At 35.6% G+C, this 72,089-nt stretch overlaps 1 protein-coding gene across 1 annotated transcript; it reads left to right on the forward strand.

Annotated features, from left to right (window-relative positions):
- The first annotated feature begins 12,057 nt into the window (after nucleotides 1-12,057).
- LOC149578614 (3beta-hydroxysteroid-dehydrogenase/decarboxylase-like) lies at nucleotides 12,058-55,045 on the forward strand. The gene is made up of 12 exons (XM_089830235.1): nucleotides 12,058-12,663; nucleotides 38,752-38,841; nucleotides 38,968-39,101; nucleotides 39,286-39,456; nucleotides 43,554-43,682; nucleotides 43,811-43,890; nucleotides 53,268-53,466; nucleotides 53,587-53,704; nucleotides 53,793-53,967; nucleotides 54,072-54,228; nucleotides 54,416-54,482; nucleotides 54,566-55,045. Exons 1-12 carry the CDS (start codon nucleotides 12,390-12,392, stop codon nucleotides 54,712-54,714), a joined length of 1,743 nt encoding a protein of 580 aa, XP_089686361.1. The 5' UTR covers nucleotides 12,058-12,389; the 3' UTR covers nucleotides 54,715-55,045.
- The last annotated feature ends 17,044 nt before the right edge of the window (nucleotides 55,046-72,089 follow it).

Below are 72,089 nucleotides of genomic sequence, written 5' to 3' on the forward strand. Positions count from 1 at the left end.
GTCACATCATCAGTGCAAAAGGCGTATGCATGGATCCTAAAAAGATTTGTGCCATTGTGGAGTGGCCTTCATAGGTGAACCTTATACAATTGAGGGGCTTTCTTGGATTATGTGGTTTGCACAGGAGGTTTGCGGATGGATATTCTAGGCATGCAACACCCTTGACAGATTTGATGAGAAAATAAGCTTTCTTGTGGACTCCTGAGGCATGTGAGTGTTTTGAGAAATTTAAGGAGTTGATGACTTCCTTTCCAGTATTAGTGTTACCAGATTTCAACAAACCTTTTGAGCTACATTGTGATGCTTCTAGAGAGGGCATTGGAGAGCACTGCTTATGCAGAAGAATCATCCTATTGCTTATGAGAGCAAGAAATTAAGAGGCCCAGAGCAGAGCTTCACAATATATGATAAGGGGATGTTAGCCATTATGCATGCTTTGGCTAAATTCAAGAAATATTTGGTAGGTAACAAATTTTGTATCAAAACTAACCATAATAGCCTAAAACACTTTTTGGGGCTGTGAGATCTCAATGATAGGTAGTAGAAGTGGGTGAGCAAGTTACAGTCCTATGAATTTGATATTACATATTCTAAAGGGACACAAAATGTAGTTGTTGATGCTTTATCACACAGGCCCCATTTGAGCTTATTGATAGATATATCAGAGGATTGGAGACACTTGATCCTTGCAAAATATGAAAAGGATGCATGGACTACTAGATTCATAGATGGAACTATTCAAGACAGTAGATACACCCTTGTGAATGAGCTCATCATCTACAAAGGGTGAATATTTTTGGTTCCAGGCTCAACAGCGAGGAGGATGGTTCTAAAATCTTTTCATGATTCACCTATGGCAGGACATCCTAGTTTCTACAAGACATACCTATAGATTAGAGAGTGCTTCACATGGAAAGGGCTCAAAGTAGAAGTACTTTAGTATATTAAGGAGTGTCCCACCTGCTAGCAGAATAAGCAAGAACACTCCTATCCAAGTAGTTTACATCAGTCACTTTCGGTTCCTGATAGGAAGTGGGAGTGTTTATCTATGGACTTCATCATAGGACTACCTAGAGCCTAAGGCAGGGACTGCATATATGTGGTTGTGGATTGTCTTACGAAGTTTGCACACTTCTTTTCGATCACTGCTACATACACTACTACATAGATGGCAGAGTTGTTTTTAAAGGAGATATTCAGGCTACATGGCTTACCTTAGAGCATGGGTGACAGAGATAGTACGTTTATGAGTCATTTTCAGTAGGAGCTATTTAGGTTGTGTGTAATAGAGCTCACTTTTAGTACTAGCTAGCACCCTCAAATAGATGGTTAGATAGAGATAGTGAATAAACGAGCGGAGGGATATCTCAAAAATTTTATAGCAAGACAACATAAGGCATGGGTAAAGTGGATTTATCTCTATGAGTATTGCTACAATACCACTTATCACATGTTTATTCAAATGTCACCCTTTATGTCCCTGTATGGGTATGCAACACCCAATTTTATGGATCTACTTTTGAGTGACAATAGAGTGCCCAGTGCAGGTGATTTGTTACAGGAGAGTCAAGACATTGTTTAGACTCTCAAGGATAATATAACCAAGGCATAGAATCAGTAGAAGCAATATGCAGACCAGAAGAGGACAGAGCTGACTTTTGAGGTTGGATATATGGTGTATCTTGTGTTGCAGCCTTACCATCAATCCACTCTCAAGAAGAGTGGTGCCGAGAAACTTAAGCCATGATACTATGGTCCATTCAAGATTATTAGGAAAGTGGGAGATGTGTCTTAGGAGTTAGATTTTCCTGCGGAGAGCAAGGTGCACAATGCTTTTCATGTCTAACACCTCAAGAAGGTGCTAGGACATCATATTGTTCCTTCTATAGTGCTCCCACCCTTGGATGATGAGGGAAAATTGATATTGGTGCTAGAGGCTATCATTGATTTTAGGGAAAGGAACTTGAGGCAACACACTATAAGAGAGTATTTTGTGAAATGGAAGGACCTACCAGTAGAGGATGTGACATGGGAGAATGAGGAGATATTGCAACATCCAGACTTGAAGTTGCTTGAGGACATGCAATTGCAGGGAGGGTGGACTGTAATGTCCCCATCTTTTTAGCATCTTAGTAGATTTCTTAGCCTTGACATTCTCCAAAGGCTAAGTGGAGAAATAAGAAGAAATTGATTAAATTAATTTCTTATAAAGTCATTATATAACTTAAAATAAAAAGGTGACTTTACATTTAATTAATTGAGAGTGCATTAGTTATTGGAAGGGGAAAACTTCTAGTAATTTAATTTTCTAGAAACACAATTAATTATTGTATTGCAAGAGAGAAGCTTCTAGCGAGTGCATTAATTATTGGAAGGAAGAAACTTCTAGTAATTTAATTTCCTAAAAACACATTAATTATTGGATAGTGAGAAACTTCTAGAGAATACAATTATTAAATATTTTATTTCCTTCTAGAAGGGTGAAGGAAAAGTACAAATAGAGATAAGAGCTTCATTTTTTATCATCCAATTATTGTGAATTACATTTCATATTAAGTTGGGAGAAGAAACTAAGGTTTTTGATTTCAGTTAGCCATTGGAGAATGTCAACTCTTCAATGTTGCAACCATTTGAGGTGATGAAATATTCATTGAATTTGGTATTCAGGAGAGCTTCAATTTAGGAGTTCTATTTGTGCTTAAATTGGAGAATAGATTTTGGCTACTATAGTATGCATGCATGATGTCGCACTGCAGTATCTATGTTTGATTCATTTCCATTCTTGGGAATCACTATTATCAAATTCCTCTGGTAACTATTAATAGTTATCATTGTACTTTATAAGCATATGATTTTGTTGTGATAATTCAGAATTAAATTTTGGCATTACTGTAGTCATTATTGTATGTCAAAATGTCAGTTGGCTATAGGTATGCATTTCATATCTAGTTTCCATGTATTTGCATTGAAAAAACCAAAAGAATTGTACATGCATATTAGTTCCTTGTAAGAGGATATTACATTTCAAACAACTGAACTAGAGATGATTTTGGTGTTTGAATAAGTTATAACCTATTGGGGTTATTACATGAGAGCCCTCATATTAGAATCATACTCTCTTGTACTCCGTGGATATAGAGCTCTAAGTCAACATCCAAGCATTATGAACTCATGGAAACACTTGGATAGAATGGTTTAGAGTGTGACACATTTATAGTGTACAAGAATCAGGTATTGAATCAGCTCTAAGTGACTTGAATCAGGGTAAATCTCTTAACATATCTTTGTAAATCTCCTAACCGAGTCCTCACTTTGTTGTAAGTGTTAAACCCTCTAACAAGGTGAGACCTAGTAGTCTCTTTCACTTTTAATAGGGCAAACCCCTCATAGGGTAGATCATATTTTATGATCAAACATTGTAACCATAATAGGTTAACTTTATTACTGTAGTAGTGAAGATTTGTGGGTGTCATCCCCACCCCAGTTTTACCTTCACCTTGGAGGGTTTATGGATAACAAATAATGTCTTATATGTTTATTTTCATGCATGTGATAGATCATATTTACATGATACAACAAGTTTAATATTACAAGTTTTACATGCATAGGATAACTGGTGAATGTGTGAATGAATTGGTAAAAAGTAAAAGTTCTTAAGATTTTGATTCACCTTGTAATGTCCCCACTCCTTGGGACAATTTTACCTATAGAAATCATTAGCAAGATAGACTGTTAAGTCCAATTCTAGCAATTAATATCTCATAATTCCAACTAGGAAATGTCATTATTTGCACACATCCTTAAGGATTCCTTTAATCAAACTTCCTAACCCTCTGGGAGGATCCTCTGTGTCCCTAGGAATGATCCTTGATTAGTCAATCTTCCTCCTTGAAACTACCTTCCAAATCCTCTGTGAGGACGCTCTATATTCCATAGGACAACCATTGATTAGTTAGCCATCTTCTTAAATGGCTACCTTTAAGGTCTACAAGATTTGTCTATCCAATATTTTACATTTAATCTTATTGTAATCAACCATTATTTCTTATAATTCTCAATCTCAATAATCTAATTATATTTATTTATATGATCTACTTTATTGTTATAATATAACAATTACTAAACATTCCTAATGAGCTTAAGAATCTTCACATTTTAAATTATATAAAATAGATTAACAATTATTATTACTATGTACTAGTATTATTATAAAATAACTAAAGAGAACTCACATAACTAATAAATATTACAACCTAAACTAAATATTCCTCACATAAATAATAAATAACTAAATATGCCTAAACTCCCATTATACATACTTACCTACTTACCTTAGCTTAGATGATGTGGGCCTCCTTGAATCCTTTATCTTCAATATTGGTTCATGGCTCAAGCGCATGTATGTGGGGATTACTCTCCAAGCTTGTACGCCCTCAAACTCCTTGAACTCCTATTGATCTTTTGGCACCGGCTACTATCATTGACTGGTGGTGAATGGGCCTGACTATGCTTTGGTGTGTCTTCCTTGGGTTCAAGTCCTTTCAAATGTGTCTTCTCCTTGATTGTGTGTGTTAACCTTGATGCCCTTCGCTATAGTGATGTGGAATACCTATTGTGATTGTCCATTTAGTTTCCTACCCATATATCATACTTCTCCTTCCTCCTTTCATTAATATGTGTCACATTGAGTAGCTCATGCCCCTTCGACTTATTGAGTCATGACCTATGGTGTAGGGGTTCGATTTTTAATTATTTATTTTCTACACTTTCATATATTAATATTCAATATTAATTGAGATAATATATGCACTTCTTAAAATAATCTATTTGTGAATTGATTATATTTAAACTACTAGTGTTAACATTAATATTTAGTATTGATGTTGTTATTATTCCATATTTAGCCATAAGTAATATTACATTATTTTATGGTGTATTTATCATTAGATAAATAATCTATACAATATTCATGTTTTGATTACAATCGATTTGGGCTCATGAGACCTCCCCCCCTAGTATCTTGGTTATACTATTTATACCTTTGTCGGTCAACAATGATCAATTGGAGATTCATGTGTAAGACTATGGCATAAAATATCCTAAACGTTACTCATCAACAATTTGCAGATGATACAATCCTACCTATAGAGAGTTCAATTGAAGAAGCACATAACTTTAAACAAATTATACAAGAATATGTGGAAGCATCAAGGCAAAAAGTGAATTATGAAAAATCCAAAATCTTTTTTCTTAACACCACACTAGAATTGGAAAATGATATTTGTAATATCATGGGATTTAGGAAGGGTTCATTTCCTTGTAAGTGTCTAGGAATCCATCTAGAAAATAATGAGTTATACATTCAAAAATATGGGATCCTATCCTAGAAATAATTGACAAGAAAATAGAAAATTAGAAAGGGAAATGGTTAATGAAGGTGGGCAGAACCTCAAAGATCAAAGTTGTCCTTTCAATCATTCCCACATACCAAATGTCTTGTCTCCCCTTGCTCAAAGGAGTCAATAGGATATTAGAGAGTAAAATCATAAAAAAAAATTGGAAAGGGATAGAAGAAAAGAATAAATTAGCCCTTTTTGGAAAGGAATAGAAGAAAAGAATAAATTAGCCCTAACCAAATGGAAAAAACATATTTAAACCCAAAGAATTAGGAGGATTAGAAATCAAAAATTAAAAATGACAAAATGAAGCATTAGGAGTAAAGCTAGTTTGGTGATTATATTAGGAGAAAGATATTAAATGGGCTAAAATCCTTTATCATAAATACTTGAATGAAGCAAATCCAACATATTTATTTAGAACTAGAAACCCCCCAAAAAGGGTCTAGCTCCTAGAATTTTATGTTACAGTGTCATTCTATCATTAGTATTATGTCATGTGGGATATAGGGAAAGGGGAGGAAGAATTATTCTTGGAAGACTCTTGGGATGGACTCCCCCCCTCCCCCACACAGTTTCAATATCCCAACAAACATTAAAAATACATTAATTCAAATATGGGATAAAAAAGTAAAGGATTATAAACAAGTCAAAAAGGAAAATGGTGAGGAAGTTTGGACATGGAAATCATTAGAAGATACTAGCTTCTCTCTTGAAGAAAAAGTAATTTTTATGAATTTTCTAAGTCAAAGGTAGAGCAACCATAAAAACAAAAAATATAAGCTTATATGGGGGTAATCAAAGGATGGAAAGAACAATGTAAAGAAAGGTTATGAAATTATAATTAATTCACAAAGATGGGAAAAAATAATATACCCCTTAATCTACATTGGGATTCAACTTGTTTGCCAAAGGTGGGGATATTTCTATGACCTACAATACAAAAGAGAATTTTAACAATAGATAGATTCATGAAGATGAGATTTGAGGGACCATCAAGATGCCCGTTATGTAAAGAAAATTAAGAGACAACAACACATCTATTATTCCAATATCCCTTCACAAGGAAATGTTGGAACTGGCTTAGTCAGAAATTAAATTAGGCTTCACCTTTTCCTGATAACCTTGAGAGTCATATAGATAGTTGGCCTAATGGTGGAAATACCAAAATATATAGTAAATTATGGAGTATTTCTCTCTCCAATCTCATGTGGGAAATTTGGAAGTAAAGAAATAGGAGAATATTCAATGACTTTGTAATGGGCATTCCTTCCTTCCTTAATAAAGTAGAAGTGTGTATCTCAGAAGTTATGAATAATAATTTAAGGAGAAGAGTCAAAGAAGAAGGGATGTTCTCAGATTGGGACACAAATATGTGAAGAAATCAGATCAACCTCATAAATCCACCACTAATATACTATAAGGAAACCCAACAAGCATGGAAGAAATGTAGATGAGAACCACCCCCAATAGGGTGGACTAAATTAAACTTTGATGGAGCATCCAAAGGAAATCTAGGAAAGGAAAGAATAAGATGCATCATATGTTCAGAAACTGGAGAGTGGATTGTTAAGAGAGCTAAACCATTAGGTATTACCTCAAATAATATGGCAGAATTAGAAGCACTAAAGGAAGGGCTTAAACTAAGTCTTGAGAGGGATATAAAGAAATTAGTTATTGAAGGGGACTCTTAGATTATTCTCAATGCATTAAGAAAAGGGAATACTCCTAATTGGATCATTAACTCCAAGTTTAAGACCATGTTGATTCTCATAGACAAGTTTGAAGATATTAGGATTTCAACACATATACCAAGAGGGGAACAAGGAAGTGAATCAGTTAGAAAATAAAGGAGTACCAGGAGAGGACATCATATTACAAGCTCCTTAAATTATACTATGTCAAATTGTTTCCCTCTATCCTAGTGGACCTCTTATTTTTTCCCTCATCTTTCCTTGAACTTATCCTCACATCTATTATTTAATTTTTTCCTTGAAATTTTATTTCTTTACCCTTCATCCTCTTCCTATGCTTCTCCCTAGGTCAACTTGTCTCTCTTTTGTTTCTTAAATTGTAACCACAATTTTGAAAGAAAAATTATATTAACACTTACAGATCTTCTCTTTCTAACCATATAGTTTGTCCCCTCCAAGGCCAAATGAGGGAAAGAGTTGGCATATAGGGAATCAAATCTAAACATAAATATAGCTTCTTATTTTATTATTAATAAGTTTTAAGGCAAGAACAATATTTTTTATAATTTTTTGGATTAGAAATACGTCTCCAAGGCTAAGACCAATTCGACTTAAGTTAGTTTTTGTTAAGCTTAATCACAATTTTCTTAAGTCTATCCCTATATTGACTATATGGAACTATATGTGTCTATGGGTTGGTATATTTAATAATTATTTAATTTAATCAAAAAATGGTCACTTTTGAAACCAGTTCATGCAATAATTTGAAGAGATTGCCTCCTTATTACATCAGTTTATGGGAAATTAAGTCCGAATGCAAATCAACACTAGGTAAGAATTTTAATTTTGCTTGAAAAGTTATCATAGGCTTCCTCTAGATTTTTCCAATGGTCTTGAGTAGGTGGAAGCTATTGGAAGACAGGAAGGGATCAACAAATAATAACATTTCATAACACCTGGCATCCCTGTTGTGCATTTTCTCCAAGTATTCTCTGAGGATAGTGTTATGTGGCCCCAGAATGGAATCAACCATTAACTTGTTCCATGCTTATGATGTTAGAACCATGGCCTTAGGATTTTTGTTAAGCCTAAGCAATGGAATAGGCTCCTCAATCTTGTAGATGATATGAATAGGGTGACAATTAATAAGGCTTTAGGAGAAAAGGTTCTTAACTATGAATGCTCTTGGCATACCAATAGTTTGTTTATAGGCTCTTTCATAACATGCATGTCAAGGCAAGTTGGCCATTGGGACATCTTATGTTTGTGTTAGAATATATTTGATCCAACTTGGTTAGAGGGACTAGAGCATAAGGTTCTTAATATAAAAGGAAATCTGGAAATTATATATGCAGATGAGTACATGTCTTACCTGCTGGGGAGTTTGGTTTAGGCAAATATCATTAGACCCCCTATTTTACAAATTAGGGATGATAATTTGTTTAATAAGGAGTGGACAAAGATGAAAATGAGTATTACATTTCTTCTTAGATGGAGAGGGATTATCGAATGGCTCCTTAACTACCTCAGAACCTTCAACTCATATATCGAGCCAAGGGTGGACTTCTCTGACTTAAGAAAATTGAAAATTTCCCTCCCTAATTTCAACAAATCTAGTAGGGAAATATTTTCATTTGTATTGATGTCGGGCTTGAAGGATTTCAATACGGAGGAAGTGGAAGATCTTATTATGGTTTACTAGAAAGTAGAAGACCGATTTTGATTCAGTTGGGTTAGTTTTTCCTATTAGGATCTCTAGGTCGAGCTATGTTATTTTCTAGGTTTGGCCAACATTTCTGGTTTGTTTTTGCTGATTAGGTCTTTTGGGTATAAGGTTTTTATGTAGTCTAGGTCTTTTTTCTATCCAACCTTGTACCTTTCGCTCACTCTTTGGCTAGAGCTTTTTCGATTGATTATGTCAATTTTGACTCTTTGGTTCTTGCCTCTATTTCTTAGCTTTTCTTCTCTGTTTTTGTCCTTATTAGCTTTTGTTTGGTTTTTCCTTTGTTGTCCGGGTTCTTTCTTTGCCTATCCCTTCTCTCTTAGTGTTTTTATTGTACATCGACTTTGTATTTGGACATTAGTAAATATTGATGAAAATATATATTTAGTTGTAAAATTGGAAGTCTAGACCATATAATTAAAAGTAGTCCTATGATAGCATTATTCATTTGATGCATTATTATTTCAGAATATTGAAAGTAGTTAGTCTTTTTTATTATTATCGGTAATAGGTTTTTTATATTCAATTAAAAACATAAGTACATAACATCAATAATTTGGATTAAGTCTAGCTAACATTTCCCTCTTCTACCCTTCAAACCTATAATCCTAATAATTAGAGTCTTAGATTATTCTACTTCTAGAAATTATTCTTCAAGATTCGAGCTGACAATTAAAAACAATCACAATAGTCATATCTTTAGGAAACTCATGACTAATTATGATGATAAGGATTTGCATCTAAATTCTAAATTTCCATTAATCAAGTCTCCCTATTTTAGGCAAATAAATTCTCAAATGAAATTATGAATAAAAAATGTAGCTTATGGATTGATTGGGGAAAGATTTTTTACTATAACTTCTTGATTTAAAGGAAATGTGTCACTTTGCTAACCTTTTAAACATTATTTGAAACACAATTTAACTGATTTATAAATGAAAGATATATACCCCATCCCGGTGTTGCCTTTTTGCATTGATAGACAATAGGATTTAAGATAAAGAAATGTAGAAATTAGGAAGTTGGTGTTATCTCCAATGTTATTATAATACATCTAATTCACTTAAAACATCAAAAATGAGTTGAGCTTAGTAAAAAAATCAAATTTGAATAGGAAGAGAACATTTAAATAAAAACAAATAAAGATCTTGCAAAGGACAAATAATCATAGGTTAAAACTTGAAACTGATGTCTCTTCATATCCCTACCCATTTACTATAGGAAAGTGCAATAGCTATCCAATCCTAACGGTAGCTCTGCCATATGATCATTCAGGTGCCTCTGACCTTTCAACTTCTTGGACCCTCGATAAGTGGTAGCCTTTTTAAAAAGGATGGAGACACAAATTTTGTAAAGGTTCCCAAAATGAACTCCATTATTAAGTTGAAGGGACCTTCTCTACAAATTGCCTTTGATGAACCAATTTTAGATTGTCATCTTTCGACAGTCCTACAAAATTCTCTTTTCCTGATTAAAAGAGTGGCTTATAGGATCTTAGGAAAGGAATTCGTGAGTAATATAGATTGGTATAGAGTGCTTAGTGACATCTGTGTAATGTTTTTGGCCATGACATGTTTATTAGAAACATATAAATCTAGCATCTTGACATTATGCAAATGGTTATTTAAACATGACTATATTGAAAATATTGATAAAGTGGCAACATGTATTAGAAATGACATTTGCATTTGTAGACCATGCCATTATGATGTTCTAATTGACCAGTGACAACTTATTCCTTTGTATGCTCTCTTGCCATCCCTTGATTCCAATAGATTGATAAGCTAGTTCCCAATTGTTAAAATAAATCTTGCCTTCTTGTTCATTTTCTTCCACATACGACTAGCTAACTATAACAATTGGATGAGCTTATATCTAGCAGAAGAAGATATTGAAGTTTGGGTTGTAACTCTACCCTAGATGCTAGTATGCTTGAGATGCCAATCCAAAACGAAGATGAAGAAGTTGATGAAAATGAACCCTCATCTCCTCAAATCATGTCCGACCCTTGATTAGTATAGTTTCAGTGTTAGAATATAAAGATAACTTGAAAGAACTAATAAAATTAAGAAGTTTTAGAATAATTGAGAATTTTATATTTTAGTCAAATTTTGCAAAAGGAAGAATTTACTAATACAAGCTTCTAATTATTTTGAAATATTACAAAGCATTTCAAAAATCTAACATGAATCCTATAGCATTCCCTTTTTGTTGTGGCTAATAAAACTATCTTTCTACTGTTAGATCAAATCATTTCACTAGCGCAAAAAACTTAGACTTACAAGAATAGAATAAAATAACATTTATGGGAAAAATACAATAATTCTAAATTTTTAATGTTTTTGCATTGAAACATATTACAATTTATTTCAAATTATATAATTCTTTAATATTTTAAACTCCTTCAATAAAGCAATATTAAATAAGTACAATATTTATGGATTGTTTACATTCAAAGATTATAAACCAATATCCTAATTAACATTAGCATCAAATACATAATAGGTCACAATTTATTTATTTATTTTTGATGGAGGGTTCAGACCTGTGAGGCACGAAGCCTGTGAGCTACCAACCAGTGAAGGCCACCACATAGACTTTTTAGGAACCCGATACGGGCCCACTCATGCCTGAAACCTCTTTGGCTTAGAGCCAAGGATTGAGGGGCATCCATGCCGTCAAAATCACCCGGGGCACGATCCCAGCCTCATCCCTTATGATGTCAGAGCCTTGCACTCAGCAAGACTTGATCCTTGGTGGGCTCTTTGTGAGCCATTCAACTTCACCAATAGACCAAGGGCCCATTGACATAGGTCACAATTTTAGATCAAAGATATCTTAATAAAGTATTTGAACATGTATATAAGAAATTAAAAGGGTAAATGCTCATAACATATCTTAGAGATAAAAGTTAAAAAAAGGGTAGGATTCCTAGATAATAGAATAATATAATAGAATAATATTGGCATTTGAGGACTAACATTTAAATGTAAGCTTAAAGTGTTCTTAAGATGCAGGATGCCAAGAAGGAAATTTATTAAAAAAAAGCAAATTTGTAACTAAGGTGGTAAGAAGATTCAAAGTGACTTCATTTTGGAATTCCGAAACCTCATAAGCATCAGAACCGAATCTCCCTTTAATTGATGATCAAAGATAAAGGAAGGAAAGCCTTCTTCAAACCTCACCAGTATTGGGAGCATTTGCAATATTATAAATAATTTGTAATATTACTTTTAACAATTTTATAACACTGAACTATTGTGCTATGCAACCTTCGTTATTTGGCAAACGACAAAACAAAAAGAAGTCAGGGCAACTCGATTCCCGACCATGCTACTCTGGGGGGCGCGTGACCTTGAATATTTTATTTTAAAAAAAAATTCCCATATGGCCCAATAAGAACCTCTCTTAAAATAAAAAATTAAAACAACCGACCATTTTCGTTCTTACAAATATAATACGAATTTTCCAAATATAATTTTCCACTTGTTTCAAATTTTTGGTTGGCTCATGTCAGAGCTGGGAGCTACAGGAAAGCCATAATACAATATCAACCAACCTAGAAAAAATATAGCTATGGAGGATGAGAATTTTGTGGAGCCGATGGAAATCGAATGCGAGGCAACGCAGCGAGATTGCTGCGTCGTCACAGGAGGAAGGGGTTTTGCAGCGAGGCATTTGGTGGTAAAGCTCATTCAGTTTGGCCGCTGGACTGTGAGAATTGCTGATTTGGGTTCTACAATTGTTCTAGATCAGAACGAGGAGAATGGAATCCTCGGCCAGGCGTTGAAATCGGGTCAGGCTGTCTACATTAGTGCGGATCTCAGGGACAAGTTGCAATTGGTAAAAGGTACTGTTTTTTATATAGTGGGGAGCAAAAGTAATTTCTGTTTGAAAAGATTAGCGCCTTTTGATTTTCAGATTACAATGTTGGTATTGGAAAAATGGATTTTACCCCATTTTGAAGGTGATTTGTTGTATGGTGTTAGAAGAATTCAACTTTTGGTGTTCGAATGTTTTGAAAAATGAGGTGCTTTGATTTCAATGTAAAAATATATGCACCCTTTGATTTTAAAATTAAAATTGGCATTAATAAAATGGTTCTTATTCGATAGTGAAATTGGAGTGTTTCTTGGTGTTGAGAAAAGATTAAATTTTCAAAGACGGAATGTTATTATGTTTCAAAAACATAGGTATGGAGTTTAAAGACAGAATAGCAGTTATCGTAGAGCTGAAAAAGCTAGTTTCTACAACATTTTAAATGTGAAAACTTTGAAGGTTTTCTAAGAAGCGAAGTCAAATAAATGAAATTAGCGTTGTCACTAGAATTTGCACCCTTGTTGAGGTCAACTCAACCATTCAGTGAAACATGGGAACATCCTCGGGCCTGTGGGTTGCCTCAACGGATCACCTAAAACTGTCTGCTTTTGACAGGGAAAAGGGGGAAGAAGGATTGCTTTGAAATAAAAGTATAAGTATTAATCCTTTGGAGGTAATACGCCGAATTATGACAAGCCTAATCAGCTGCACTAACTCGCAATGCATTTCAATAGAAGATCTTTGTTTATCACAACAATTATTTAATATTTAAATTGCAATTCAGATCATGAAATGCATAAATATTTAATAGGAAGGCTTGCATTCAATATTTGCATGAATGAAAACAAGGTTTCACTGCTTCAACTTACTTAAAACAATCAAACACAACCTATAACTGTATTATCATGTAATTTCTTGCCTTAACAATGCATGAATTAGACATATTTAGAGGGCAACTCAGTAAATATATCAAATCATTCATCCATAACACCAAAACAAAAGAGACTTGGGAAGAAGAACTATTGATCTTTTATTAAATTGAAAGGAATTGTTGCTAGAAACTGAAAATGCTTTCAAAGAGCCACAATTTCTTCATATTTTTGCTATGTGCAAAAGGCCAAGAAGAAAAGAACTAAAGAAAAGAGAGCACAATGTTGCTTTATAGAAAGGAGGCCTGGTCCTAACTAAAATAAATAACTGAAGGAACATTTTTTTTAAGGCACCTGAAGGAACTCTTTGAATTCTGCAAAAATTGACATTGACTTCCTTGAATGATGCCTTGGTTGAGGAAGTTATCCTTTTGGGTCGAGCAACTTTGTAAAACCCCAAAGCTAAGGTCGAAAACAGAATGAAACTTGCTCATTCTAGCAGTGCCTTGTACAATTACATGCTAGATTGAGTTACATGCCATTGCTCTGAAGTCATATTCGTTGCTAAATTTTATGCTGGGTCGAGTTACATGTTCTATGATTGACAATTTTTACTAGAAAATGACTGTCTTTTGATGTCAAGATCACTGTTTTGAGTCTTGACAGTGATATCACTACATTTGACTATCTAATAACTGTTTACATAGAGGAACTCAATGTCTTATCTATCAAAATGACTGTCCTGAAAATGAAACATTGATTTCCTCTCTTGATATGGCTTCCCTGACAATGAAATGAGTGTCTTTCATCTTTGTATTGGCATCTCATGACTGTCTTTTGTCAAATAATCACTGCTTTATTGAATGAAATGACTTTTCTCAAGGGCTTTTAGTCATTTCCTTTTTCAATTCACTGTTCTTGTGCATTGTTTTTCTACTATTGTTAATACTGTTTTTACTCAGAAGATCTGCTATAAGTCACTGTCAAACCCTTTTATTTATTGTTCTTTTTCCTTTTTTGTTATTGAAAACTCTTCATAGCATGTATTTTCAGAATCATTGTCATTCTCATGGATAATCAATATTGCTTTTCTTCATTGATAATTACTTCTTGGCATGAAAAGCGACTGTTTCTTTCCATCAAGAAGCCACTGTTATTTATCTTTGAAAATCAGGACTGTCTCTTTCCTCTTTGCAAATGCCACTTCAAGGATCAAACATAATCAAATTACTTAATGCTCTGTAACTTGCTAAACTTCTCTCATATCCATATATGTTTTTGCAAATTGATCCAGAGCTCCATTAGTAAAGAAAACTATGAGAATGGGAATGAAGAATTTGAAATCTTATGAAGCAGAGTCTTTATAGATTGCAACCCCGTCTTTCATACCTGTGTTCTTATGGACACAACCTCTGATCATTATGACAATGACTCGCTGATGTTCATATCATGCTATCCTCTGCTACCCTTAACAGTCTTTCTTGTCTCTGCTCCTTACCATATCAGTGTCTCAACTGCTTATCATCACCCTCCTTATTTACACTTTTTTACAAGTGACAATTGCATCTAGACTTGGAGTTTGACTTTATGAGTTTTTATATGATCAAGACAATGTCACGGTCAAGAAGGCATCAATGATATGTAATATACTCAATAAGACTATCAAATGTGGGGCTATTACATTGAATTTAGTACTCAAAAATAAAAACTGTCGAAGCATTTCTGCCATAGGCTTATATTCATTGTGTTTTCTATCATGCATTTCTATGTATTAGGAAAGCTACTATTCACTTCTCTCATACCTGTGACCATATTCCGATGTCAACTGTTACTTATATTGTATTTTCACTGTTTACATTATGGATGCTGTGTAATATCCCCACCTAGAATCCCCTTTTATTAATATCCTGCAATACATTAACAATAGCTGAGGCTAGAGAAAGCTGTTACCCAAAGATAGGTTTCACTTCAACAACTTTATATACATTTTGCAAAGATAAGAGAAATTGCATATATATATATATATATAAACTACTTTTATTGTTAGCATGATAACAAAATTTCAAGATTCTCAATGTTTTTGTGTATCATTTTCTATTCTTCTAGTGTTGGAGGAAGGACTACAATAGGGTGCCCTATTACCCAACCCTAGATGCTAAGGCAGATACTCTATCCCCCTTGGTTCCAAATCTCATGGAGTGGCATACCTAGCGGGCCTCACCGTTCCCTCTTATTTTCATCACTTCTTCTAAGAGTCATTACTCCCAAGATAATGTCTTTGTATGATGTAGCCGGTGCCCATGCCATAGTAGGCCTTACCTAGTGCCTTTGTATGATGTAGCCTATGCCCTTTTGATCTCAGTCCTTACCTAGTGCCTTTATATGATGTAGCCAGTTAATTCCACTGTAGGCCTTACCTTATCTTGTGAGATAATGACTGTAGTGTATTGAGTATACATTTTATTCATATCATCATTGATATACTTAAATTTACAAATATATTTTGTAATTAAAAAATACATAAAATCTGATGATAACATTCTTGAATCTTCCATGATATCTATAATATCTATATCTATATCTATATCTATCTCTCTCTCTCTCTCTCTCTCTCTATATATATATATATATATATATATATATATATATATATATATATATATATATAATTGTTGAAGTTTTAGTAGCCGTGATAGACCTTATTCATACCTCTGTTGATCTCTTACTCTTCTGTTCACTATTTTACTGGCTATATGACATTGTGCGTGGTCTGGCTGGCATCGTTTCTCATTCGTTTCTATCAGCTGGCTGTTGGGATTTCATTGTCTACCTTCATATTCGTGAGATTGAATTACTTGGCATCAAGTTGGATGACATGGCACCATTTTATCTTGCCTTCTGTTCAAGGAAGCTCGGTTACGGAATATTATTGAAGAGTCTCCAGTTTGAAATGTCGTAAATGCTTGTAACCACCACCTCTTGGCATTCCGCTAGATTTTTCTATGTAACAATGCCCACTTTGTTTTAGGTCATGGGAAATATAAAAAGACTTATGGGACTCATTTGTCTTGTTTGGTTTTTTTTTGAGAAAAGACATTCAGTACTATTGGTGAGATCTGTAGAAGCTACTATTGCAGACTTCTTTGTTCATTGTTTATTGTTTGGTGTGTTCAATCCATTCCATAAAGTCTTTAGCCTACCAACGTGATGTTGTGGCTGTAGAATTTGTTTGATTGTCAGAATATATTATCAATGAGATGAAATATTTGATTTGTGTATAAAAACAGAAGACTATAAGCTTCAACCTCTAAGTTACTGATTCTGGTTCCAATGCTGATGCGGGTGCGGGGTGCTGATGCATGGATGCGTGGATTTTTTTTTGGGGGATTTTGGATGGTACAGACTAATCTCCAACAAAAAAATACCAAAGACAAAACAAAGTCAAACTCTTTTTTTTTTTTTTAGATTCACAAAAACGCAGTGATTTTTTTCCAAATTTTTTATTGTTTTCAACTACAAACTATGCAGATTATGAAGATCAAATGCTGAAATTTTCAAAAAAATCTATGATGTTTTCGATCTTTTGAAAATTGGTCAATTGTACATTTTTGTGGGAGGGTAGCCGTGTACATTTTGGATGCATTTGGGTGCATCCATATATATATATATATATATATATATATATATATATATATTTGTCAACTATAATTTATGTATGCAAAGAAATACAAGAAATATACAAAAATAAACGACTCATTGAATCATTATCATAATCAAATTGAAATAACAGTAATGTCTAATTAGTAAATTACTCAAGTTCAAGATTCCATTGCAATTCAAATTACAAAATCAAAACATATGAAAGATCCCTAATGGATCTCTTCCACTGATTTGCTGTAATTTTATATTTTTAAATTTGTTTTCCTTGTTTATTAAAATTTTCTTGCAGAGCTAGACAGAAGTTGCAGAAGGGTTTGATTGTTTTATATTTTTGATGATTTTTCAATAAGTAATAGTAAAAGTACAATAACGTGAACTAGTTCTGAAAATGTATTCCAAATACATTTAAAGCAAAGTCGCTTCAAGCAGATTTTTTGAATATACGCCTAATATTTAACCAGATGAAGATTTACAATAATATCCAAATGATTACAACCAAGAATAAAGCCAATCTGAAGGCGTGAAGGTGAAATATGAGCCCAGAAGGAAGCTACGGCCAGAATCTAGCTCTCAAATGCTGTATGTGGAAAAGTAGATGGCTACCAGGCGTGGCCGTACAGCTGTAAAGTGCCCACATGTGGGTAAAATACCCAAACCCCAACTAAAACTCTGACTTAGTACTGCATTCCCTAGAAGAAACAATGCACAATCTCCAAGATGCTTCTGACTACAAGAATCCAAACCACTGTTTTGGGGGCTACGTCCCAAATAGGCAAAGCAAGTGGGTTTGGCATCCCAAATGCTGAAAGCTCAATCAGAGCCCAAAACACAAATCCAAGATGTAATATGTCAATAATGCCTTCGAACTTTGTCTTTATCTCCTTATAACCCACCAAACTTAGCTCGAACCCCAAAAGTGTCTCCATGTGGCATTGGGTTATAAAATAATATATTTCTCATTTTTAAAGTGGTCAAGTATCTAGAAAATGACCTTTTTCCCAATAGAAAGAAATCCGTTCACCGAATTGCTACGTGTCAGAAGAGAAATATTTAGAAAAGTTCAAGACCTTTCCAACGAGCTATTACACCAAGGGATATTTACCCAGATGAGGCCAAAAAACCCCTTATTACTCCAAAATGGCTATAACTTAGCCTTATTTAAATTATTAAAATGCTAACTTAGGAGAATATTTAAATATTTCCCAAATAGCAAACTGATAGCCAAAACACCTCTATAAGGTGAAACTGAACTCATCACCTCTTGTGATTGATGCCGGATAATCTGAAATAACTGACAGACTCATCCCTCAAAATTAGGGATACTCCTAAAAAATAGGAACATCTCTGAATCTCTTGAAATTGAAACCATAGAATGATCTCATAAAGACTCAAGACTATAACCCATCTCCACCTCCTAAAATGTAGAAAACTTCTCCTACAATTAAGGAACTACTCTCAACTGCCCTCCTACTATCTGAAACTCCAGATTCGAACACTGTATACCCTGACTGAGTCTCTAAACACCACTGCCAACCTACAAGACTCTAATGATAGGCCAACTCTATCGTCTCTGATGTCCACTCTAGAAAGGGGACATGACAGCATATTTCATGGTTCAATGTTGATCAATCAAGAGTCAAGGCTCAAGATTCACAAATCACATTCGGTCATTCAGAATCATAAGGATTCTAAAAAAACTCTGCATTCTCATCATCTCCTACTGCTGCAACACTTGCAAGTTCATTTGAACCATGCATGGTTCCAATTGTGCTAGATGCACGTGCTATGATGTTATCAACATCATCATCCGTCATCACAGTAAGATCCTGAAATTTTGCATCCAAGTTTGCACATTCAGAAGCTACATCCCAAAGCTTGGTTGACCCTTCCTTGTATCCATCCTCCTTACATGAGAAAAGACGCAAGTTGGTATGTATATAAACCAAGTCCTCCGCTTTCTTTGAGCCCAACCAGTTGCGCTTCACTAAATGGATATAAGAGTATGTACTCCAATTTCGTTCAACAGAAGAAGAACTTGCAACCTAAATAGTGTTTATAAACATTTAAAATTAAACATACAAATGAAAAGCAAATTAGAGAATGTTAAACACTAAAGTTTAGAATACAATTGCTAAATAAATAAATGAAAACTTACTTTTGAGAGGATCTTGATTGCGAGAGGTTGTAGATGCTTGAATGGTTGACCATACATGTACCACCATGTGATAGCTCCCATGTCATTTTGGTCCTTTATTGCATATGGAGTAAGTTTTGATCTTGAAGCAAATAAGCCAAATTCTAGCCCCACCTTTTTGTGCATTTCATCATTTGGGAAGAGTCTTGCAAATGCAGTGTAGCACCCAGTAGCAACTTTTTCATCTGTATATGGTGCAATTTTGTTCGGCATAGCAAGTATTTCCTGGCTATAGTACCTTGGAGATAAGGCATGTTCAAGGAGGCGCAATGGGGTAGTCATCCTCTCCCAATGATGATGAATGATATCCTCCATCTTTTTGCACAAGGCTTCACATTCTGTGGGGTTAGTCTCATGTGCTTGTATGGAAAGCTTTACCTTTTCTACCATGGTGTCCATGCCATCGTACACATCCCCCAAGCAAGGTGCATCTGTATCGGCAAAGCGTAGCATAGTCATGATAGGCTCGGTGAAATCCAATATAATGCACACGAGCCACCAATGCTCACCTGACCTTCAAGGCTCTCTCTGAATTTGAAGCCTTCCATATAACCCATCGGTTACAAATAACCATTTGGCCCAATGTTGATTGCACCTTGAGGAGTCATTTCAGAACTACAATATGAGATGCAAATCTAGTCTCAACAACCTATAAGCAAGTTGACAATATGACATCAAATATAAAACGAAGTTATGAACAAGAAATTTGATAATTGGACATGAATATATTCAAAATAAATAAATAAATGAAACTAAGTAATTACAATTTTAAATCTACCTTCAACAACTCCAACTTGGAGAATGATCTGAATATAGATTGTGACATGTGGTGGTTTGTCACAAACATTTGTATCTCCTCTCCCTCTTGGTATATTTGCTTCATCCAATCTATTTGGGTGCCAATTTGTTGCATGACCAAGTTGAGAGAGTGTATGGTGCATGGTGTCCAAAAAATATGGTCGTATCGAGACTCAACCAAAGCACCTGCACCCCTACAATTCGTGGCATTATCTATGACCACATGGACCACTTTCTCACTACCCACCACCTTTATTGCCTCAATGAGAATTCTAGAAATGAATTGTGAACCCTTAACTTGTCCTTCACAATCAATAGCCCTAAAAAACATTGCTCCTTTGGGGGACATTGCAATCACATTTATCAATGGTCATTTTCTTGTGTCTTTCCATCCATCAGACGCAATAGTTATGTTGAAAGTTTTTCAAGATGTCCTAATTGGTTGAAGAGCTTTGTCTATAGAAATCTTTTCTTTTTGCAAAAGAGTAGTACGCACCTTTTCAAACCTGGGGCTAATGTAACCAGCTAGTGCTCTAAGGATGGCTGCAACCATTTCCTTCCAATATGGCGATCTTACCAATTTGAAAGGAAGACCATTGGCATAAAGGCAACGTGCAATTGCTTCATCGGTAATCTCTCTTGCCTCCATTTTGAATGCTTGATCCAACAGACCTCTTTTGTGGGTAATAACTTCTACTTCATCATCCTCCTCTCCCACTTCCAAGAATGGATGTTTGGAGGATGCAACATGATCGGTGGGCACATTCACTTTGCTCTTTGTAGATGAAGGTTCATACAAACTTGTTTTTGATTTGCTCACTAAACGATCAACAACCTCTTGTTCTTTTATGAATCTGACTAACTGTGCATCACTCAACCTTTTTCCATCTTTACTTCCCTTGCACAATGCTATTCCTTTACTAGTAGGGCCCATAAAATGAGCTTTGACTTGAGAATATGAGCTGTTGAATGGTTTACTATGACATACATTGCATTTCCAAATGTATGACCCAACTCCGTAAACCTATGATGATCTTGTGGTGTGTCTCCAAAATGGAGATGCCACATCAATATTGAAGTTATCACTTTGTTCAGCTTGCCTTGTTGCTGAACTTTGACTATCAATAGTGGCCATTCTCGCACAATAGAAACTATGAATTTAATAAGAAAATAGAAAAAATTAACTTAGAAATGTTTAAAAAAACTATGAACATGAAACATACAATTGCAAATATACAATACAAAAATACTCAAAAAAGATGGCTACACTTATTCCTTCATTTCTTTTAAAAAAAAGAAAAATCTTGAAAAATTCTTCCAAAACTTAAAAAATTCATGAAGATATAAAAAAATCACTAAAAAAGCTCATGAAATGGATCAAATGCTTACCTTAGATGCTTAATCGTCCTTTGTGGAAGCTCAATAGACACCTTACGAATGATCCTCTTCAAAACTAATGACCTTGCTTTTAAAATGCTACAATGGAGACCAAATGAGAAAAGAGCCTAGCTGCAAACAAAATGGGAAGAATGGGCAATGAATGGCCTCTTTTAGGGCTGTTTTAGGGTTGTGAGGCAAATAGAAGAAAAATTTAAAAAAAAAAAATATTAAGCACATGTTTTATTAAGTCACTTAAGTGATTGGTCACTCAAAGCATCCAGATGCTCATGGGATGCACTCGGATGCTCAACCGATGCTCTCAGGATGCTCTCCCAAGTGCCTTGCGCACATCCGCAGGAGAAGGGCATGATTCTTGGCAGCATCCCTGCGCATCCTCCCGTATCCGCGCATTAGAACGCATCCGCATCTGCATCCCCCTTATTCCCAGACACATCAGTAACTTTGTTCAACCTTATGTAAACTGTCTTCAAGTAAGTATCAACTTATTCTTTTAGATCAGTAAATAGTTTTTCCATCATGTTAGTAGTTTATCGGATTGCCATCTTTTAAGTCAAATTCCCTCTTAATATTTGAATGCGTCTTCTCAGAGGAGGGGTCTATTAATATTTTAGCCCAGAAATAGAGATAAACAACAATAAAAGAGCATAAACAATCCACAAAACACTTAATGCATTTATTGTGGGAAAACCCTTCCACTGGAAGGGAAAAACCCATCCACACTAGCAAAAATGTCTTTTATTGATCATAAAACGATTCAAGTACATGGCTTTCCACTTGATACCTTTACAATATACCAAGCAATTATATAAATAGATTGCATAAGACTCTTCATCTTACACACAAAGGTCTTGTAAGTCCCAAAAATAAGACCCTTCATATTTCCACATACTTAACATTTCACATTTCCATACGCATGCCTCTTCGCATGACATATGACACATGTCCTTTTGCATAATATTAACTTAAATATAATCACAAATATCTCTTTCAGCTGACGATGACCATAACAGTCATAACAAACATTTTTCTATCTCATTAAATCAGAAATGAAGATCTTTATCGCAGCTACAAACTTCAACACTCCCTCTTAGCAAGAGAGAGATCTTTAGTCAAGCATATACGCATAACTGCAACCAAAGATGATAAGTTCAAATAACATATGTTATCTCAGCATAACATAATCCACCATAGGTACTTCATAAACATATAGAATGAAGTGAGACACATGACTTTCACCATGACTTCTTGCAGAGGGTAGAACAAAGATTTTATTCTCAAAACTTTTTCCAAAGAAGAATACATTTCCACCATGCCTACTTGTAGAAGGTGGTCCATCCTACCTATCCGTAGAGGGTGGAACATGGGCTTTCACCTCAGACTTCTCCCAGAGAAGAATGCACTTCCATCATGCCTACTCGTAGAGGGTGGACTACCGTACCTACTCCCAGAGGGTGGAATGAGGAATTTCACCTCAAATTTCTCCCAAAGAAGAATGCATTAATAACTGAGATTTTCTATTAATAGAGACTCCTCTTAGTAGGAACAACTTTAATAACTAAGATTTTCTCTTAGCAAAGACTCCCTCTCAGTAGGGACAGCTTTAATCTCCATAATAAGATGGCTGACTATTGCATAAACTTGCAAAAGGTTGGACATCTCCCTTTGTCACGTAATCTCCCTTTGAAGTTGAATAGTCTCTCTCTAAACATGATCTTCCTCTTTTAATGAATATAATGTGCCACCAATTTAGTGTCAAGACTGCAAACAACTTTGCATAATCTCTCACCATCCCATTGCATCTTGTAACTGTGAGAGATATTATTAATTCATAACTTTCAATGCTAAAAGCAATCGCCATTTAAGAAAAATCAATATTCAATATATATAATCATAAATACTTATCTCCTTGTGGTCAAATCTCAACATGCACACAAGTATACACATAGAAGAGTCTATGCCTCTTCAGCCAATGTTCATGACATCAACATATATTTTACTACCAAAAATTTGATACTAACATCAGAACAATAAAACTGATCTATCGTCACTTCCTTTGCACAACCTTTCAAAAGAAATGGGTGCGTGTTCCATTACAAAGTCCAAACAACATCATTGCAAGTCAACATGTGTTACAAAGATTTTTGAGAAAATACCTTGTTGCCAAGACAATCGTGATATTCTAAACATTCAAGATGAATGTAATTATGTAAGGTGACATAGGAATCACCAATTTATACCCATGGCAATTCGATACTAGAAACAATTATTTTTCGAGAACATCCTCTCAATCTCAAGACAGAAGAGCCAACAAAAAATCCACCAAAGATGCCATTCCTAAACCTCTGCTTTGATAGGCTCAAGGAATAATAGAATGTGATGGAGAACATGAATAGAAAAATATGGAACTTAAATATGGACCTAGCAACACGATAACACAAAATTGACAAAAATAGAGTATACAGATAAAAGACCAAGATAAATTACGATATTAGATCAAGGGAGAAAGCTTCAAATACTGATGGCCTCACTAAAAAAATAGTAAAGATGATGCCAAAGATAAAGCAAAAAAAATACGAAAAAACCTCTGACACCAGAGAACTGAAGCAATATCCTTTGCTTCCTCTATCGAATATGCACGCGATGAAAATGTGAAAAGCGAATGAAACATCGCTTTTGCCAACATATTCTTTTCCAAGCAAGTTACGTGAATGATACCAAGGGAGACGGACAAAAAACAATGCCGTTACTCAACATACTAACCACAATAACGATTGACAACCATGTCAAATATAAATTGACATCCAAGAAAGAATCGATGTTGTGGAAGAAGAATGATGCCAATGAAATACTTTCTCATGCTAGAAATAAAAATGATGTGATTTGAATTTTTTTTTTTGGCTTCAATAGAGATTCTCATGAGCTGGAAAAACATATTTATCCTATGACCTGTGAGTCTACAGATCTACGCTCAACATGAACTGTCAAAAGATCATTCTTACTACATACTTTGCACAAGAGGCAAAAAGGAGAATTCAGTTACAAGAAATCTATTAGAAATGCCCATCATGACACAACTTGAATATTTCCTTAGTCGAAAAAGATGGCGATTGGTGATACCAATATGAGTTACCAAAACAGAAGAGAAGCTCAAAAACTGGGGCGATAAAGGAAAACTTTGAACAAAAAATGATGAAAGTATGGAATAACTTCACTTGAAAAATCAGGAGACATCGATGACATTGCCATGGATGAAAAAACTACAAACAACCAAACTCAGACCTCGATAGGCTTGCATAGGATTTCAATTAAATTATACTTGATTACCCATTCTTTTCATTTATAGTGACTTAGAAGTTATGGAAGATAATATTCAAGGCACACATTTAGGTCAGAATGAGGAACCAAAGAAATTTAATCCAAATTTCTACAAACAATAATATGAATGATATCTCCACAGGGAGAATCAAACACTCCATAAAAGGGTGCTCCAATTGTTGGCATGGACTTTGACAAAATGAAACATATGACGAATTGAATCTCTTGATGTTGTTGATACAAAGATCTATGGCATATGGATAGGTGTGAAGTAGAACGAGAGAGGAACACAAACTCAATGCCTAGATGAAGCAAGAAGACATGGATACGAAGTTGAGTCACTCCAGCATTTAGACTTCAGCATAATAGAATCTCTTACACAACACTGACTCAACTCAGATTACAATCAATAAGCTCAGATAATCTCACACAGATAACCTAATACATTCTTCTTTACAACTGTTATTAGAACTAGGCTCTGATACCATGTTAATGTTTTAGCCTAGAAATAGAGATAAACAACAATAAAAGAGCATAAACAATCCACAAAAAACTCAATACATTTATCTTGGGAAAAGAGAAAAAACCCAACCACACTAGCAAAAATGTCTTTTATTGATCATAAAAATATTCAAGTACACGGCTTTCCATTTGATACCTTTACAATATACCAAGCAATCGCATAAATAGATTGCATAAGACTCATCATTTTACACACGGAGGTCTTTAAATATGTAGTCCTGTGATATGAGAAACTAGATAGGTAGTCCTGTGGCTATTTGTTCATTTTCTTTCTTCATTGTACAACTTTTAAATCTTATAATCGTATTTATCCCATAGTGATGGGTAAATGCTAGAAAACTTTTATGTTAACCAGTTATTTAAATTCTCTGAATATCTTTCTAAGAGGGAGCTGTACCTCTCAATTCAGAGGAAAGCTATCAATCTCATGATAGTATTTCCAATTGTTAGTGGCAATTGTTCTTCTATTTGGGTGTCTTGAGTCATTCTTTGTATTTAATTTTGGAAGGACAAAACTATTTACTGACAGTTTTTGGCGACTCTACTGGGGACATGGACTATAAAGTGCATGAAGAATCTAGTAATCTCTGGTTAAGACTAGTGTCTAGCCATTGGGAACAGAATCATCAAAGCATAGAGGATAGAGGGAATTCCTACAGAGAAGAGGGAAGAACAGAGAGAACACCAAAGCACAAAGCTAACAGCAAGCCAAAAACCAGCAAACTAAAACTAAGCACAACCAAAACTTTATGTACAAAGAACTGGGCAAACAGCCCAGATTCAAAAGAATATACTTTACTGCTCATGGAAAACCATTAACTGGTTCAGAAAAATATATTTATGACCCTTCATATTTCCACATACTTAACACTTCACATTTCCATATGCATGCCTCTTCGCATGACGTATGACACATGTATTTTTGCATAATATTAACTTAAATGTAATCACAAATATCTCTTTCAGCTGAAGATGACCATAATGGTCATAACAAGCACGTTTCTATCTCATAAAATCAGAGATGAAGATCTCTATCACAGCTGCAAACTTCAATAGAGTCGTATTTGTCTTCATTGCGCCTCTTGATCCGAACGGTACTTGGTTGGCATTATTACCATTCCCGTGAATGATATATAATTGTTTATTAAATATATTAATGTAAATGTTATTTCAGTTTCAACACTTAATATTATTAAATGTTATTAGCTAAGATACTGGTGCGTCCAAGAAATCACCGGATGCTGGTTCTGGTGCTTTTGGTTGTGCGGATGTGTTTGGATGCTGCACCAGTGCTCACAGGAAACTCATCCAGTGCCTATGGAGGCACGTGAGATGCATTTGACAGCATCCAAAGAGAATCTAGACAGCATCCGGCGCATTTGGAGAGTATCCAGACTTTTTGTTTATCGATGGTGAAGCATTAGTATTACTGTTATTTCAATTTGAACTATCAATGGTGAAGTATCATGCTATGGAATGGCTTATTTTTGCATATTTCTTGCATTTCTTTGCATACATAAATTATAGTATACATATACATATATTTTTGAAAAATATATATATTTATATAGGGATGCACACAAATGCATCTAAAATCCCCCAAAAAAACAATTCGCACATCTGCGCATCAGTACCAGCATCGGTAACTTTGGTCAGTTGAATTGCATAATGATGAATATAATTAAATCTCAGATGAAGTTATATAATTATTAATATATTGAATATAGTGAAATATAAACCGTCAGTATTAATGTTTTGGATGATTACCAGATGCTATTAATATATAAATGGGTTTTGAGTGTATATATATTCATTGGTAATGTACAATTGCAAATGGCTTTAACAGGGGGATATGACACACTGTTTTCACATTCCTAGGGTCACTGTCTTATCATTCTATACCACTGATATGCCATTCCAAGCCAATGTCCTTTCTTGTTCAGGACAACTGACGTATTCTCTGCATGCTAATTTGTGCATTTTATCTTTTTTGCTTTGATCTCTGTTTTTATATCAGACCTGTTCTTATGCGTACAACCTTGATGCACTTCATAGTGACAATGATTTCACCATGCATCACTAACCTGAAACATGTCTTGAATACAGCCACCCTTAAACATCACATACTAACTGTAATATCTCTAATGGATATTTACCAAAATTTTCTTTCAAAGTAGTTTTCAGAAATACAAACAAATTGTTTTGCAATAAATTTCCAGATTTGACCAGCAAATTAACAACAAATTGATCATATAGAAACTTCAGAACTTTATTGAATCATAATATTCAGTAATACAGTAACATGCATAGGAAAGCCAATCTTAAAAACAGTAACAGTCAGATTGGAGACATATAAAAGAACCTGTAATCCCAAATGTGAATTCTGATGTGAATCCACCACAGATGATGAATCAGGGCTACGTCCAATCCACCAAGAAAATCCTGAAGGTTTTCTGTCCTCAGACTTCAGAAAGAGAAAGCTAGAAGCTTCCCAAAGTTCTCCAAGGAGGAACTAGAAATTCAATCTCAAATCCAAGCATAAAGAAATGAGCTTCTCCTCCGCCTTTTAAAGACCCAACCTGTGACTCTTCAGCTTCTATATTCTTGTCCCTGTCCCTCCTGCCAACTCATCTTTTGTTCACTCTCCTTTAATTAATATTGACTTAATAATTTTGTATTAAGTCCTTAAAGGTCATATATTGGATTGGCCTATCAGTTTTTAATGTCCTGGAAAAAGGGGACATTACACTAACGAAGAAATTAAGCTTGGAAAAATAAGTCAACTTTGACTATTTAACACATTTAGTTTAGGAATCAAACTTTAGTATGTGATGTATAAGCTGTCCACTTGAATACTTGGCATACTACATTGATCTCCATCGTCTATCATTGGATCCTAATCTCCATGCCTTGATATTTGCACTTCTTACATTGACTATCAACCTGATCTTATTGTTTTGAATCTTCCTGAAATCGCTGCCTTTTTACTGTTTTGACATATTATTTTCGCTCTCTTGTCATGACAATGTTGATCTCTCTTTCTTTGACATTCTCTTTTTGTACTTTAACAGTGGCTTTCTTTGTTTGAAGTGAGCAATGCCTTACCTCATATCTGCATGTTCTTTGCAGTAATTTTACTGCTGTTGCACTACAATGTCATCGTCTCCACTCTTTTGACACTTAACCACATCTCAATCATGCTTCCTTTTTTGGTCTCAAAACAGTGAACATAAAGGCTTTTGAAAAAAAGAAGTCATGAGTATCCTGGAGGGATGACACTCTTATACCTTTCTTCTCTATTAGTGTAATGATCTCATGAAGGCAGAAAATATCACAAAACAGTAATTGCAATCTTTACTTTTTAAACTCTCATTGACATCTTTTATGATAAACACCACTGGTTTGATCCATGCTTTTTTGCTTTGTTTTAAGGCAATGACTTTGTACCTGCTCTTAGTGCCTATTTGTTGTCTATAAAACATTTATCCTTGCATTATAGCACTGTTTTTGTCTTTTGATAATCATGCTACTGTTTTGACTACATTTTAATCTTTCACTGTTGAGGCATTGTTTGACAGTGAATGGTTTTGCCATTCCATTCCACTGCTTTGGTCTTTTATAGCAATACCATTGTATTTAACATCATTGTATCACAGTTATAAGGCCCCTTTGGTATATTCCTACTGTTGTACGTTACATTCTTCACTGTTTTCATTATAAAAGCAGTTGCAGGGCCATTTGGCCCTAATGACATCCCTGATTCATCTGCATTCCTTTTTATTGTTTATAAACCAGATTAATCACTTGCACCACTGATTTCATATGCATTGTCCACTCACTGTCTTGAGTTTGGTGTGCTTCACTGTCTCCCATGACAGCAATATCTGCCCTCTTGCAACAGTAGAAGAGTCCTTTTGGAAAGCCTGCTTCTACAAAGCCCATTAAAGAGTAAATAACCATGATTTGTTCCTCATCCTATGGTATTATTTATTTCCTGCTCCCCTTTATCTATTCTATGGTTTCATCATTGGGCCCTCTTTGTGCATACCAACATTGCACCTCCACCATAGTTCTAATATAGAACTATTGATTCATACTCAAAACATGACCCAAAGCATTTATTAAACATGGGTATTGGTACAGGTGCACAAGAAAATACTGTGAATACCCCAACAGCAGAACTATTATTTCTCCTTGCACCTTTATATGCAACACTATCCTCATAATCCCTTTGGCTTCTTTTAGATTTCTTCATATATGAGGTCATGATTAAGAATTTTGACAAACTTTGCATTGCTAAAAGGTATATATCGCTGTTCTTTGATATGAGACTACTGTTTACGTGCCCTGTTAATTGCTCTGGGATCATTTAATGAATGAAAATCATTGAGTAGGGTTTGATAGGATTTGGGACCCTTCCTTATACTGTGACTTTTGCTTGCTGCTGCTTCTTGAGAAGATCTTTTATTGTTAATTCACTACTTATTCAAAGAAGATGCTGCTACTGTCATGTTTCTACTGCTCTTCTATGAGATATGCAGCTACCCATGGGTTTGCTGTTCTAGAAACATTGAAACTTTCTTATTCCTTTGATAAAACTTGCTGCTACTATCTATGATCTTTACTGTTCATTCCTCAACATCTGCTTTTCATGGAATGAAAGAAACTGCAGTTTTCAACATTGAATGTGTGTTATTTGCATGAATCTTTGCACCTATTCTTGTCTAACTGATGTTCTAATGAAAATGTTTTCTTTTCTTATTTATCTCTGCTGTTCCTTTAAAAGAAACTTGTAGCTCTTTTCCCTAGGTTTGGTATTTTCTATATTGAAACCATAGTTCCAAGAATCACGGCGATTCATGCGATTCACGCGATTCGGCGATTCGATTCAAGCCAAACGATTTTTTGTGAATCGGTGAATCGAATCAGCGATAAAGGGTTTTATGAAACAAGTTACTCACTAAATTTCAAGGGTTTTTTTAATTTTCCGATTCATGGCCGATTTGATTCCGATTCATGGCCGATTCACGATTTGATTCGGCCTTGCCGATTTCGATCCGATTCCGATTCTTGTTACTTTGATTGAAACTACTGTTATAAACCTTACTGCTGTTCCATTGCATTAAAACCACCATTTTTCTCTACTTCAAGGGAATCTTTTATCTTTTTAGGATAACAGGTTTCTAAAGTGACCACAGGCAAAGCTAGGGTTTCATTTCTTAGATGAACCATTCACATTCGCAAAAGTAATCCTTGACCTTTAAGTTTCAACACCACACCTCAAACTCAAACAAAACCATGAGTAACAATGATTTTTTGGCAAAGCTAGGGTTTCATTTCTTAGATGAACCATTCACATTCGCAAAAGTAATCCTTGACTTTTAAGTTTCAACACCACACCTCAAACTCAAACAAAACCATGAGTAACATTGATTTTTTAAAACTATAAACTCACTCCAAAAAGCTTTTGAGCCTCTCAACATGGTTTTAGCCTCTTCACCAAGTCAAATAAGGATAGAAAATCTTTTTTAAACATTAAAGCCCCAATTTTGATATCTTATGCCCAATGTCATGTCCCCTTTCTAGAGTGGACATCAAAGACGATAGAGTTAGCCTATCAGGGAGTCTCATAGGCTAGCAGTGGTGTTTAGAGACTCAGTTAGGGTATACAGTGTTCGGATCTAGAGTTTCAGACAGTAGGAGGGCAATTGTGAGTAGTTCCTTAATTGTAGGAGTTTCCTACATTTTAGGAAGTGGAGATGGGTTATAGTCTTGAGTTTCTATGAGATCATTCTATGGTTTTAGTTTCAGGAGATTCAGAGACGTTCCTATTTTTTAAGAGTATCCCTAATTTTGATGGACAAGACTCTCAGTTATTTCAAATTATCTTACATCAGTCAGAGGAGGTGACGAGTTCAGTTTCACCTTGTAGAGGTGTTTTGGCTATTAGTTCGCTATTTTGGAAATATTTTAATATATTTAAATATTCTTCTAAGTTAGCATTTTAATAATTTAAATAAGGCTGTTATAGCCATTTTGGAGTAATAAGGGGGGTTTTGGCCTCATCTGGGTGAATATCCCTTGGTGTAATAGCTTGTTGGAAAGGTCTTGAACTTTTCTAAATATTTCTCTTTTGACTCAGAGCATTTTGGTGAATGGATTTCTTTCTATTGGGAAAAAGGTCATTTTCTAGATACTTGACCACTTTAAAAATGAGAAATATATTATTTTATAACCCAACGCCACATGGGGACACTTTTAGGGTTCGAGCTAAGTTTGGTGGGTTATAAGGAGGTAAAGGCAAAGTTCGAAGGCATTATTGACATATTACATCTTGGATTTGTGTTTTGGGCTCTGATTGAGCTTTCAGCATTTGGGATGCCAAACCCACTTGCTTTGCTTGTTTGAGACGTAGCCCCCCAAATAGTGGTCTGGATTCTTGCAGTTAGAAGCATCTTGGAGATTGTGCATTGTTTCTTTTGGGGAACGCAGTATTGAGTTAGAGTTTTAGCTGGGGTTTGGGTATTTTACCCACGTGTGGGCACTTTGCAGCTGTATAGCCGCGCCTGGCAGCCATCTACTTTTCCATATATAGCATTTGAGAGCTGGATTCTGGCCGTAGCTTCCTTCTGGGCTCATATTTCAGCTTCACGCCTTTAGGTTGGCTTTATTCTTGGTTGTAATCATTTGGATATTATTGTAAATCTTCATCTAGTTACATATTAGGCGTATATTCAAAAAAATCTGCTTGAAGCAACTTTGCTTTAAATGTATTTGGAATACATTCTCAGAACCGATTCATGTTATTGTACTTCTATTATTACTTATTGAAAAATCATCAAAAATATAAAACAATAAAACCCTTCTGCAACTTTTGTCTAGCTCTGCAAGAAAATTTTAGTAAACGAGGAAAACAAATTTAAAAATATAAAATTATAGCAAATCAGCAGAAGAGATCCATCAGGGATCTTTCAGTGGTATCAGAGCCTAGAACCTGCCAACCTGTTGGAAAAGAAATTAGTTCAGTTACAGGTGAATACCATGGCTACAAATAAAAATGGGTGCTCTAAGGTTTCATCTTCGTTAACAAGCACAAATAAGATGCCTCTTGCCAAGACATTCAATGTTGCAGTTATGAGCAACTACCATCAGTATTGTTCTCTTCCTAAGGAGATACGCAACCTCCTTTCCTTTACATAATTTATGGGTGTAGCTGAAGCAGATGATAACTAGGTATCTACAAGCACCTTTCAGCAGCAAAAAGAGAAAGAAATATTAAATGATAATAAAGAAGCCATTGGTCACAAATTGGAAGAGATTACAATCAGGGGACAAACCATTAGAGATGTTGGAAATGTGACACCAAGGTGTGAGGCCTATTCTGAAATTTGCAACAGCAGTTCAAATCATGAGGCAACATTTATTTCAAATGGAGGTAATGATGTTGATAATGGTATTCACCTTAAGAATGGGATGACAAATTTAGTATGCAGGCAATCTGATTTTGAATCTCATAGAAGCCAAGTTGAAGACTTCTTTGAGCCACTTCTATCTAAGCATGTGAAGAATCAAGATGGGTTGTTGCTTGATGATTGGAATGGAAGCATGGAGAAGGCTCCCACAACTCTGATTTGGGGCAGCGATAGCTTACACCCTCCTTCTTGTAATATGGTAACTCTTTCACTTGGGAATAGTCATGAAGGCCCGTATGCAAGTGGTAGCCATGAGGCTTTCTATGATAATACATTTAAAGGGCTCAAAAATATAACTAGAACAAATCATAATAATTCTGAAGTTGATAACAGCAGTGACACAACTTTGTTACCTCAAGATGTGGCATCCTTTGGTCAAGAAGAGAACAATGATTTGTATTCTATATTTGAGGGTCACATGGTGTAAGCATGGGACGTGATGATGGGAATGGTACAAGTCATCATAAGCCTGATTTTGTGTACTTTGGGGTAGATGATATAAAACATTGTCAAAGGTTGAATAAATATTGGTTAGATAGAGCTATGCAAGCAAAGATACTTGCTGCCCAAGCAAGACAACGTCTCCAAAGAGTCAAAGAATGCCATAATCAGATAGATGATGCAAAGAAACAAAGGGAATCATCCATTAGAACTTTATTTCTTCCAATGGAAGAAGAGGCCAGCATTGATTTGGATGGAACAACAAGTAATACAGAGGGTCAGGATTATTTTGGTGAGTTTGCACAAGTGAGTAATCTGGACATAGGTATTTCAGAGGCATTGGGTGATGAGACTTCATGTCATGATGAGTCTGATTTCTTAGACCATTCCCTAGAAATCAGAGTAGTGTGTACTCATAGTGACACTGAATCCCAAGATCGTGATTCGGTTGTATGTGTAAATGCATGGGGAGTTGATGAGAGTGAGCATAGTGTGGTGAAAGTAGTTTCATCATTGACAGAGGAGGTGGTCTCAGAGGTACAAGGTTGCAGTACTATAAAGGAGGATACATGCATTAGTGAATGCATATTGGATACTCCTTACAACAATGTACATGATTTCGACACAGTATTCTACCATAACGCAGATTTAGAGGTAGTACACATGCCTGAGAACTATCATTTTTAGACTCCTCATTGCTTGATTAGACAACTCAGGGTTGATGACATGAGGGTAGACATAGTGGTTGAGCACTTTGGTGTCACTCGATAGATGTTATCTACACTTAGTTGGAGTGCTCTTATGACTGATGAGTAGGATAGTGGAGGATTTTCTATGGTAGATTTCCATGCTCTTCATAAGGCTATGGGGATATTGAAGCAGGACTTATACTATCCGTGTTGTGATAGTGCGCTCCCATCTTCAGAGGATAGAGTTATTGACTGTAGGCACCTGACTTAGCAGTTTGGGAGGATTGGTTGGTGGGACCAACAAATGGTCCAACATTATGTCAAGCAGTTTCCGACATGGGCTATCACATCTATATCACAGAGACTTCATCCAGGATCATGGTTACAGGATGATGTGGGTATTAGTAGACATGATACTTTGAATGATTATTACTTTCGTGGTGGTATCACAGTGGTTGCGGAGAGATATGGCATGATAGAGGTTTCTAGTTATCCCTGTTTATACCTTATGGATGGGTGTTGGTTCAGATGGTGTTGTTTTGTTTGATGCCTTGTCTCACAAGGATTCCAATATGTTACCACCTTGGTTGTGGGAACACTCTCATCCAGTGCAGGATCCTGGTATTATCCTATGCAGTGCATTTGGTTGGGCGATCCTTGATGTGTTTCTTCATTTCACACACCTAGGAGTGTACATCAGAGTGGCGCAACAGGAGTTTGTTCATTGCTTGTGGACAAGCAATCTTCGGGAAGGGAGGATTGTCATGTCCTTTTTCTAGAGTGGACATCAGAGACGATAGAGTTAGCCTATCAGGGAGTCTCGTAGGCTGGCAGGGGTGTTTAGAGGCTCAGTCAGGGTATACAGTGTTCGGATTTGGAGTTTCAGATAGTAGGAGGGCAGTTGAGAGCAGTTCCTTAATTGTAGGAGGAGTTTCGTACATTTTAGGAGGTGGAGATGGGTTATAGTCTTGAGTCTCTACGAGATCATTCTATGGTTTTAGTTTCAGGAGATTCAGAGACGTTCCTATTTTTTAGGAGTATCCCTAATTTTGAGGGATGAGACTGCCAGTTATTTCAGATTATCCGGCATTAGTCATACGAGGTGACGAGTTCAATTTCACCTTGTAGAGATGTTTTGGCTATCAGCTCGTTATTTGGGAAATATTTTAATATATTTAAATATTCTCCTAAGTTAGCATTTTAATAATTTAAATAACGCTAAGTTATAGTCATTTTGGAGCAATAAGGGGTTTTTTGGCCTCATTTGGGTGAATATCCTTTGGTGTAATAGTTCATTGGAAAGGTCTTGAACTTTTCTAAATATTTCTCTTTTGACTCAGAGCATTTCGGTGAAGGGATTTCTTTCTATTGGGAAAAAAGTCATTTTTTGGATACTTGACCACTTTAAAAATGAGAAATATATTATTTTATAACCCAACACCACATGGGGACACTTTTAGGGTTCGAGCTAAGTTTGGTGGGTTATAAGGAGGTAAAGACAAAGTTCGAAGGCATTATTGACATATTACATCTTGGATTTGTGTTTTGGGCTCTGATTGAGCTTTCAGCATTTGGGACGCCAAACCCACTTGCTTTGCTTGTTTGGGACGTAGCCCCCAAAACAGTGGTTTGGATTCTTGCAGTCAGAAGCATCTTGGAGATTGTGCATTGTTTCTTCTGGGAAACGCATAATTGAGTTAGAGTTTTAGTTGGGATTTGGGTATTTTACCCATGTGTGGGCACTTTGCAGTTGTATGGCCGTGCCTGGCAGCCATCTAAATGTATTTGGAATACATTCTCAGAACTGGTTCATGTTATTGTACTTCTGTTATTACTTATTGAAATATCATCAAAAATATAAAACAATCAAACCCTTCTACAACTTTTGTCTAGCTCTGCAAGAAAATTTTAATAAACAGGGAAAACAAATTTAAAAATATAAAATTACAGCAGATCAGCAGAAGAGATCCATCAGGGATCTTTCACCCAAGACGTTGACAAACTCCTAAATACGTGTAAATTTTTTAAAATGCTTTTCCCAAATGTTGATAATTCTAATACCTATGAGTCTATGACTCATTAGAAGGCTATTTTCCCTTTGAAGCGAAAAAATAAGTAACAATTAATATGCCAAGATGTGTCCTACAGTGGGAGCCAGGAGCGGGGCTGTAAGAGTATTGTTTTCTGACATGGATAAACAATTATCAAATACAAAAGAGCCAACACTAAAAGAGAAAAGAAAGCACATTTATCTAATGGGACCAGGTGCTCAGCTCAGGCACAGTAATGTGAATAATTTTAAAAGCAAATAAAACCTTTGTCTGCCTATTAAAAGGTAGGTGGTTCAGGATGAAGTGAGCATGTCTTCCAGTCTCCCTACTCCAAAATTGTTAATAATCATTAGATCAAGGCTGTACATCAAATGGCTATAATACATTTTGGCCTTTTTTTTTCTCCTTTTTTTGTGCTAATAGATTAAGAACATGACTACATTTCTAGATGTCACAAGCTCCTCGCTATCCGATTAGTCTATAGTTTTGGCATGAAAAGAAAAAGTACATTTTGGTTCCATAATTAATTAAATGGTGATGCTTTTTAATTTCTGAGTTGAGATACTGTTCTAGAATGTGGGATTTGTGAGAATATTGTATAGTTGTAATTAAGTTCAAAATTATAAACACTGTATTGGATTCAGACATTTGGTAGATTCATCTTCTGATTGGTGAGGTTTTATTATTTATGTCTAGGTATTATTCTCAATGGTGTATAATAATATGATTTATTGTAAATGTGATGCATCCTGATATTCAAATTAAAACATAAAATTAATGGATCAGTGTGGGTCCATTAACTTCTACAGAGTATTGGTCCGCTCTCATACTATATTGTGGCTGTCCTCAAAATTAAATAATCTAACCACTATCAGTTTGAATACCATTGTTTATACAATTCGTAGGATCTGTGTTTGTGAGGAGCATAGCAAGATGTGTACTTATTTTTGATGAAGGAGCTAGCTTATTACCATATACAACTTTGTAATGCAGCACGTATCAGTTTGACTAACATCATTTATATAATTAGTAGGATCTGTGTTTGTGAGGAGCATAGCAAGATGTGTACTTAGTTTCTATAAAGGAGCTAGCCTGTTACCATTTTCAACTTTGTAATTCAGCATATATGGTATCATCATACTTGTAATCTACAAATTATTAATGGCAAGCTGAAGTGATTGTTTGATTAAATGAGACCTTAGTTTATGTAGTACTTTTCTAAATTAATAATTGAAAATATTATATATTAAAAAAGAAAGATAAGGGCTCAAATAAAAATTCAGTTACAAAGGGACAACGCTCTGAAACTAAAATCTACATCAAGTATGGAAAATGAGAAAGACCACCATTGAAGGTAAATGTTCAAAGCTATAAATGATGAACTAGTTTACATTTCTTAAGACTTATATATAGATATCTGGGAAATGTCAATAGATATTAAGTTTTAACCTTAAATTAGTCATCTTAAATGTTGAATTTATGCAATAACAAAAAAAGCTACTTTAAGGTTGATATGTCTCAACATTGAACGGATATCTGATCTACATATCAATTCCTTTAATAAAACATTAACTCATAAAGATTTTAGGTTGAGTTTCAGCACTTGATGTTCATGTGGATTTACTGAAAAGCTGCCATTGTCATTCTGAGATCAGCTAGCCAATTTGTGTGCTGATGGACTTTCTGGAAACAGTGGTTGAAAAAGGGAGCATTGAATTCTGAGTTGATTTGGTGAAGATTAATAGTGAGTAGATTTCCACAATCCATGATAAATATTTGAATGCTGCTTCCAGATTTGATTGTGTGAGTATTTTTCATCCATGTTTCGAATCCCAGTCCTTGATCCATCATCAGGATGAGGAGAGAAAGCATAATGAGATCCTCATCCTGATGATGGATCACAGAGTGGGATCCGAAATGTCGAGGAAAAAATACCCACACAATCGAATCCAGAAGTAGCATACAAATATTGGCAAAGATTTGTATCACAAGTAAATAATATTGGTGAACTTTGCTACAATGTTGAATTCATAGTGGACATACTCATTTAGTGAATGCACTAACATATTTCTGAAAGTCAGTTGAGCTTTTTTATAACAGTATATCACATCTATAACTTCAGTGGATGGCTTTGCATGATGTAGAAAGATCCTTATGAAGATCAAATATCACAGAAGTAGAGTCATAACAGATGCCGGTAATTAAGCATTGGTGTCCCAGGAGAAAACACGGCCGATGTAGCTAGTGATTGGTTTTGTTGGAATAGGGTGAGAAGATTTTGTCATGGTCCTGTAATAGACATATCAAGGAAAAAAGTGACAAACTTTGGGTGCTGAAAATGTTTTTGCAGTTTAAGATTTTTCTTTGTTAATGTTGTTCTGCATTCTCTCACAATTTGTTGAATGGATTGGTCAATGTAGTACACACTTATTAATTATTGCAGCAAGTGATTGGTTTTATTGGAACATTGTGAGAAGGTTTTTTCATGGTCTTGTAATGGGCTTATCAAGGAAAAGAGTGATATATTGTGTACCATCAATGGTTTTGCAGTCAAACATTTTTCTTCGCAAAATGTTTTTCTGCTTTTCCTCGTAATTTGTTGAATGTATGTCTGATGACATCTTGTTTTTTCTTAGCAAACATACGTACCTTTTCATATCGTTCAAAGATTGTTAATTACTTACCACTTGCTTACTGGTTCCTGCAGTGTTTGAAGGGGCATCTGTTGTGTTCCATATGGCTGCACCCAATTCATCAATTAATAGTTTTGATCTTCATTATGGTGTCACAGTTCAAGGTTGGTTGTCAAAAAAATTACATTAGTTATCATCCACATTTTCAACCCATGAAAGATGCATGTACTATTTTTCTCAACTTTTAATGTTCAGTAGCATTGTAAGAGTTTAGTTTTACTGGAGGTCAGGTACAAAGAATGTAATAAGTGCGTGCCTTGAATGCAAAGTCAAGAAGCTTATTTATACAAGCTCTCCAAGTGTTGTCTTTGATGGCATTCATAGCATATATAATGGTGATGAATCTTTATCTTATCCAGACAAGGTGATTTCCTTGCAAACTGTTTATCTCTGTTCTTTTATCTTTCCTTATTATTGTAGCTCCTTGTCATGCCTTTGCCTTCTCATTTTGTTAGTCAGAGTAGTATTATTGCCAAAGAATGTAGAGAGTTTTGATTCTTGGCACTCTGCAGTTGCTGATGTACTTTTGATCCTTTCTTATTGTGTAGCACAATGATATTTATTCTGAGACGAAAGCAGAAGCAGAGGCTTTAGTGTTGTCTGCAAATAGAATAGAAGGGTTGCTTACATGTGCTATACGTCCCAGCAGCATATTTGGTCCTGGAGACAAGCTTTTTGTTCCATCTCTAGTGGCAGCAGCAAGGGCAGGAAAATCTAAAGTAAGAAGCATCTTTTCTATATCGTGCTCTCAATATTTATGGTATCCAATTCTATCTTTCAATAATATCTTTTTCTAGATCATCTGAATTACACACAGCAATTTCAAGAACAGGAACAATGTTACACGTAAAAGTCCGTGCAGGTAATTAATAGCTAGTAGTCTGGAAACTTCACAATTGTTGTGATGAGTAGGGTAAATGTACTCTTTATTTAACCAACGTTGAGAGAAATTGAGGAGAGGACATCATTGCTTTTGAAATCAAGCAGAAAGACAATGCTAAAACCTTGGTTGGTGTTTTAATATTATGCAGCGAGATAAACTGAAGAGGCACAGCTATCCAAAGTTATGACTGATTGGATCTATCCAACTGCACAATTTCTTTGAATGTGCACATATCATGGCAGTCATTTTCATACCAATAAAATATACATTAATGCATTTTGCATCTGATAATTGTCTAAAGGCTGAAACAGAGGAGCTACTCTCATAAGACTTAGCGTATTTACAAAGTATATTGTTCAGAGTGTTGGAGTTGGAAACTTATATATATACTTAATTTATTTAAACAAACATAAATATTTATGCAAAATACACTTACAAAATATATCATATTAGACTATAAAATGTTGAAAAAGTTTTTTCTATATATATTTGAATACAAATAGAGTACAAAATTGCATCATTAGGGAATGCAACAACTAGCTGATAATTGATATAAATTATGATGATTGTTATTGAAAATCATCATTTTTGATTGCATATCCATGGAAGCTACAAATTATAAGAATTTGCAATTTCCACCTCATTCTATTGAAAATTGAGGATAGAGTCTAGTCTATACACATTGGTGTGGCTCCTTGTTAATCTTAGAAGGCTACATCTATGCATCCATTCTGCTACTAGATGGCAGTGATCCTCCTTCGCCACATATTTGCCAATCTCTCTATTTCTTTTGCTACATCTACCATCCTCTACATGTTGGCAGTGGGCCAACATCCCTTGTGGGGTTCTTGACATGTCTTAACTGCCTCCTCTGGTTCTATAAGACTATTGGTTGTATCGAGCATTGACAAGTCGATCTTTTGGTGCAATGATAACCTTGACCATTCTAACAAGTGGTATCAGAGCTTGGTCACTGGTTCAAATTCACAAAGGCCATGGCAAGTGACGCTGGGAGGGCGATTGTTGGTAGTGGGCCGACATCCCTCGCTAGGTTAATGACATGGCTTAATTGCCTCCTGTGGTTCTATAAGACTATTGGTTGTATCAAGAATTGACAGGTTGATCTTTTGGCACAATGGCAACCCTGACCATTCTAACACTACAAACATGGAGGACTTCTCATCCTACATAGTTTAATCATTATAAGGGATCAATCCAATAAGGGATCTTTGATTTGTTCTCCACCTTCTTATGTGAAGATGAAGGTTGAATTTGCATATAAAATTAGGTCATTGAGGTGATATTGGGGCAACATATTGCACTTTTTTGTGTTAATGGCATCAAACAAACTCCAATTGCACTCATAATTAGAGGTGTTACAAGATTAAAACAAAACTTAGTGGGCTAGCTTTAGAAGAGTACAATTATTTCCACTCTAATTTTCCCACCAAGAAACTTGCAAATAAGATATTTAAAAGTTTGTGAGCAAGCATTATTTTATTAATAATTGTCATTTTTAAGAGGTAAGATTGACCCCAATTTTTTGTTTCCTAGCATTTGTTTGGATCTCCCTTGCGTAGAGAGTGTCAAAGAAAAGGGTCCCCTCATATGCTTGTAATTTTGTAACTTTGAAAGGAACCTCAACCTTAGTTTTTATCTTCTAATTCATTTGGAAAGGCCCGTTTTAGTCTTCCCAATACCATCTGCAAAGCAATCAAAGAAGAAAAGCTTTGGTTGTAGGGAGTACTTGACTCCATAAATGAGTTGATGGAGTTGATCATTCCACTTTTTATCAATGATCTCCTATATGGGATCAAATTTGAGATGGTCTTTTTGGCTCTATCCATGGCTTGAAAATGTATCGCATTAGGTTTTTCTTTCCATCCGCTCAACAAAAAACTGTTACTAGAGGCTCTAGGATCTATAAAATACTAACAAAATAAAATCTATCATTAGAGGTGCTATTGCTATAGTGATTTGTGATTAATGGCTGTAGTAGAAAAGACACACCTCGGTTTTCATTACCTAATTTGTATCAATGGTTATTGCTATAGCTATTTGTGCCCTCATCCTTTCCAATTTCTTCTCATCCAGTAATGCAACGATTGCTTGCATCTCTTGTTTTTCCTCTTCTTTTTCTTTTTTCACATAGCATGTTTCCTTGGAAAGGAATTAATGTTAAACTCTATGATTAGGAAATAAACAACAATCATTTTGAAAAACCTATCTATTTCAACAACAAAATTTACTTAAATCAAATTCAATACATTTAAAATCTTTAAATTTACATGTTATAAAGAATTTAACATGTGAGGAAGAATTTAGATGTGTTTTGGAAGAAAATGACAATTAATTACCTTGTAAATCCAAAATTTCTCAAATTTGCTCTTCAAGTCTACCATAAATTCACTCTAATTCACTCAAGATTGCTCAATCTTGTTGTGATCTTACCCCTTTAGGGTGTAGGCCTTAAAAAGGAAAAACATCTGTGTCTTCCTGTTCTCTAAAAAAGCATTTTTCTGTGTCTGATAGTATGTTTGTGTGGCACAAGTCTTACCGTTGAATTGCCAAGTCCTTGTTAGTAGTTTTGTGAGTTAAAAGATACACAAAAAATTGTGTTTGAAAAAAAGGTGCACTTGCCAAGTACTCAATCATGGTGATTTATTAAACTATGCTTTGGAATGTTATATTTTTTAATTCATAAACAGTTTAGTATTTTAGTATCTTAGATTAATTAGTTGGGTTTTCTGTTGAGCCCCACCCTTGAAATTATAAGGTCTGTTCAGAGAACGAACATTCCATACAATTTTTTCTTTGGGATATTGCTTAATTAATGCTCTATAAGTGGGGGACATTGCTGCAATTGCAATTCATTTTGTAGGGAAACCACAATAACTACTACACTTTGCCTTACAATTCTACCGGCAAGGATACTACATTCTTACTATTCAACCTATGGAGATACTGCTCTATTCTCATTCGGCCTTCTCTAGAATCTATATCAAATCCTCCTATAGAACTACTGCTTCCTTGTTCCACCACCTTGCATGTCTTGAATGCCCCTCCCACTTCTCATCTCTTATATCCTTCTGCGAGGGATTCACTCCACTTTCCTTTCCATTTCCTCCATTCCTTCAGTACACTCCTCTAACTTGAATGCCTCATAGTCTTTTTCCTTCTGTGTTCCTCTTGTGCGCTACTCTAGCTTTAACACTTTTTTCCTTCTCACCTTCAAATTATCCTGCGGGCCATCTACTCCTTTCATCTGTTTGCTTCTGCATACCTCCAACATGCTCCACTAGCATCACTATGGGACTACCTCAGTTTTACCAACTGAATCAGGACTATAGTTTCGGCATGTTTGTTGGCCTAAGATGTCACGTGGGGTGAATTGAACATTGGTATCCAACATGACAACATAGTGGTCCAACCACTTAATCACAATCGTTTGACATTTTATATCAAAGTTCCCAAACTTGGACCCAGCTCGGACTCAGCAAAGCGACACAACCCTTGAAATTTAGAGATTTTTTAGGATTTAAAGACCATTCCATGCACCGATTATTGAATAAAGCTTAAAGACACAATAACATCAGTACCATTTAAGCATTGTATTTTATGAAGATTTAAAATAGAAGGAAAAAAAGCAGCAAACCCTACATTTTTTTATAAAAGCTTGCAAAACTTGAGATTATAAAATGCAATTTAGATTTTAAAGTCGAGCATTAAAAAATGACAATAAGTTATAAACAAAAAGATCCATTAACATAAAGAAAACATTCATCTAAATCCAGTTGATTCTCTTAAGTCATTAGTTCATGCAGCATTTGGATAGTTTTGGCTATGAAATTTCACATTGGATTATATTCTTCTTTCTTGTGTGCTGTTACTGATCTGTGGATGTAATTCTAATGCATGGAACTCTTATGTTAGTTTGTCATTGGTGATGGGGAAAACATGTATGATTTCACTTATGTGGAGAATGTGGCCCATGCACACATATGTGCAGAAAAAGCACTAGATTCTGTTCCAATTGATAGTGAAGATTCCGCTGCAGGCAAGGTATTTGTAGCGCTATGTATTTTAAATTTTTTAAATTTTAGGTTTCTCCTGGTGGCAAATTTCATTAATCAGTGAGCTGCTGATTTATGACTGATTGATTAGATTTTATGTTTACTAAAATTGTACAGGCCATTTTCATAACCAATATGGAACCAATAAAATTCTGGGAGTTTATATCTTTGATATTGGAGGGTTTGGGTTATCAAAGGTACCATTTACAGCCTGCAAATAATTATAGCTCTTTTTACTTACATCACATCATTTCTATGTTCAGCATCTGTCTTTAAACAATCTATTTATAGTACAACTGCAGAAGCTCTGAATGGACCCATAAACAGCAAATGTCCTTGACTGGTCAAAATAAATGTGTTGTACTTGGCTGTAGAAGGGTGACCTGTTATGCAAAGGTGGCTCTAGTCTTTTGTTTTTGTGGAGCAAAAGTTGAATTCTCTAGTTGACTGTTTTTAAAGTTTTTGCCATAATGAAATGTCTCTCATGTTCTCTTCTTCACTTTTAATTTCCTAATCATTGTCTTGTTGACGTGAGTTTTGTTCTACTACAACATATAGAATCAAACACCCAACTTTTCAAAGTGAAACACTTAGATACACAATCCTCTTAATATATGGTCATCCCTCATGCTAAGCTTGCAAAGTAAGAGCATGAAATGACTTCAAGTTTCCTTCTAATGTTGACACTTGCTCAGTGAAATAATGTGATTTGCTGGTAATCACTTAGGCAACTTGCAGTATTCAATCAACATATATCAACTCTTGCACTTCTCAAGATTTGGCTTCGCAATGTGAAAAAATATAACTTTTGACTTTCCAACTTCCATCTCAACTTAAACTTTAAGTTCTACTTCTACTTGTAATCGAGGAATGCAAGGAATCATGGATTGATTTGGACTCTATTGGATGTAGCTCAATCAATGACTCCATCCACCTAGTGCAAGCTTCTAAGGACTACAATTTTTCTTTTTTCAAATCAATATCTCCTCTTCAATCCCATTAAATTGATGCAAACTAAAGACTGAATATCAATTGAAGTTAAGTGCTTTCATTGGCCAACCACACAAGACACTTCTACCATCAGCAAGAGGCCAGTGGCTTGGATTTGTTCGAGTCAAGCAAATACTATGCACAATTATTTTCATTCAACTAAACTACTTCTAAACAACATGAAATGAGATCCTGATTTAAGTGAGAGATGCAAATAACCATGTAATACTCCAAAATGATCATATATATCCACCATGCAAGCACAACAATGAATAGAGACAATTTTGGTAGTACTTTTTCAGTAATCCTCCAACATAACTCTCCCACAAATGATGTGAGCAAGCTTTTATATAGGAGATCAATTACAATGGCCAAGATTGATTTGAAATCAGGGCCAAGATTAAACCAAATAAGCCTTAATTAGGGTTTCTATTACCATAGCTACAAATATTACATCTCCAGCCAATTACATTTAAGCACCACCTTGTGAGCCAACAGAAAACTTACACTGCTTTCCAAGAATTAATGAGAAAATTCAAATGCACAACAACCAGATTAGGAAAAATAATAAGTGGACCAATGAGAAGAGGGCACTTGTAGAAGAAGCCACCACCTAGTAGACCAATGAGAAAATTCAAATGCAACCAAGAGCCAATCAGAAAAAAAGGCCATTGGGGCCTTTGCCACTTGGTGCTAAATGGGCCAATCAGAATTAGACATTTACCATTGAGCAAATGTAGGACCACATGGGCCTACTGGTCTCATCACCTTGGGAAATGTGCTGCTCATCGTCACCCTCCTTTTAACATTCAATGAACTTGAACATAATCTTATGAATCATTTCCATGGGACACATGGCATTTTTTTTTTGGTTCAGCAAAGGGCTACCACGTCAGCAAACTCATCTAGAAACTTGATAAATACCCTCTTTTCGATGATCAGAAATTATTCAGTCCTTCATTTGTGAGCACTTATATTCTCAATTACTTTGTCTCCTTTACCTTTAAAGTCTCTCTCTTGTCTTAACCTTCTAAGTTGCTCCAACGAATGGATCTCAACTCTGCCTTCCTTCAATATGAAATCTTTGTTGGTGTAGATGGAGAATTTGCATATCACCAATGCTTTGATCTTCTAAGCTGCCTTGTAATGATAATTAGGTTCTTCATCTTGATCTTGGATTTCCAAGATAGCATTCCCTTTCTCTTCTTTTTAAACTTGCCATGCCTTTCTTCCATGTCTTAATATCCTTGATTTCTTATCATCTTTTCTTCAACACTTTGGAATCATTGGTGATCTTCTTGGTGTTAATGCCCTTTGATCTCAATCTTGTCCCCGCTGCTTCAATCCATTGTGGAAACATCTTTTGTCCTTTTGATTGCTTGCCTTCTTCCTCTTTGTCATTCTCTGGTAAGTCCTTCATTTCCTTGGCCTGGGTTTTCTCAGCTCCTTTCTCCATACCTGGTCCTGCAGCAAACAACATGATTAGGATTTTATTATCTTAATCAAATCTGAACCTAAAATCGGAGGTTAGTACAAGCTGAAATACTAAAATCAGACTCTTTAGCACTTATATCAGACCTACAAAATAGACTGATTTAGCCCTACTACACCCTCATACATTCAAATGACTGATTTACCCTCGTTTCTAAATGTCTGACTACTTATAGCAATCTGATATTATCCCGAGCTCGACTCAAAAGATATGATTAAAATTCAAAATGAGGTCTGACATAAGTTCTGAAAATAAAAATAAACCTCAATGAATAACGCTAAACTATAATGGAAAGCTGAAATCAAGCTATGCTCTTTGGATCTAAAGCCTGCCATCAGATCTGGATTGTTAAATACCAGCCCCCTAATTTGAACCTGAGGTCTCATCATGTTGAAAAAAAGGTTGATATCAGACCTGCAAACAAGTTGAACTCAGCGTCAAAGGGCTTAATGAGATACAAAGTCAGAATTTTAATGACTTGAGATGGAACCTCCTTGACAATAGCAGCCTGAAGTTCAATTATGAGTGACTGATGTAGACACCAGTATAGCCTTAATCTGCAGATGTAGGCCAAAAAATGGTGGATCAAAGCTCTGTTATTCTCAGCAATCATAGTAAATGAAACAACTTTTCTCCAATCTGCCCCTGGGAGTTCGAATTTTTGTCTTTTTTGCTTTATATTTGCAATGAAAATAATCTTCAAAGTGAAGGCCCACTGCCCTGCTTATATAGTAAAAAATCTGGATATGAGGCTGTTGCTAATCCAATTGGATTTTAAATGCTAACAATCCTTCATTAAATGAGTTCTAACTTCTACCTCAAGTTTTGAATTTAATTTAATTCATTTTGAAATTTGAATTTGAAAACTCATTGCTGGATTGAACCCTCTTTGATTAACAATTGTCATTAAATTGTTAGCTAACGTGTGCTAAGTTTGAGGCAGATCTAAAGAACAAGGGCTTGCATCAAATTTTGCACCCTATACCTGCATTTAGTTAATCCATTTATGTCCTAATTGCATTGAGTTTTGAGCTTTCTATTAGCATTTAAATTACATTTGGGATCCCACAATGAGTTTTGTGCCCAATTTTTTATTGTGTAGGTCAGATTTGTGGCTGGGCGCCTTGATTTAGAGGCCTTATGAGGCCACACATTTCATTATGAGGGGCCCAAATCAAGTCTGACCCAATCCCCAACCCATACACTATCTTCCAAGGTTGTTTTATCTAGAATTGTGACCCCAATGTCATTAAAATAGCCACACATTCTCTTTGGGGCCTACACTTCAAGTTTAGAGCCTTAGTATTTTAATTTCAATGATATATGTCTCAGATTTAGGCCATATCAATCCATTTCGACCCACATGTTACATTATATGGGTCTGATTTAGCTTGCTGAAGCTACATTCAAGGCATAGAGGCTAATTGTATCAATTTTTGAGTCCAGTCCTGGGCTTAGTTTTCCTTGAATTAATCACATGCTAGGCATAAGGAAGGTCCCAATTCAAATTACAAACATATTCCAATGCTCAGGTATGATTGGTTTTTGGGCCCATTGATATGAATTTTAGACTCTTCCAGCTAGGATTGAACCTATGTCATGTCTCCTTCATCCTTATTCAATCATGAGATGAGAAAGGGCTTCGTCTACCCTTCTTGAGATGAGAAAGGGCTTTGTCTACCCTTCTTGAGATGACAACAGGCTTTATCAACCTCACTTGAGATGAGAAGGGGCTTTGTCTACCCCACTTGAGATGAGAAGAGGTGTCTCATCTACTTTTTATGAAAATTACCTTTAACCTCTTTCCCATTGTTCCCTTTGAATTCTGGCTTGCTGGGTTTGAAACTCTTAGAACTCTTCTTATGAGTTCCTAACTTTGTGTTATCAGTATTCCAACTGGTTTTCCTCTTGTTGTCTCAAATGGAGTCATCCCTTTTGATTTTATGTTCTTGTCAGATAGCTCTTTCAAGAGCTTCCTCCATGGTTCGTGGGGTGAGAACATCTACAACTCCAATTTTGTTGTTTAAACCCATGGTGAATTTCCTAACCTTCAAATTTTTGTCTTGTTGGTAAGGAGTAACGTACTTTAACAATTGGGTGAACTTTTCCTAGTACTTATGTACAGTCAAATCTCCCTACTTGAGATTCTGGAAGTCTAGTAATTTTTGATCATAGAAGGTTTGAGAAAGCAATCAATTTTTGAAGATAGAGATGAATGTGTCCCATGTGATCTCTGTGGTTTTGATATCGAGTTCTATTTTGGTGTTTCCCCACCAGGTGGCTGCTTCTCCGGAAAGGTGGTCTATTCCCTAAACAACTTTAGATTTTTCTAAAAAACTCCTAATCTCGAAATATTGCTCCATCTCAATTAACCATGCCTCGACATCTTCTCCTTTCTCAGAGCCTGAGAACTTAGGAGGTTTAATCTTCTTAATATCGTTCAACAGATCGTTGACTATTCCCTACTTCTTTTTCTTGTTAAGGGATGTTATTGAAGCTTGTTTTTCCTTATCACTGGGACTAGAGTTTCTGGGTTTTGTTCTAGGAGGAAGCGAGGAATAAGTCTCCTCTTGATCTCGCCCAATCTGGGCTGCTAGTTCATTCATTCTCTTTTCGATGTTTTCTAGTTTTCCTTGAGTCTCTTGCAAAATCTGGATCATTAGATCCGATGAGTCTTGGGGATGAGCCTAGATTTTTTCTTCATACTCTATGGGGTTTCCATTGCTGGCCATAGTTGAAACTAATTTGTTCATGTTATAAGCAATTGTTTCTAAGTTCATATTATGATTATAATTGGTTACCATAACTTTCTAAAGGTTTAAGGGATTATGCTCAACATTATAAAAAAATGCTAAATTTTTTATTATATATTTTGCTGGTTGCAACTGCAGCTACATCATTTACAAACTTTTCCTCTACTACGGACATAACAAAACAATAGATTAACAAATAAACTGGACACCCTACCTTTGGGTATTCTATCCATTTTTATTTCTAGGCTTGTCTTGCCCTTTACATGGTTTATGAAAAATCATAAGAGGATCAGTCTGTTTCCATGCCTTAATAAGTTTGTTTCTCAATTTTGCCTTCCTAGCCGGAGTCCCACTTGACTCTCACTTTCTTGATTCGCTGCAGTGCCTGTGCTAGGGTTTCATTGTCTTTGGGCATAGAGCAGTAGGAATAATCGTGTTTTGGCATGTTCTTAATTGAGTAGAAAAATATGGGATGTCTGGGTGATTTGCGTGGTGTCCTATGGATATACATCATGTTTATCATTCAAATCTGTATTGTTTCAGTTTTGCTTGTGATGAGCTCAAGGTTCAAAGTTGAACCTAGCGCTTTGATACCATATGTAACATGCTAAAAAATTGGAATCTAATTAATTCTTAAATAAAGATAACAGATCTAATTCTCAACCGAATGAAAAGAGATGCAGTTAAAACAGTTACTCAACTACTTCACCGAGAAAGGAAAATATGATCTACCTTCATTTTGAATTTGCATATAAATAGGAAATAACAAACATTTAGCCATTAGTTTATATGAAATTCAGTTATTAAACTACCATTTCCAACATAAAATACTCTATAAACAACATATTTTAGAAAGGAAGTACAAATGAACTTAAAAAGATTACCAGTGTAAAAGCAGTAGATGAAATAGAGTGGTGCAAGTCTTGGCATTTGGAAGAGAAGAGAAGCACTGCCACGGGCTTAACCTCCCAACTACAGACCCTTAGTATCCCCTCACAATCTCTAACGAGAAAGACCCTCCCTACCTTGGGAGTTGGCTTGGGACACCCTTATCCAGACACTGAGCATCCTGGTGTTAGAGTGTCGACTAGTCAGTTGTCGAGACTATGGACACATTCCAACCAGCCTATCTTACAATTGCTAGCACCTTGACCTCTAGTGATCATGGTGGCAAACGCCATGTACTACCTTGGCCAAGGATTTTGGATGGGCATCTCATGTGCCCGATCACCCACCGCTCGACTTGACAACAAGAAAAATACAAATGGATTACCATGAGCTTTTGTTTTCAAGTTTTGGTTTTTAAGGTAATATTACTGATTTGTTTGCTCCCTTTTACTGCAGGTATTTCGATTCCTTCCTCCCTAAGCTCGACCATGATGGTCCTTAATACTTGGAGGAATTGTCATGATTTCATGACCTCTTACTCCATTTCCATATATCTTGCCTTTATCGGCCTATGGCATCATAAGATAGTATGTTTTTAATTCTGTTCTGATATTACAAAAGAGAGTATTCCATCTCAAGGACATATTGGCTATGCCCCTGTATGGAACTCCTTGATTAGGTCTTTTATTAAGAAAACTTATGACACAGTATAACACTATCTGAATGCATAAACAAATCAACATAAGATCATTTTAAATCAACAAAATATGTGCAGCTCTGAATCTTGAAATAAGTATCAAAGTAATAATCAAGACTCATAAACAAGTTAGATCACATATGCAAAACATGGCACAATCATTACAAGGAAATCAAATGCATGATCTGATTCTTGGTATCGATCTGAAGTATTTGGTTATGGCAGAATGACGTGGCACTGGGACCTTCGATTTGGGCCAATGAATATCCACAGCCCAAACTCACGAGCTTCGGCTCTAGCAAATAATTTCAATCTCACCATCTCAATGTGGTTTGCATAATATTATATTGCAGTATACAAAATACTAAATGCTCGGAAATGTTGCAGCATATTAGAGAGAAAAAGGAATGATGAATATATGTTGAAGGGAGCCTTTCCCACAGGGTTCATAAAGCACAATATAGACTTGTATCGACCAAGATAGTATGGCCTCCCACATGGGCCTTCAGTTAAATCAAGATGGACGCAGTATAAATGTTGCAAGATCATTTTTTGAAAATTCAAAAAAAAAAAAAAAAATTCAAAAAAAAAAAATATATATATACACACACACACACACACACACACATACAAAACTATTAGCCCGATGCCATAAGCTGGTGGTAATAAGGTTAAGCGAGCAAAATTAAATAAATACCATGCCCACGCCAAGGAAAGTTTATAAAAGCAAGGTGCAAAAGATATATTTAAACATATCTTGGTATAAGAATATCACCTTCTGTATATTCATGCTTGCCTAAGTCCTATGATATGCAGGGATATATATATGCATACATACATATATATGTATACGCTAATGATTATTCGCGCACACACACACACACATTTTTATAGATGTATATGTGTATACATACGTACATATTTCATAGCCACACAAGTATGAGTATAAAAGAGATATTTTTATACCAAGGTATGTTGGCTTGCACAAAACAAGGAAATGATAAAGGGATTAATCGTACTTAAGTTACTTTTAATGCTTCTTTTTAATTGTTTTAACCAAATAGCTCATGGTAATTCTTGTACTTCCTTGATTGTTTAGTCGTTCAAATCCTTGGTCTAGGTAGTAAGTTCATACCTGTTATTCTGATGGTGGATTTGAATGTCCCCTTCCGAACCCTCATTTTGGCAATGCTTCTCCTTCGTCGTCATACTCCTGCAAAATAGAAATGGTTCCTGGAAATAACGTATTCCAAGATTTTTTAAAATAAAATACATCACATAATCATTCTAAATTTCTATGATATATCAACTAATAACCACTATACCATTTCACATGAGTCAGAATATCTCAACAATATTATTATTATAGCCAGTTTCACAAGAACTGTTATTTCTAACAAAATTACCGAACAACTGATTTCACATGAAATTTTCCAATGGCTAGAATATTATATAATGTAGCAAAAATTTGGGATGTAACACAGTTTGCCCAGAGAAAATCCTTCTTGTTACAATAAAAGGTTAAATGCTTCCAAGAGGAAACACAAATAGTTCGTCTAAAATCCCTTAATGGAAAACCAGAGGTTAGGTTCAAGGCCCTTTCCTCTCATTGTGCAGCTCTACTGAGGTGCTGCAGGGGTGCTAAGTTGATAATTTGGTGTCCTTTCAGGTCAAGTAGGGTGAATTGAAGGATTGATATCTGTCACTGCATATTAGTCCAATATTTACTTGTATAATCAAATGTGGGCAATTCTATTTGTTGGTCATCAACATATACTTTGAAGTCCTTGAATTGGGTTTCCACTGTCATACTGGGTGCTTATACAATTTAAATTCACATAGGTGCTAGGTCCAATTGATAATTGCTGTCTGTCACTAGGATATGATCATATCAATGCCTAGGTTAGGGCATACCGCTGCTCAATGAGGAAGCCAATTCCAAGATAAGGAGTGCTACACAGGGCTTTAAATTGTAGACCCGTCTTGGTATTTTAAGATGCTGCAAGGAGTGAAATTACAGTTACCAGAGGCATAATGAGAAAGCTGGATTTCTTGGGCAGGCTTCCCATCACACTATGATCAATAGGGCGAGGAGCCTCTTATACAAGGGATATTTCATAATGGAAAAGAGGGAAGGTTATTTTCATTCATATGCTTGCATCTGAATGCTTGAATTCATTCTGAAAGTTACCTCTCTCAACTCATTGTTTTAGCCTACAATATTGTAGATCCTTTGTGATCGTTTGTGTACACCTGTGATGAACTATCTTCTGTTAGTCAGGTAGATCCCATCTTCGGCTTCTCTCAGATATATAGAATTAGAAACAGCTAGAGATTTACAGACACAAACCTCAAGCACCACAGCTGATGAAAAACTAAAAGTAACTTATTGCATGTATATGCATGTAGATTGGATCCTGCAATGATGATGTCAAGAATTTATGACTTTGCCCAATAGATATAGAAACATACTGCCAATTGCCTATCAATTTACCTCTTCATATGATTTGTCCCATGTGGTCTGTTTTGTCTATGGTCATACACAATATTCCTCATATGCCTTTTAATGGTTTAAATATGAAGGGACTTGAATTGCTCTAATCTAGTGTCTGTTGGTGCTTAACTGTATTAGAGGACTCTACTTTGCAATCGTATCATGTTATTATAGATGGTAATTATTTGTTGGATTTTATATTTCAATTGTACCCTGGCTTGCTAATACTATATTCTTTCATGTCACCTGCTGGATTCCAGGCCCAGGATTCACATTCCCTTAAAGGTGATGATGCCAATTGCCTACATGGTTGAATGGATTTACAAAAGGCTTGCTGCATACGGGATGCCATTGCCTCAGTTGACACCATCAAGGATGAGGTTGCTTACTTGTTCTCGAACGTTCAGTTCTTTGAGAGCTCAGAAGCTTCTAGAATATGCACCGGTGGTATCTCTGCAGGTTGGCATTGACCTAGAATCAATAAACTAAATATTGAACATTTATTTTTTGGCTTGAGACAATAACTTTCAAATTGCATTTTGCATTCAGTCACATAAAATATTTTCTTTGAATCTACAGCAAGGAATGAAATTTACACTAGAATCTTATCCGCATTTGAGAGCTGATGTACCTAGCAAAAGGAGTCGAGACATTGATGTACCATCAAAGGCATACAAAATGCTCAGAAATGAAAAAGGTGCATAATTACCTGTTTTTATTTGCTTTTCTTATGAGGGTAATGGTAATTGCAACATTGTCTAAATTCCACCTTGTTAATTGTGCAGTTGCAAATATACTTCTGTGGAGAGATCAGAAGAAGACAGCTGCAATAGCAGTCATTTTAGTAACTGTGTTCTATTTGTTTTTCATCTCTTCATATACAGCGATGTCTGTTATGGCCAAATTTCTTCTGCTGTTCATTATGATTTTGTTCATCCACAGTTTTCTACCTTCCTTAGTGTTAGTATTTTTGTAGACCTTTTCTTGTATCATTTGTCTAGTTAATGCTTTTTATCTATTAGTAAAATAAATTGTTGCTAATATAAAACAAATTTATTCTGCAGGTTTGGTTTCACAATCAAACAGATTCCCTCTTCCTATTTTCAAATTCATGAAGAAAATGTAGAACGTGGATCTCAGCATGTAGCATCTGCATGGAACTCAGGAGTTATTATCTTGAAAACTCTAGCTCAAGGGAAAGATTGGACCTTGTTTTTTAAGGTAATTCAAGTCAGGGTTTGTGTGAAGAGATTTGCAGTTTTTGCAAGACATGATTTAGCAGGAATATGCAAGGTTTCTCCATGGATTCTGAGTATTGTATTTATTTTCTCATCTTTCTAATTTTTTCTGTTCTACGTGGAAGCTCATAGATTTTTTATTTTTTTTGGCCCATGACTTCTGTGACTAGACAATGGCGTTTCTACTCTTTCTTAAGTTTCTTGGAGCATTTTCCTTATCAACACTTGTTGGAGCAGGTAGGAAACGTGGAACACATAACTCTTTTTCTTTTTGAAATAGTTGTAGCTTTTGTTCTAATATTTTCTTCTCTTGCATACAGGTTTGACTTTCATGTTCACTGCATTCTACATATATGAGCAAAAGGAAGAAGAAATCGATGACATGCTCAAGGCTATAGCTGTTGTTCCTTTGAAGTTGAAGGAGCTAATATCAAGCAAGCTATCAATCATAAGATCATCATTAAAGTAAATATAATTTTATGGGGAAGGGGATTTGATTGGTCATCAATATGTTGGGGGTCTTCAGGTTCATCTTCTTTATGCTCAAATTATTTGAATTTTTATCATCATCTGTCTGTCTTTGTTACTTACACCAATAATGTGGCATGGATTGGATGCGGCTCAAGAAACTGAGTGTCTTTTAGTACTTCAAACCAAAAGGGCTGTTCATCTACAGAGAAAGTGCTGTTGTACAATTTAAATCTAGTTGCTCACCAGAATTTTATGGCTGAAGAGGTTTAAATAGATGTATGAGGGAATAATTATTCAATTTTGGATGGTATAAAAATGATTTCAAAATTTATGATGTCTGCAACCATGTGGGCCTTCGTGTCTAAGATCAATCAACTAGGCCAATTAAATTTGTAACTATTGTATCTTATATTGGTACCAATCAGAACTCAGCATATCTTTGATTCATTAAATATTTTTAATTTAAGCAACATAATGGCTTATATAATGGATTGGGATGAACAACTTAGTAGGATTGGTTGTATATGTTTCACAATCGCGCTTTATATTACTTTTGAGCTTGATTCACAGTGGTGGCGAGAATTCTAGCTCCCCCTACGTGAACCATAGAAAACTATCCATTAGTGTTTTAATGTATGAGTTCTAAGGTTAGAAGCAACTCAAACAAAGTCTATTGCTTTGTGAAATTACAAGCTTGCTACAATATGCAATTTGAATACTGTCAAAGAGCGAATTTATTGATTTTGGTTTCAATTTATATATCATTGTTGCTAGCTTAAGATAAAAAGGGCATCTCACTGAAAGTCTTGCAGTTTTGTTTTCTTGGCAAGGCTATAATGATTGGAACAGCAAAGCCAAAATAGGTTGCAATTCCATATTTTAGTTTTGTGATAAAATGAAAATAGCACTTTGTGAGACAATGAAGATACCATTGAAGATTATACCCTTTAACAACACACATATGTTCTATGAATGCAAGTGAACTGAAATAAAATTATAGAACTTCCAAATAAGCATGAATTAGTAAGATATAATGCTTTTATACAATGAGCATAATGTGGCATGTGCAACTTTTGCTTGATTTCATAAGTTATTTTCTTGGGGCCGAGACTACTCAGACAATATAGATTGTACACTTGTTTAAGGAGGGGATAACGGAAAGTTGATGTGACAAAAGCTGCAGATTCCACAAATTGTTTATCAAGCCATTGCAGGCATGTTTAACATCTTTACTATTCCAATTATTACTGTCAAGATTTTTAAGCACTTTGTCTATGGATAGAGCAACATTCTTAGCATAGTAAATGCAAATGTCTAAATCTATAGACCTGATCACAGCTTGTATTGCTATAGAGTTGCATTACATTTGATAATGAAATATGAATACTGCATATTATGATAAGCCTATCAATACAGAATCATTCTGATAGAGATGGAAGGCATAGTCTTCGAAGTATTATAGCATAGAAGTATTGTATTTAATTAATGATGGTAAAATAATTATGGCCATCAGCCCACAAACTGTCAATCACCTTGATATTAAGGAATTACTTAGTGAGACTTTATTATTGTCAATCTTGATGAAGTTAAGTTCAGCTAATTAATAGGCAACACATTTAATAGACCCTTATGAGGTCGATCAAGGAGATGAAATATAGAGAACATCTTATTGACAATAAGATGCCCTTCTATTGCATTGTCAATAAGATGTTGATAGACTAAGTGGACCCATATGAGGGTTGATATATGTAATTGATTTGAGTAGCTGGTTATGCCTGCAAGCTAATATTGAGATAAGAATCAACCTTTAATAGTATCAGTGAGGGAATATGAAGATTAAAGGACTAAGTAGGAAACCAAGGTAGGGCTACACATGCATGTATGCATGTATGTGCAATGATGCACATACATGCACACATGTGAAGTGTCATTGGATTGGAAGGATATAGGCACGGCAGAAAATCAAGCCAAGAAACATCTCTTGCATTTATTGTTGCTTTGTCAATCAGTGGTGATCACTTTTTAATTTAAATAAATGCTTAGTCTATAAAACTACAATAATCTTGTTCTGAATTTGTGAAAAATTGAAATTACAGTAGGTTTGTGATTAGTCATATCAGTTCATTTAGGTTTAGCTGAAAGAGAAACTTCTTGGCTAAGAACCTTCCCTTAAGGGTTGTTATGTTTGTTATTGTTAGCATACATTAATACTTGACTATTTAATAGTTTACATTCCATTGAAGGTCTTTAATGACCCTTATTGTCCATTAACATTGATCTATTGGGCTGTTCGTTAGTAAATCAATGAATCAGTTGGGCTCAAGCGTAATATAGAAGTTGAATAAGGGCAGTAAAAATTTAGAACACATAAATCATGCTTGCAATTTTTAAAACTTGGCCAAGGTGGCGCAATGGTTTGTATGGGACTGCCAGTTCACAAGAAACATATAGACTTCCCACTCAAATGGTCATACTAATTAGGAGGTAACTATAGTGCGTGTGACAGACTTGAGTTGCGTATGTTCTAAACACCAAGACTCAGATTGCAATCAGACCTAGTCTTGTGTCTACACTCTCATGAAGGGTAGGGCCACTTTAGAAAGGAATGTGTGTTGGGGAGTGCTAGGACCTAAAGTTAGACGTAAAGGACCTTGATGATGCTCACCCTCTCATAGATGATGTTGAGACTTGTATGAGATCCCTGGAAGGAAAATAACCAATCAATAAATTCTAACCTTATCTTTTGTTTATTGCATTTCATTAACGGAAAGAGATAAATGCAATTTTATTTAATTTTTAATTTTTATGCACTTAAAGATAGATTGCATTTCTGTTTAAGTTTTATGATAATTAGATTTTTTTTAAAAACTTTGTTATATAATCAACAGGGTGGAATTAACAATTGTGGAATATGTGAAGTATATTTTTATTGAAATAGTTAGCATGTTACATTATGAGATCATATTGCTACGTTACACATTTCAGGGTAAAACCTAGATCATTAAAATATGAAATACCCTCTTGTTCTTTTATTCACAACCTTTTTTTTTTCTATTTTCTTTATGGAGTGAAAATATGCAAAATATTTCTCTTAGAGCATTTGAGTAGCCTAGAATAAATTTTTTATGGTTGGATGCAACTTTATATTGTTGATATCAACATTTTGGTTTTAAAATCCCACTCTAACAAGGCTCATAACTACGAGGAGACGTGAAGTAACCATCTTTTGTTGATTTGCCTTATTGAGTGATTGGTAGTGTTCATAATCTTGTAGGAATGTAGATAACCTTCGTTTTAGTATCTTCTAGGATTTGGACAAAAAAAGGAAATTGTCATTTTTGAGTGCCTTAAAAGACAAGGCCCATGAACTGCATAAGATGAATGATTACAAATTTTCACGGAGATCACTAGGAGTTGAAATTGAGTGAGTAGCCGAGTTGGTGTGAAGGCGAGTCGTGAGGCGTAGTGTTAGGCTAATGATCCCGGTGCTACGCATCAACTCCGGTTCGAGTCACACTAGGTTTACCACAAACCCTTTTAAGGGTGAGTGAGTAGCCAAGTTGGTGTGAAGGCAAGTCGTGAGGCGTAGTGTTAGGCTAATGATCCCGGTGCTACGCATCAACTCCGGTTCGAGTCACACTAGGTTTACCACAAACCCTTTATGTGAGTGAGTAGCCGAGTTGGTGTGAAGGCGAGTCGTGAGGCGTAGTTTTAGGCTAATGATCCCGGTGCTACGCATCAACTCCGGTTCGAGTCACACTAGGTTTACCACAAACCCTTTAGGGATGGAGTCTCTGAGAAGCGTTGGCTGCCGGCTGGGCTAGGGTTTTTCCCCTAGCCTGTTCTTGGTGTTTGATCTTTACTATTTTTCTGTTCTGTTTGGATTGTTAGCTACTGGACATAATTTGTGTCGGTGTTTTTGGAGATCTTCTGCAGTCAATTTTGGATTGGGGGTTTTATTGTTTGCATGGCAGGGCCTGGGATTTTTTCTCCGTTGGTGAGAACAGATGGTTCTTCTCCAACTATGCATGCAATGCGATCTGAATCGTTTTATTCAGGGGAGAGCTCCAAACTGAAAAAAGTTAATGGTTGTCTTCCGCGTAGCCATGATCGCCCAGTTCTGGTTATTCCTCCAACGGCTGTAATGGAGGACATTGATTATTGGACCAAGCATGCTTTGATATGCAAATTTCTTGGAATCCGGATTTCCCTATCCGCTCTTGAGGCATGGATCCGCCGCTCTTGGCAGGTGGAAGGCGATATGGAGATTATGTTGGCAGGGAATAGTTATTTTTTTGTTGTATTCTCTTGCATGTCTGATCGTGATTGTGTTTTTGAAGGAGGCCCTTATTTCTACAACAATGTGGGGTTATTTGTCAAACCTTGGCATTCAGGTTTTAATTCTGCTGAGGATCTCCCTTCAACAGTGCCAGTTTGGGTTCGCTTGCCTCGTCTTCCCTTGGAATTTTGGCATGAAGACATCCTTCGACAAATTGCTGCTTTGTTGGGGAAGCCAGCTGCAATCGCACATCAAATCCTCGATAAAAAGGTTTTTTCTTTTGCTAGAATTTGTGTTGAAATTAATTTGATTAACCCATTACTAGATTCTTTGGAAATTTGTCTGGGGGATTCTTCTTGGGTGCAGCAGTTAGATTATGAATCCCTCCCTTTCCGTTGCCGGATTTGTCATGAGTATGGTCATTTACTTCGGCAGTTCCCCCGTAACTCGAGTTTCAAAGGAGTGGATCGGTCTACAGCTAGAAATGCTGGTGGTTTGGCAGATACTACAGGGAAAGGACAATCTCAAATGGTTAATACTACCAAGGGGATGAATCCACAAGATGCTACAGGTAAGGGTAAGGCTCCAATGCAGGATAAGGATGGATTTGCCCCTGTTCGTCCTCGAGCTAAGGGACGTGGTCAAAAGAGGCCTTTGAAAGAAAGATTATCTGATTCAGGTTTTAACCGTTTTGAGGTGCTGGATAGTATGGTTCTAGAGGAGGGTATTCCTCCTATCTCTTCTGATCCAGCTTGCCCAGATGAGAGATCTGTTCCTAATGATGCTTGTGGGGCATCTCAAGTTGTAGCATATCAGAATTGTGAGGTTCCTGTAGCTCCTGTGACAGCGGCTCTGGTGACTCCTGCAGTGTTGGAAGATGATGATGTTGTTTTGGCTGACTTGGTTAAGGATGTGCTACCATCAGGTAAGGGCAAGGGATCTCCTCTCCCCTTGGGGTTGCTGCCTCGACCCTTTAAGCGGGCTTCTTCTTCTCCCCCTCTAAGGAGTGGGCGCAAAACAGACCAAGAGAAGATTAAACTCACAGGAGATATATTGATTAAGTCTGGTTCAGTGAAACCTTTGGATTCTCATTTTCCTAAATCTACCCAATGATGATTATTCTCTCATGGAATGTAAGGGGGTTGAATAGCATCCCTAGACAAAAGGCTATTCATAACTTGGTGGTTGATCATAGTCCTGATGTTTTTTGTATCCAAGAGACTAAGCTCTCTGTGGAGTCTATGGTCCAACATGCCTCTAGTATTTGGTCTCGTGGCCAATGCCAGTGTGTTGGGGCAACAGGCAGTGCTGGTGGTTTAGCTATATTTTGGGATCCTCAAAAAATTTCTCCTCTTGGCTGAATGTCTTCTCGCTCAACTCTCTCTATGGTAGCTTCTGCTCTAGACTCAGGAGAGGTAATCATGGTTACTAATGTGTATGCACCTGTTGATCTTGTGGGAAAGGAGGAACTTTGGGAACATATTCAATATGTTAGAAATTGTCATCCTTATCATCCTTGGGTGTTAGCAGGGGACTTCAATTCAGTTTTAAGTCTGGAAGAGAAGCATGGTGGTTTGGCTAGATTGGGGCCTTCTTCTGCTCTTCTTCGGCAACACATATCTCTTTTGCATCTCTCTGATGTTAAGCCTTCTAATGGCCTCTATACTTGGAATAATCGCAGGACTGGTGTTGCTGCTATCTCAGAACACCTGGATAGATTTTTTGTTTCTTGCTTCTGGCTTAGTGGCACCCTTACTATCTCTTCAGAAATCCTTGATTGGAGGGGTTCAGATCATTGGCCAATCAAATTTTCCGCTATACGGGCTTATGTTCCGAAGTATCCTCCTTTTAAGTTTCAGTTGATGTGGCTTCGTGACTCCTCTCTTCATGATTTTGTTTTTTGTTGGTGGAAAGATGGTGCCCCTGCATATGGTACTGCAATGTTCTCATTTTCTAAAAGGCTTCAATATGTTAAAAGGCAGCTCAAGATATGGAATAGGGAATGCTTCGGGAATCTTCACTTTATGAAGAGGCTTGCTCAAGAAAATCTTGATGTCATCACAAGGGAGATTAGAGATCGAGGTTTCTCGGAGGATCTTGGCCAGGCTGAATCCCTTGCTTCTAGAGCTCTAGAAGAATGGGAACTTCGAGAGGAAATTTTTTGGAAGCAAAAGGCTCGAGTTGATTGGCTCCAGGAAGGTGATCGAAACACTGCCTTTTTCCATAAAATAGTGCAATCTCGCCGGAATCAGAGCACTATCTCTTCTTTGGTTAATTCTCAAGGTATCCAACTGAATTCCTTGCCAGCTTTGTTCCAGGAGGCTATTTCGTACTTCTCTACCCTCTTCTCTGAGGACTCTCCTCCTGCTGATAATGAAGAAAATATTATTTTGTCCTGTATTCCTTCCCTTATCACTCAGGAAATGAATGATTATCTCATGCGTCCTATCTCTTTGGAAGAGCTGGAGGCGGTGGTCTTTGGCATGCCTAAGGGGAAGGCTCCTGGTCCTGATGGTTTTCCAGTTGAATTCTTTCAGGAATTTTGGGACATCATTAATCATGATTTGTTGGAGGTGGTTAAAGAATCCTATGCTAGCAAGCAGATGCTTCGAGCTTTGAACTCTACATTCTTGACTCTTATTCCTAAGAGAGAGGGTGCTAATCAATTGGAGTTTTTTAGACCAATTGCCTTATGTAATGTGTTCTACAAAGTTATTACTAAGCTGATTGCTGAGAGACTGAAAAGGTGGCTTCCCATTATTATCTCAGAAGAACAAGGTGGTTTTGTTGTTGGAAGACAAATTTTGGATGGGGTGGTTATTGCTACGGAGGCTATTCACTCTATGGCTACTTCAAGGGAGAGAGCCATGTTTGTTAAGCTGGATATGGCTAAGGCCTACGATAGAGTTAAATGGAGCTTCCTAAGGAGTATTCTTCTTTCTTTTGGATTTAGCTTTGACTGGGTGAGTTGGATTATGAGTTGTGTTACTTCTGCCTCTTTTTCTATTCTTATTAATGGTCAACCTTCACAACTATTTGGTGCTTCTAGAGGCCTCCGCCAGGGTGACCCTCTCTCCCCATTTCTATTCATCATCATGGCTGAAGGCTTGGGTAGATTCATTAAGCATCAGGTGTCCCAGAATTCTATTCAAGGCTGGCGGTGGGGTAATGGCTTACCTTCTCTTTCCCATCTTCAATTTGTTGATGATTCTGCTCTTGCCGGTCTTGCTAGGATCAAGGAAGCTGAAGCCTTTCGACATGCTTTGGACGTTTATTTGGCAGCTTCAGGCCAGAAAGTTAATGAGCACAAATCTTTCATTTACTTTTTTAACACTCCTGATTCTATTCAGCATAGGATTGTTGGTATCCTACGGTTTCAGATAGGTTCACTTCCTCTGACTTATCTTGGCAGTCCTATTGCTGTTTCTAGGCAGCCACGTCTCTTCTGGCAAAATTTGATTACCAAGCTTCAGGATAAGGTAAATCATTGGACTCATAGATGGCTTTCTACTGCTGCCCGGGTTACTCTTCTTCAAGCTGTTATCCAAGCTCTTCCTACTTATAGAAGCATGGTTCATGCTGCACCTATTTACTTTCTCAAGGAGTTTGATGCTCTTTCTCGACAATTCCTTTGGAGTGGTAATTTGCATAGTACTAAATGGAGCTTGGTTAATTGGGCAACTGTTTGTAGGCCTAAAAAGGAGGGTGGTCTTGGTCTTCGTTCTGCTCTATTGAGTAGACAAGCTTTGGCTGCTAAACTTTATTGGCGATGGTGCTCTGGACAGCATCAACTTTGGGCTCGTATTATCACTCATAAATATTTTCATGGTGCTGATCCTTGCTCTGTTTCTGCACTTCCTCTTGAAGGTCGTGGCTTAATGGTTTGGCATACTTTGAAGACAGGTGCGATGTTGGTGAAGAGGGGTCTGTTCTGGATATGTAAAGGAGGTTCTCAGGCTTTGTTTTGGTCTGATGCTTGGGATGGATTCCCTTCCATTTTATCCATATAACCTCATCTTCAGCCTCTTTGTGACTCTTTTCTTGCCGCTGTATGGGATAAAGTCGCTCATTACAAGACTCCTTATCAATTGGGACCTGTTGTTGGTTATAGATGGAAGCATTCCTCTGATTGGCCTCCTGGAGGTACAAACATGGATCGTCAGGAGCTTTCTCAAATTCTGGCCTCTAGAGAGTGTTCCTCTTTGCTTGGTCCAGATGTATTGGCTTGGGGTGGTACCTTGTCTGGTAAATATCATGTCTCTGGTGGGTATCAGGAGATAACTAGACAATTATTTGGGGATGCTGAGGTCCCTTGGTGGAAGCAAGTCTGGAATAAAGTTTCTTGGTCCAAGTGCAATTTTTTCATGTGGCTAGTGGCTCACAACCGTTGTCTTACCTGGGATAATCTTTGTAAACGTGGATTTCAGGGCCCCTCTTATTGTGTTTTGTGTGGTAATGGAGAGGAGTCTGTCTCCCATCTGTTCTTCCATTGCTCCTATTCTACTCAGATATGGCACCTTTGGTGGAGCGCTTGGGGTTGCTCTTGTCGGCATGCTTCCTCTTTGCCTGAGTTCTGGGCTCGCTTGGGTAGTGCTCCCTCCAAGTCTTCTTCTCTCCATGCTGCTTGGATTGCTGGCCCATCTTTCATGCTTTGGCATATCTGGTTGGAGAGGAATCGTCGCATATTCCAAGATGTTCGGCTTGGTGTTTTGCATCTTTGGTGGAAAATATCACATTCTCTCTAGGAAACTATTCTTGTGAAGTGTGAGCTTGATGGGGGTATGGATCCGTTTGATCTTGCTATCTGTAATCGCCTCAATTTTCATCTGCAGGATGGGGTTGCGGCTCATAGGTTTCCTTCTATGTCCAGGCAGCTTCACCATCAGAGGAAGGGTCGGGTTAACCGGGATGGACACTGGACTCCTCCTCCCTGTGGAGTTCTGAAAATTAACACTGATGGTTCTTCTCGTGGGAATCTTGGTCCGGCTAGTATTGGCGGAGTGGCTCGTTGTAGTTCTGGGAATGTTAAATTTTTCTTCTCAATTCATAAGGGTGATTATACTAACAATCTCATGGAAGCTCAGGCTATTTTATATGCTGTGGAACAGTGTTGCTTGTGGGGATGGAGTAAGATTATTTGTGAGTCTGATTCCCAGGTGGTGGTGAACATGCTTTCTTCGCAAGAGCTTGAGGATGTTAGTTAGCAGCTGGCCACTGTTGTTAAGCAGATTCTTTTCTTCTCTTCCTCTTTTCAGTTCATTAGGTTCAAGTATATTCCGCGAGAATGGAATAGACCTGCTGATTGTTTAGCCAAATGGGCTTCTAGTCATGATCCGGGTTGGAATGTTAGGGATAGGGGGCAATTGTCCTTTGAGATGGTGCAAGAATTTGATGATCTTGTTGCTCAGGATCGAGCTCCTTGTTGTATTCCTTTCTGTCTTAATAAATTTTTACCCCTCTTTTTGCAAAAAAAAAAAAGAAATTTGCCAACCTCATTAATGATGAAATGGTCACTCTCATAAGCAATGTTTTTTGGGTGGGAAAAACATGATATGGCAATTGTAGGGTCAAATCTGATCATAACAATATTTTGAGAAGTTTAGGGGAGTGGTGAAAATGATCTAGAAGAAATGTAGGAGTACAAAGTGGAGCAAGATGTGAGGATACGAAATACAACATTTTTATGTGGGTTCTCACATTAGAACTAGAGAATAGAAGAAGGCTCAATAGTCACTAATAACTTCATAAAACAAGTGAGGCATGGATGAAATGCATGAGGGGAAGTGTTGGGAAAAAATGTGGGAATGGATATTAGGATGAGATGTATGAGTGTCAAACTAGATGTTTGAAAGTTCGATTGACCTCTACACTAGAATAAGAAAATTGTAAAAGACCTAAGTATATATATAGGTCTTTGATGTGAAAGAGAACTAAGGTTATGCAAGTTTGTATGGACATTTAGATGCCCATTTAAAGTTTGTAAAGAATGTTTTGGATGAAAATGATGAAGTAGGAGACAAGTAGTATGAAGTGGTTGAGGCACTTGAAGTAATTTTGTGGAAGGACTACCAATAACATGGAGAAAGCTTGTAGAAGTGGACATGACAAGTGCATGCAATGGTTAAAAATAAGTCCAGATCCACTTTGAAAGTTTGTAAGGATGAGGAGAAAGAAGGAATTAATAGTTTTGGGGGATTGGGAGTAAAAAAGAGTCAGAAATTGAGATGTAGAAAGGAGAAGGGGATATCTTAAAAAACTCTAAAAGTTCACAAAAAGGGGAATGAGAGCTTGTAGAAAAAAGTTGTGGGCATAGACAAAGGGTTGATATAAGAGAAAAATATTTGAACACTACAAATGGTGGACAAGAAGGGCAATGGAAGGAATAAAGGAAGCAAAAAGAGTATTCAAAACCTTCATGTAGGACAAGACACTAGATTTGGATATTAGATTTGAAAAATATGTCTAGTAGTATAATAAATGTTCACAACTTCATAAAATGCTAGTAAAAAAACAAAAACACCTAATACTTGGTGATTCTTTTATCAAAGATTTCATTCCGAGTCATACATTGTTGACACTTTCGAAAACCAGCAAACCTTCCATATTTTATGTATCAACATTTCTATGAGTCTTTTGAAAAGTGTGACAATTGACAAGAGGATTCCTTGACTTCAAGAATTTATCTAAGTTATGAAAAGTTTGACACAACTCCACATTTAGAACTTTTGGAGCTCTACAACTTTGACAACCCAAAGGGAAAATGGGGGATGATAAAGGTCACCCTTAAACATTACAAATTATGGAAAAAAATTAAGATTGGAAAAAGTAAGTCAACTTTGATAGTTTAACACTTTTAACCTAGGAATCAAGTCTTAGCGTGTGATCTTTAAGCCATCTGGGTGATAAGAGTAGACTCATGCAAATTTGACAAAAAGGAGTCCAATTAATGGTTTCTTAGATTAGTTGTAAATGATGGAAAAAACAAGGCCACATGGCAATGGAACTTAGACCAAGCAAATTATGCATGCAAAATTTGGGCATAAATGAGTACTTCAAAGTACTAATTATAGGTGTTATCTTGCTAATGCTCATTTTGTTCAACATCATCTTCATCTCAATGCTTTAACAAATTTAGTTAAGTTGCATCAAGGAATGTGCAACTCAGTCAGTTTGAACAAGGTAGTGATAGTTCTGTGCTTAAAAGAAAGAGTGCTAAGTTGAAATTGAGTTTTATATGAAGCACAACTACTTCTTATGACACCTGCTGATGTAGAGCTTTTACCAAAAATAATATTGTCTCCATCTTCAGCTGTGAAAGATGGCAAAAGATAGCAATGATGGGACTAAGTTGAAATACTTGAGTCAGTATGGAATAAGGAAAATATCAATGGGAAATGCAAAAAAAATTCTAAGGCAAAGAATAGTAGAAGATTGACAACAAACTTTTCTAGTTTAATTTATTTGATTACATTCAGATTAAAGTGAATAAGAATGCGCTATTCACAATTGGATTGGTTTATTTTAGATTTGATTTGTTGTATTGTCTTGGTCTAAATAACTACTCTGAATAGAAGGGTTAACACTTCATTCAACTTTATTGTTTCCATTTGTAAGATTTTACAATTAATCTGAAAAATAAATTAAGAATCTTGCTGAAAGAAAAAGATACGAATTACAGAAACAAAAATAAATTTAGAGGAAATTAAGAATGAAATTCTATTGATCATTGATTGTTAAATCAATATATAAAATGCATGATTTATACAAAATTAACTCCACCAAATAAGAGTAATTCAGGGTGAAAGATTGGGGTTATCTGCTAACTGAAGGATATTGAATTGGATCTTCAATTATGCATGAATCATCGCCAAAACTTATCAAAAATGCCAATGAATCATTGTCGAAACTAAACAGAACTGCCCGTTGGAATTAATCACCAACACCCCCCCCCCTAATTCTAACATGGAGAAAAGAGAAATTTAAGGAGAGGAAAGAGGGGAAAACTGGTAGGAATAAACCCCCTCCCCCCCGCCCTCAAAATAGATGCTAACAAAGCAATAAAACTACCAAACTACAATTTCTTTGACCCCGAGAAGATCTCCAAGAAAGTGAAATGGAAGAGAAGATAGATCCCTCCATGGTGTGTAGTGAATGGTAGATGCTCGACATTGTGTGTAGAAGGTGGTCCATGATCTTCGAACAACATTCTTCCCTTTAGGAAGAAACATAACTGAAGATGTATGAGTGAAGTCTCCCCAATCCTGAAAGGAATATGTAGGAAGAAATCTCAAGATGTATGATGTCTCTGACAACTACTCCATGGTCTTTGTATAGATCTTGAAATGGCTATAATATTTTAGAAACTATTGTAGAACATAATCACAAGACACATTTTTCACCTCAAAAGGCAAATAGATCTCCTTAGAATGTTGTGCAAATATATCCAAACTCGTATCAATTTGTGAAGAATGACTATGTAGAGAAGGAAGAAGAGGGCCAGGAGGCTCCCTCACAACAACTAAAGAAGAGTCACCTTCATCAAAGAGAAGATGAATAAAATCAATGTTGTCATCTAGATCCAAAATGAGGGATTCTACAAACAAAAATGATATGTCTGGTAGAAATCTATCCCAATGAACTAAATCCAGAACACAAATGATCCTATTGCAAAGAAACATTGGAAGCTTTCAATGAAGCAATTCTAATCTTTGAAGAAACAAGAAAAGCACCAATGTCATCAATAAACTGATCATCCACAAAGGACGTGTTCACACAAGATGAGGCAAATGAAATCTTAGTATCACCCATAGAAGTCTAGTTATCCAAGGAATCATCACTTTTAGATGAAGAATCAATGTCTGCATACAAATGTTGGATGATGGTCCAAGAAATGAAAGGGCACTTTGTGGGCTCTATATGATATAAAATATCCTCAAAAATAGTAAGACATATTAGTCCATAGACAATATCATTACTATTGAACCATGCAATTTTCCATTCATACTCGCTTGGCTCAGAAATGTGTCCAATGAGATAGGGCATTAGATCTTGCTCAATGCAATGATCCTTTATCCCTTTTTTCCAAGACAGATAATTTTCTAAGATTAGCTTGATAATAGATGGATGAAAATATATACTAGAGATCATTGATCTCCCCCAAAATGAAACTTTATCTTAGTTCGTGATTACAAATAGAAACACATTAACAACACCCAATCTAATGAACATAATTCATCCGAAAAAAAAAAGCACTCTAATTTGCAATACCTGCAACAAAATTAATACTTCTTCCAGCTAACTAGGCTCTAATACCATGCAAGATTTTACAATCAATCTGAAAAATAAATAAAGAATCTTGCTAAAAGAAAAAGATACAAATTACAAAAAAAAAAAAAACAGAGCAAATTAAGAATAAAATTCTATTGATCATTGATTGTTAAATCAATATATAAAATGCATGATTTATACACAATTAATTCCACTGAATAAGAGTAATTTAGGGTGAAAGATTGGGGTTATCAGCTAACTGAAGGATATTGAATTGGATCTTCAGTTATGCATGAAGAGAATCACCGCCAAAACTTATTAAAATTACCGTGAATCACCGCCAAAACTAAATAGAACTGCTAGTTGGAATTAATCACCAACACCATTAACCCTCTTCCTTGTATCTTCCAAATCATAACCTCAAGTCTTGAAATTGAATGTATAATCTAAAGTTTTTAATATTAATATTTTATATTGATCTAAATTTTTTTAGAAGTTTTTGCTTTGAAGGTACTTCTCTGAGTTGAGATTGTGTAAGATCTTTCTCAAAATATATATCTTGTTTGAGCTAAGTTTGTATCTATGTATCTTGTCTGAGCTAGGATTGTGTAGAAACTTTCATAGAATATATATCTTGTTTAAGATAAGTTTGTATCGGCTATATTGTAGAATGCCTATTTTGTTGCCTTTGATTTAGTTCTATTGTAAAGTGTTTTTCACCATTGACAGTGGTGAAAAAGAAGAGGAAATCTATTGGGAACTCAACTCCATTGGACCTTGAGACATAATATGGAAAAAATTTCCACATTTTTATATAATTTCTTTATAGAAATTTGGATCTCTCTAAATTTTGAGGGACAAGAATTTTGCTTTCATTTCTTAACAGAAATCTTAATGTCTCTAAATTTTTTGGGACGTGCCCCTCCTTGGGCATGGGTATCTCTATGTTACATATTAGATTCATTAGCTACAAGTGTCAAACAAATTCAAATCTTTAGTTTTCCAACGGTACATTTAAGTTTTATAAAAAAATGAAATAAATCGTTCTTTAAAAAAGAAAATCATTCAACTTTTTGTTGTTGTTGTTGTTGTAAACAAAAATCTAGACCATATGACGAAGACATATGTAATATCTTTTTAATTTGGCTATCCATTTGTTTGGATCTTGGAGAGAAACTATGAATATTGTAATTTTAAAATCAATTTATAATTATGTAGGTACCAATTACATGTTTATATTACTTTGAAAGTAATGAAATTATCCAGTAATAACTTATAAAATTATGTGATCTATGTGTATTTGTTTTTTCATGAATGGTGTGTTGGCTTGGTTTTTCATGTATTAATTTTTTTGAAATATTTTAGTGAAAATCCAATTTACATTTGGAAATTAGAGTTATATGTTTTTGAGTCAATGTTTTGGTGTCATTGTTCAAATATTTTGGTTTTTCCCTAAACTCCCTAAGCTAGGTTTACGTGGTATACTTTTTATTGAAGTGTGCGAGAAATTTCTAAATGACCTTTTAAAAATCTTTTTATCTTTTTCCCACGTACCTTTCAATTTTATCTATGTTACCTTACTTAACCCTAGGTTCTATTTTGAAACCGTAACCCAATTTTCATTATAAACCTTTAACATTACTAGGGTTACATTTTATGCGCGAAGATTAACCAAGTTACGATAGCCCTTGATCTTCCTTAAGATCAAGGGTTGTCACTATGTTTCCTTAGAAAGTTGCGAGCTTTTTATCCTTGGCGACATAGCGAGAAAATGACATTTGTTCGCAGGACCCAGAAAAAAGGGAAGGTTTCCAAAGCAAGATCAACATCATAGATCATATGGTAGATCAACAAAGGTCATTATGTCGCTAATGAAAGTTTCTTGTTCTTTATTCTTAGCAACATAGCGACAAGAGGACACGTGGTTATGTGGGCCATTCTTCCTTATGAATAATGGGTGTGTCAGAATGAGATGACAACTGTGTCATGCCATAATTTTCACAAGGTGAAAACATAACCAATAATTTTTTTTCTAAAAGAGTGTGACAATAAGAGCACAATCAATTTTTGAATCAAGATGGAATAAGGAATGCTAGTAGTACAAGTGGTTCACTCGGCACAAGACCTCAGGATCCTCTTGCGATGGTCACTTGACTAATTTTCAAACTATGTAGAGTGAAATGGTTGTGGGCTCTTATCCCTCTTGTATCCTATATAATCATCCTGATTTCCTAGATGTTTCCCTTTCCGTTATTGTAGGTTCCAGAGTTCTTTCAAGAAGATTCTATATCAAATTTACCCTTTAAAAAAAAAAATAAAAAATTTCTTGTTATTATTATTATTATAATTATTAATATTTTCTTAAATGTTATCTCTCTCTATATCTACTATTAATATTATGCAACTTCTATTATAATTCTTACTTAACATACACCCCCCGTCAAATATATAAGCAAATTATCTTTAAAGTAATGTATACCTTGGAATTAACCCTAAGATTCACTATGTCACTTAAATTAAATTCCTCCTACTTGCTACCCTAATTACCATAAAGTAACACTTAGGACAGCATTAAAATCCTAAACAACATTATCTACTTTATATATGACAATGATAACCAAACTTTTTCTCATATTTATTTTATGCCCCATCAGTACATTATTACCTTACACTAAACTTGATCCTAAACCTAACTAATCATCCACATAATTCAACATAACAACTTACCTCACCCATCTTCTTATTTTAATAATTTCTATATAATCCTAAGCTTAATGCTAATGCTACTTCCTAGGTCCTAGCTTGGAAACTTTTTTTTTGACTAATATGCCCTGACATGTCTTTAATTGCCCTGGTCGCCCATTTGGAAAAGGGTGTTTTCTATTATATTACATTGGTACTATTTTGTCATTACTTAATGTGACCATTTCTTACTTGTTATATTTGAAGTCATATATCTATTTATAAAATTATTAATGTTGCTATTTTCTATTTAGCAATTTAAATTTTTATGCGCTTATTTACCATTGAATAAATTGATTTTTATGATGCTCTATGCATAATACATTACTGTCTTACAAAATAACTATATAGATTTTACTATCTTATTACTCTAAAATTTAATATTTATACAAATTACAAAACTAAATATATTTTTAAAAATATCTTGATTCCAATAAATACCTTGTTTTTCCATTTGGTCAGTTTCGATAACCATAGTGCATGCATAAATCTTTAAGATATACTCTATAGTGTGTCATTGTTGCATTCCATTAGCTTGTATATTTGAAAATATAGGATATAGTTGAGATTTTAATTTATCACAATGTAGATGATTCATTCCAGAGAGATCACTCATTCCTCATTTCTGCTCTACTACTCTATTAACTTTTTAGAGGCTTGCATCTTAGTTGTTTTGATTAGTAGGGCAATTTATTATTTATACTTCAAAATATGATTGTATTGTAAAGCCAATTTATGAGTTAACTATAAAATATATAAGATGTTAGAGCTCTACAATTGAATTTCTACGTAAGAAAATGGATTGCCCTAGCTTTTTAAATATTTTGATCTAAAAACCGTGACTTCAATCCAAGATCAAGAAAAAATTAAATTTGATCTTAGAGTGAAGTCATACTATTTAGATCAGATTTAAAATGAAAATGGATTACATCAACTTTGGATTAGTGAGTTTCTTTCACAATTGTTATAATTTTTTTAAAAGTTCAGCCATTATGTATGAAGATTAATATGTTGTAAGAAAGTACAATTAGCGCATAATATTTCATATTTCTACAAGTAGTTATAAAAACTCATTGAAAAAAAAT

This window comes from Cupressus sempervirens, chromosome 1, assembly GCF_028749045.1.
Source record: "Cupressus sempervirens isolate cs-2001-9-10 chromosome 1, ASM2874904v1, whole genome shotgun sequence".
Lineage (NCBI taxonomy): Eukaryota > Viridiplantae > Streptophyta > Pinopsida > Cupressales > Cupressaceae > Cupressus > Cupressus sempervirens.

Excerpts from the sequence above, each read along its gene's own strand:
- LOC149578614 (XM_089830235.1), top strand. The coding sequence starts at position 12,390 with ATGGAGGATGAGAATTTTGTGGAGCCGATGGAAATCGAATGCGAGGCA. Across the intron at positions 39,457-43,553 it reads CAAGGGCAGGAAAATCTAAA|TTTGTCATTGGTGATGGGGA; the intron begins GTAAGAAGCATC and ends CTCTTATGTTAG. Across the intron at positions 54,229-54,415 it reads ATTGGACCTTGTTTTTTAAG|ACAATGGCGTTTCTACTCTT; the intron begins GTAATTCAAGTC and ends TTCTGTGACTAG.